The following is a 72,089-nucleotide window of genomic DNA, read 5'->3' on the forward strand; positions in this document are numbered from 1 at the left end:
ATTAAAGCTTATTTGTTTTGTGTTGAAACAACATAAAGGAATTGTGCTGGTGTAACTACTTGGTTAGTGTATATGTACTTCCCAGTGTGCATTACGTTAGTTTGAATTAGGAGGGTGAAATGTTGACAACAAAAGTTCAGTGTTTTAAGTTAAGAAAAAGTTTAATCTAGGATCAGTTTGAAGATTTAGATGAGTTCTATGTAATGTTTTGAGTATTGGCATCTTAAATATCAATTACATTATTTGTTACTCACTGAGCCATAATAACTTGTGCTAAAGCTAGTTCTGACAAAGTCTCAATCAAAGGTAGGCATTATTATCAGTTGCAGTTTGAACTGCAATAAAAAAACTTAAACTTTTGATTGTCCAAATTAAGCAATTGAAAGTAATTGCTTTCTTAGAGTAAGTTGTGTTCACAGGGTGATCGAAATGAAAGTTAACATTAATAAATGGATGGAAATTAATTTTGCTCATGGGCTTTATTTGCATAAAATAAGTTAAAAATATGTAATTCAAATCATTTGAAATAACAATTAAGTTACACCAATTATTTATTTTATTGAATGGCATAAAAATGTTATAAATTGTGTTTCTTGCACAGACTAATTTACTTATCTAAATGTATCATCAGGACACAGGGATTCATTTTGTTTTACCTGTGTATGTTTTAGATTCCCAAAATGCTGGTAGACATGTCAAGAACAAAATTCCTACTTAAACTCCTCCTGAATGTTCTACTGACAAAAAAACATCACCTGCATTTCTGGCCTAAGGGTGAGTAAATCAATCAAATCTCAATTATCTGGTGAACATTCTCTTTATTGCGCTATTATAGGAAGAGAATTGACCTTTCAGATCACTTCCTGAATGGACTGTCTAGACAGAAATGATTTAAATGTATGTAAATTTGTGCAAACAGCACAACACAGTCTTAGTGTTTCTCGAGTGGCTATCCAAACACATGTTAAAACCATACCGTCACCTGCTTTATTGTTCACCACTGGTTCTGTTGGTATCCTAAATCTTTAAAGAGGACCTATTATGCCTCTTTTTTCAAATATCAAATATTGTTTTATAATTCTTTTGGCTGGCAACGCGGTGGCGCAGTGAGTAGCACATTTGCCTCAGAGCAAGAAGGTCGCTGGTTCAAGCCTCGGTTCAAAGTTGTCATTTCTGTGTGGAGTTTGCATGTTCTCTCCCCATGTTTGCGTGGGTTTCCTCCGGGTGCTCCGGTTTCCCCCACAGTCCAAAGATATGTGGTACAGGTGAATTGGGTAGGCTAAAAAATTGAACAAGTGTGTGGGTGAATGAGTGTGTGTGGATGTTTCCCTGTGATGGGTTGCGGCTGGAAGGCCATACGCTGCGTAAAAACATATGCTGGAATTAGTTGGCGGTTCATTTCGCTGTTGCGACCCAAGATCAATAAAGGGACCAAACCAAAAAGATAATGAATGAATGAATTCTTTAAGCTTTGATCCAAATTGTGCCATTTTGGTGACTGTTGCTTTAAATTCAAATGAGGTTGTTCTCCAAGCCCCTTTTTCGAAAGAGGGCGGAGCTACAAACCCCTGTGCGTCAGCATAGCAGCAGTTTTAATACAGGACTATTGTTATCTCTATGAAAAACTGAGAATGGCAAAAGAAGTGGCTCAGATGAAGCCAGTCTATGGAAAATACAGTGTTCATTTGTGTATCCTAAAACTAAACATTTACAATTCTTCTTACTTCTAACATTATCTTTGACAGGTACGGTGTGTAAACTCTAATGGCAGAAGGCTGCTTCTCACTCAGGGCTGTCTATGCTAATGAGGAAGAGATTGTCACTAGTAGGCAGGGCTTTTTTGTCAGTCATAGTGCATCTGCAGATTGATTTTATGAAGTGTGATTATATAAAATTGAATTAATTCATTTTTACCATTAGGGGCTGGCTATATCCACACACTGTTGCCACACACCTGTGCTTAAACCACTTTGTGATTTTTGCAGAGTAGGTCACCTTTAAGGGACATGTGCTGGCCTATATTTATAAATAAGACCATTCTGTTTGTGTCTGTCTGTCTCTAGTATAAACATTGTCTCGTCAAACCAGTTCCGACCAGTTCAGCATGTTTGAACAGGTTTGTTGTTGGTGGTAAAATCCCTGTCATGCATTCACATTCATGGTTTCTGCTACATTCATTTTTCCATGGCGGAGCGCCACGCCAAAATTCATCCCGCCACGGCTACATTACAGCTTCTCATTCAAAACATTTTATTTTTTTCATAGCGGGTGATAATCACACCAAAATGTATGAAAGGGTAAGTGAATTATAACCGCGTGAACTTTTCTGTAACCGACCGTAATAGTGCTGTGCGTCATTTGTTTAACCCTTTAAGGTTACATGCTGACTGACTGACTGGCAGGTGCGTGATGCGTGAGGCCAGCAAACACGACGTATTGAAATAACCCCACAGGTAGTTAGTAGATCTGTGTAAAAAAGGCCTGCCGCCACAGCTGGAAAAAATCCTAGAGGAAACACTGACATTTCACATTTGTGTGACCCCCGATCTCATTGTCTGAAAGTTGGTGTGAAATTAAAGATCCAATAGTCTTATTTCTCCAATTGTGCTGCAAATTAAAATGAAATGGCTTCTTGAGTTAGACTTAAATTGGCTTAACAGTAATTGATTAAATTGCTTTATCGTTTCTAAAATGTTTAGGGTTTCTGTAACCTGAAAGCCACTTATTGTGTACATGTATATTTTATTTCTATGTTTATACAGTTAAAATATTCAACAATGCGTTTACTGCACATAAATAATCTTATGTTTACTTTTTTCTCTTTTTTAAGTGTCCTTTTTGTCCTTTTGTGCCAATGTGTATGTATTACAGTTAGTATGTACCCTGAGCTTCTGTGTTTATATATTCATTCATTCATTTTCCTTCGGCTTAGTCCCTTTATGCATCAGGGGTCGCCACAGCGGAGTGAACCGCCAACTTATCCAGCATATGTTTTACAGTTACTTTCCAGCTGCAACCCAGTACTGGGAAACACACCCATACACACTCATTTACACACATACACTACGGCCAATTTAGTTTATTCAATTCACCTATAGCACATGTGTTTGGAGGAAACACACACCAACACGGAGAGAACATACAAACTTCACACAGAAATGCCAACCGACCCAGCCAGGACTCGAATCAGCAACCGTCTTGCTGTGAGGCAACAATGCTATCCACTGATCCACGTCGCCCTATATATATATAACAGTATATATATATATATCATACAGCGGTGAAACACAGAAATATAAATATATTGCTGAACTATTCTACATTTAAAAAACATTTCACAATATTACCATGTTTTAATATTTCATTATTTTTGTTTGATGAAATAAATGCAGCCATGGAGCAGAAGTTACTTTTTTCTAAACATTAACAGTATATTTTATATAATTATTTCAGTATTTGTCTACCACAGCGTTTTTTTTACAGTTGTTTGATTTGTTATTATTATTATCTTGTATTCACTAATTCTACTTTGCATTTTTTTTTACAAATATAGCATACTGTATGACTTAATCAAGAACTTTCGATTTCATATTTAAAAGAAACACCCATATATTACATTTCAGTGTAATCTGTTCAATCCAATTGAGTATATAAAGTACAATGTAAATAGGCAAATCACATTAAATCAATGTGAAATATTTGAAATTTATTGAGATAAAAAAAAACTGGCAGTACATTGTACTCTTTTAAAATGTATCTTTTAATATTGATTTTATTAATGACTTTCCTCCGGGTGCTCCGGTTTCCCCCACACTCCAAAGACATACGGTATAGGTGAATTGAATAAGCTAAATTGTCCGTAGTGTATGTGTGTAAATGTAAGAGTGTATGGGTGTTTCCCAGTGTTGTGTTGTGGCTGGAAGGGCATCCGCTGCATAAAACATATGCTGGATAAGTTGGCGGTTCATTCCACTGTGGCGACCCCAGATAAATAAAGGGACCAAGCCGAAAAGAAAATGAATGAATGAATATTAATGACCAAAATGATCTCTTTCTATTAGTTACAGTGGTTGAATATTGAACAGTGGCATCTACTGTACAGATCTGGTAAGTGCAACACCTCATTTAGCTCTTCAGAATAGAGTACAAGTGAACTGTTTACATAAAAGTGCTTACTTTGTACTTTAAAGTAATATATAAATAATATTAAACATTTCAAAAGGTATAGCATGATGCAGTGTTGTTCTATCTACTCTGCTGCATTGGTAATTTTAAGTCTAAGTTATCTTTCAGAAATGTATAGTTAATTTGCATGTTTTATATAAATTTAAAATGGAAATTTTGGTGACTCTCTACAATTAAAAAAGGTCTAAAAGGCAAAATGCATTGAATTATGGGAAACAGTATAGTATGCTCTGCTGCATATCGCAAATGTATTAGAATTTTACATACTTGAAATATTCAGAATGCATAAATATTATTTGTACCATCATAATATGCTATTATTCTGCTAATAATTGAATTTACTAGTGATTCGTGCATCCCAGTATGCATGTGTATTGATTTCTGTCATTCATTTCATACTATAGATGACCTGTTGATGCGTCTCAGCATGATCTTATCTCTCCTGCATAACTGCTTGCTTAAAACCCAGTCCACATTTTCTCCCAGTTTCCACATTCCTCAAGGACCCCTCTGTTGCAGTGCCAGAGGGGGAGGCGTCCACAACACTGCCTGATGGGAAATGGTCCAGGCCTTCCTGCACTGAGCTGCAGATAACAACTTACTGTTCAGAGAGCTCAGCCTGAGGTCTTCAGAGATGCTGAGCTGCTGGACGAGAGCCAGGTACTCCTCAGCCTCGCATGCACAAACGCTCACATTTTTTCACGTTTGTTTGTATGTTTGTTTGTTTGGCCTCCTCCAAGTTAGCCAAAGGTTGCAGATAGCACCGCCGCCCCCCCTTTGCTAAAGGTCTTCCGCGTTGCATGACATTGCACGCTGATATCTAGCACTGAAAAAAATAAATGTATCAGAAATTGTTCAGTTCCTAGTGTCATAAGCCAACTTTATTTCTCTTTCTCTATCCTCTCTCCCTCTCTCTGTGTGTCTCTTTTAAAGCATGGAGAGCTATTCTCCATGTGCCAGAGGGATCAGTAGGAGGCTGAAAGAGAAGATGATTAATTAGCATTGCTTCTCCGCTTTGGCTGTAGACTGATCTCGGCCCAGATCCTCTGCGGGCTTGTCTTATGTAAAGCTGTCGAGAAACATAGTGTGGCATAGAAGCGGACGGTGGCGCAAAACAAACACTGCGTGCTGTGGCGCATGCTCAGGCCTGCTGGACGTCCATATCCAGAGGCGCAAACACATATTGTTACTTCTGTATAGTTGAGAAAGTTTGTCGTTTACATTTACGTTGGTCATATCAAGCCATTAAGGTAGTCAACATTTCAGGTGTTTTATTAATTTTGAGAGGAACGGAAAAAAAAATTGGGGCAGCTGGGAATTTGTAGGACACAAAATAAAACTTTTTGAATGGCGTTACAGTTGTTTTTTTTTTCTTGTTTTTTTTTGTAAGTGTAAAGCTATTGTATGATGTTAATATATTGTATTACTTTCAACAATAGGTAAATTATAACAAAATTCAGATTTATAAATTAATCCTATATTTCAGTAATTCCAGATTTTTATACATTTACATTTAGGCCCAATCCCAATTCTACCCCTTAACCCTTCCCCTTAACCCTACCCCTTGTTTTTCGCGTTCACGTGAGGGATAAGGGGTGTCCCAATTCTCTTTAGCTTGAAGGCGTATGGCTAATGCTGAGTTCAGACTGCATGATTTTCAAAGTAGTCGTGTCACAGATGTTTTCATACTGCATAACTATCTGGGCTAGCGTTTACACTGCAAGATGAATCGACTACAGGGGGTTTCACACTGCATGACTTTACAATAGGAAGAATCGCTGACAACTTTGTCCAAACTACTTTGTCCAACAACTGTCTCACATCCAAACACGCGAGAAGTGACACGGAAACACCGCATGGTCACCTAGTATATCTTTTGTTATTAACTACATAATGAGAAAGCAGCCTTTAGTGGGGTAGAAAATGAACTTATTTTGCTCCCCTGGATTTGAAGGGAATTAGCAATTTCTTCTCAACTTTTTTTCTTTATTGACCCGGTTATGGCATTGCTCAGATGACGTGTCAAACAGACACGGGTGCACCTGTCAAATTTCCACTTGTTTTCCTCCAATTCTTGTGTCCAAATAGACTAAAAATGACTTTTAGCTTTCCCCAACCTCTCTTTGGCCTGCAGATATACTCATACTAGTGCATTATGCTCTCTCATTGGCTGTAGGTGATCGCTGATGTAATTTTTAATCAGAACACATTTCATACGGCATGATTTAAATCGCCAACAGATCCAGATAATTAGCATGCCAAATATCTCACAGGTTTCGGCGACTCATCGGCGATTCTCTCAGATCATTTCTTTGATAGTTCACACAGTGTGATTGTTGCTCATGTGCACAAACACTGATTTTACCTGTGATTTCAGGCATTTGTTGGCATTTTCTCAACCTGTCGTCGAGTCAAAATCGGGGGTAAAATCATGCAGTCTGAACTCGGCATTAGGGGAAAGGCTAGATACCCCTTGAAACAGAGATTTTTCAGAACCACACTCGAAACCAAGAACATTTCCAAGAATACACCACCTACAATGGCAGCATGGCTGCATATGGAAGTAAAGAGATGCACAAATTAGTACTTTTTTGCTGCGTCCCAATTCGCATACTTATACTACACCCTAAAAGTATGTACTTTTTTGTGAAGGAAAAGTACACACTTTTGAGTCTGTAACAGAAGAGTATGCAAGCTTTTGGGACATACTACTTGCTCGTTAACAGATCGTTGTGTTGCTTAGTTACGAGCCCTGTCAATCATCCACATTTCTTTCATACTTAATTTCCTACCTTATTGGAAAAGCAGCAACAGGTTAATCTCCCTTTCACGAGTCTTTCATGCAGAGAAATCTCCTGTTTGGATAATTCTGCATTCAGGTGTTAATGTCCAAACACGTCTTTAGTTCAGTATTGTTGTTGCAGATGAAATATAACACAGAAAACGCGATTAAAACATGTTCCAGTGGGCTATATATTAATTAACAGTCATACAAACATCTTTACCGAAGCCTCTCTACTGGACGGTTGGTCTCGCGCATCCATCATGTTTGTAGTTTGTTTACACTTTTCACCCAAGTTTGTAGTTCTAAATCCAATTCACTTTCTACGCGCTTTCTACGCGCAATGTTACCAGAAATAGTAAACCATACGGGAACTTTTGGCATACTCTTTTCAACATACTACAATTTGGGACATACTAATTCTACTTTCAAATACTCTTAAGGGTGGATAGTATGGGAATTGGGATGCAGCATTTGTCATTATTACGAATTTTTACATCAAACAAACATATGTTTCTATACATTCATGATGGCGTTCATGTGTTACCGCCATTCTTAAAAAAATGCTTTTTTGACACTCGAATATCCTGTCTGACAAGTCTTATGGCTGAGAATGTCTTTTTACAGTGTCTGCTATAATGTTAATGTTGTTTTTGTGTGTTTACATTGATGAATATGGCCACTGTGTAAAGGCACAGTACAGTTATGAGCTAATTGACACATTATATAGTTATGATAACACGATATAGTTGCCTTCAGTGATTTCCTGAGGATAAATGTCACTATGACATATAATGACGTGTGCAGGTGCTGTAGTGCTGTCCCAGTTCTTATGGATAAATGTTGTAGCCCTTTCCCTTCACACTCTGTTTCAAGGACCAAGGGGAAGGGGTAGGGGTATAGTAGACGCTTTTGCCCAAAGCATCTTACATATGAAGAAGAGGCAATACACACAAAAAATGATAATACAGACCTTTTTCTTCATTGCTCCATGGAGAGCACCATATTGACCAGCGTCTTCCAGTTGGGAGCCACACCCCCTTTTTATATCATACATTTTCATACGACTGAACACGTTCGAATTAGCCACTAAACTGACATAACGTAAAATAGTTACGTTTCCTTGTGAGAACACCTTAGTGTGGTATGGCAGGGCATAGATGTGGTCTTTCTGTCTTAGAAGGCAGTCAAACTGATGCTGATTCAGGCTTCTGGATTGGATGAAATTAACAGTTTGCTATTGCGCCATCCAGTGGACAAAATTGGAAGAGCAGTTTCTTTTATTGAAAAATCGCAGCTCATTTTTATACTTTACAGAATCATCTCGCGGGCGGGCCATACGTTTGACACCACTGGTCTAAACAGGAACTGTTTGTGCTCAGAGAATTTAGTGCTAGAGTAAGAGTGCTAGAGTTTTGTTTTTCTTTTTTGGTGGGAGAAAGAGAGAAGTGTTTTTACATGTGGTCCGTCAAGCCCACTCACCTGTATGAGGCACACTCAGAATTAATAGTATTTTGGGTTGGTGTGTGGTGAGGTGGGGGAGAGAAGAAGGGTTGTGGTTTTTATACATCAAGGTTCAGGTGCTCTCGGAAAAGATGGGTTTTTAGTTGTCGTTTGAAGGACACCATTTCAGTCCGTGTGGCAATGGGAAGATCATTTCACCAGCGTGGAACCTTGAATGGAAAGGTTCGTACTCATACCCATACACACTAATTCACTCACACATATTAGTGTACCCATACACACTAATTCACACATACACTATAGACAACTTAGTTTAATCAATTCACCTATACCGCATGTCTTTGGACTGCGGTATATATGACACATGAGAAGCAATAGCGTTCAGCCTAGCCAGTGAGATCCAGCCTGTCATATAGGGGAAAATAAAAAACTTTTTTCTAATGGAATTGAGATTTTAGAGCTTATATGACTTAAATTATTGTCTATTTTCCACACGAACTTAACATATTGCTTTAGAAGTATTGTGTTTATGTGTACAACTCAAATTTTATGGTGTTTTTGTAATATTTTTCACCTTGATCACTGGTAATCACCATTTATGTTGTGCATTTAATTGCTATTTTTGTTATTAATTGCTGTTCCTAATGGAAATGATAATTCAGAGCTGGCTCAATATGAGCTCATCTGACTAAAGAAGCCTTGGTCATGTGGTGCACGGCTAATTTTATGATGTTTTGTCATTTTAAACTTTCATTGTATGGTTGTTGGCCTCACAGCAAAAAGGTTGCATGTTCTCCCCGAGTTGGCGTGGGTTTCCTCCAGCTTTCCTCCAGCTGTGGGTTTCCTACACAGTCCAAAGACATGCGCTATAGGTGAATTGAATAAACTAAATTAACTGTAGTGTATGAGTGTGTGTGTGTGAATGAGTGTGTGGGTGTTTCCCAGTACTGGGGACTAAGCCAAAGGAAAATGAATAAATGAATGAATGAGATTTCAAAGCTTATCTGACTTAAATTATTGTCTATTATTATTTTTTGCACATTAACTTAAATAGCTCTAAATATCTTGTGTTTATGTGGACAACTCAATTTTTATGGTGTTATTTATTTTTTTCCCAGCTTGATCACAGTATATCAACTTTTGTATGGTTGTATGTCTTTTTTTAAAGATTGCATAAATCCCTTTTATTGGAAGAAAAACTTGGACGTATCTTTTAGAGAAAATATTATATAGAGTGAAACGAATGTGAGTAAACCTTTGTGTGAACTTTCTCTGTAAGCCATGTACAGTTCAGAAATGGCATTTACAGTACATTTGCACTTTGTCGTATTCTCATTCATGTCGTGTGAGATAAGAACCAATATCGTTTGGCCTCAGTGACATCCAACCTGGTTAAAAGGTGCTTTTTTTGTATGAACAAAACACATATGAGGTTTTAGAGCTCTTGTTGGCTACGCTTTGATCTGCTTCTCACACAGACAGATCTGACAAATGGCTTCAGAAGATTTACATGTTATGAAGCTTTTTTCATTCATTTTCTTTTCGGCTTAGTCCCTTTATTAATCAGGGGTCGCCACAGCAGAATGAACAGCCAACTTATCCAACACGTTTTATGCAGCGGATGCCCTTCCAGCTGCAACCCATCACTGGGAAACATCCATACACTCTCATTCACACAAATAAACTACAGACAATTTAGCTTGCCCAATTCACCTTTGGACTGTGGGGGAAACCGGAGCACCCGGAGGAAACCCACGCGAACACGGGGAGAAGATGCAAACTTCACACAGAAATGCCAACTGACCCAGCTGAGGCTCGAACAAGCGACCTTCTTGCTGTGAGACGATCGTGCTACCCACTGCACCACCGTGACGTCCAAGCTTTTTTTATAGAATGTATAAAGCACACTCAGTTTATGTTGAATGATAATATAATATAATATAATATAATATAATATAATATAATATAATATAATATAATATAATATAATATAATATAATCTTCAGGAATAGCATGAAGGTGAAGAGATTGGGGGCAACTGTCCCTTTCTTATATGGGGTATTTGAATGTAGTCAAAAATGGATCAGTCACATGATGTGCATTAACTTTAGCATTCATACCTTGCATTTTAATTTTAAAACACACTCTATAAGAACAGCTTGGAGATTGTGTATGACATGTCTTTTTTATCAAGGGAGAAAGACTAATATGAGGTTGGAATGATATACTAAATGAGTGAGTAATTTATGACCATCTGCTTATTTTTTGGGTGCTTTGTAACTATAAACTTCATAATTAGCAAGCTCATATCGTCTGTAATTTTCATTTACTTTCTGTACTTGCATTTATATTAACAAACACAAGCAGCACTAGTGATGATGCAAGTCGTCTGAACGCTTTCTGAGCCAACTGCATTTGCCAACATGTCTGTGTTCACACATTGTTACTTCACAAGCTCCTCTTCTCTAACGACCAAAACGGTCAATGCTTCTTTTTTTTACAGCAAACCTAATATTGCAAAGCATCCTCAAACACACAGCTGAAGGATAACTTAACAAAACATCATTTTATTGACCCAAGTTTGGTGAAAAGTGTCAAAATACAATAACAAGCATTGGAACACAAGGCATTTTGGACACACCTCTTTAAAAAGACACTGCAAACATAAGGCCAAAATTACTAACCTGAGATATCCCACAAAAAACAACCCTCCACAAATTGGCCAATGCTAAAGAGGTTTTCCTTTTAGAAAAATAGAGAGATTTGCAAGAAAAAAAGACACTTTATACATTCAAGGACTGTTGGGAATGTTCAGCTCTGCTTCTCCTCTACTTGCTTGTTAGTAAGACACTTGAGCTGCAGTTCAGGGGGGGGTGAATAGAGAGATGGGGGAATGTGCGAGACGGGGCGGGACAGATGGAGTGAGATGAGAGCGAGGGTGAGAAAGGGAAAAGAAGCCTCAGGCTTCCTTGTCGTCCCTTTTTTTTGTCTTCACAGGAGCCGGCATAGTCGCCGTGCCTCCCAGCCAGTCCCAGTGGGCGAAGAAAGGTGCAAAGTTGGTGCCCGGCAGCTGATGGTGAGCGTCGTGCCGCAGAGCTCCACCCCAAAGGCCGAAAGGAACCAGACGGTGCATCGCCCAAGGGAAATCATACCCGCAGTGGTCCTCGGTGGACACCCAGATGTTGAACAGCATGAACGCCCAGGCAGTAAGACAGTGGCACTGGAGAAGCAAAGGATCCACTGTGGTCCAGAAGCCAACGCTGAAGAGCTCCCAAGCGGATAGGTACTGGGTGACCAAACTGAAAGTCTGGCGGTACTGATGGTGAAGCGCATGGAAGGTGCGGTACAGCCAGCCGACACGGTGGTGCAAAAGATGCCACAAGTAGTACTGGAAGTCAAAGACCACAGTGCAGCCCACGATCCCTAGCAGGAAGGCAGTCAGCGTGGGTGCCTCACGAGGCAGAGGGATGGGTGGTCGCCAGAGCCACTGGGCCACGGCGGCGGGGAAGATGTAGAGCAAATGGTTGTACGTGGTGAGCGCCAAAGTGGAGCCGATGTTGGACCAGGTGACGGTGCGGTCCTGGTGGATCTGGTAGCGGCGGATGGATGGCCAGGTGGGCGCCAGTAGATCCAGCACGGTGTAGAAGAACACCAGCACCAGGTACATTGACACAGAGAGGATGACAGGAAACAGTGGTGAGCGCAGGCTGCTCTCGTGGTTTTGCTGGAGGTAGTCCCACAGGGGCTGCAGCACCGATTGATTCGACAGATCCCAGGTTGTGTTGCTGATGTCCAGCATGCTGTGCGCACCGCCAGGACGCATGCTCTTCTTTGATGGCCAGATATGTGTTGTTACTCCTGCGGCGGGATGGTGAGGATGCTGGCAGTGGCCGGTGGCGACTTTCTCTTGTTTTGAGTGGTGGATGTGGCTTTTTGTAAAGGATCTGCTGTGCGCCAAATGAGGCAGGCCTTTACGCTTCTAAAATGTGCCCAAGCACCACCTCCTGCATCTGTAGCATTTCTCTCTCTCTCTCTCTTTCTCTCTCTCTCTCTCTCTCTCTCTCTCTCACCTCCCCACGCTCCCTTTCTCTTGGTATGGTGTGTGTGAGTGAACACTCTTTTCATTGGTAGTTGGAGGATGATCCAACATTTGACCAGCCGATCTGTTAAGTCCTCTCACCACTCATTTCTGACCTAGAAACCGAGAGATTGTTTTATAGCGTTCATCTACAGTTAGACTGAATCATTGATTTATGCATTGCAATTGGTTCAAATGATGCTAGAAAATCTGTAATCAGGATTTAAATGTGATTGTTAGATTTGCTCTATGAGGCAGGATAAATGTGTTTATGTAAGATTTGCATCTCATATCATAGACTTGAAAGTGCACAGCTGGTGATTGCCGGTAACAAAGTTAAAGGCTGTCATACCCACTTATTATGTTGCTGTTTGCACATCAAAGCAGATACAATTTGATACAGATTTTATGCATAATATTTGCATATAATGTAGCTGCACTGTAAAAAAATGCTGGGTTACACACATTTACCAATGTTGTCCCAACACAAATCGAATAAGTTAACTTAATTGGTTTTATAAATTTAAGTTGATTGAACATAAAACAATTATGTTATGAAAAAAAATCTCATAAATTGAGTTAATTCAGCTCATAATAAATAAGTATTTTGAACACGCAGCTAAAATATTTTTTGAGTGGGTAATTTTTAAGATTTCATTTTAGTTAATGGAAAAATAAATGACATTTAATTTCAACATTAGCTGAAGAACTTTGTCAGAAAAAAATAAAATTGACAGAAAAAATAAAATGAAAAGTAGAAATGTTGCCTTGGAATAGAATTAAATTAATATGTTGAAGTATTATGAGGTATAAGAAAATAAAAACTAACTAAAAATGACTAAAACCTTAATGAAAATTAAATAAAAGTCAGTATGCAACATATGTAATACTAAAATAAGTGTTTCCCACACACAAACTTTACTTGGGTGGGCTGCCCAGGTATATTAACGACCGCCCAAGTACATTTAGTGACACTTTTTTACTATTACAATCATCCTTTAAACTTCATATCCCCCCAATATAACCAAACATCTGCGATCAATTAAGTAGTAGTTGTGTACCTGTTTTGTTCTGTGCATGCAAGACCTGTCAAGACTCCCACAGACAGTCCCACAGAGATGGGACTTAAGGAATTAATTCAACTAAGGTTTCTAAATCTACTAAAATGTCCAGTATTCGGCTTTTGCTTTTACTTTCTAAAGCTGATGTTAGTCGTAAGCATGCATGAGATCAAGAGAAACATTAAACATTTATTTCTTTAATCTAAACAACTCAGAAAAACATAACTATATACTCAGAGAGGATGAAATGACTGGTCTAAACTGGGTGCAAATATATGTACACCATAAGTAATGGCTAATCAAAGCATTTGCCTAATTTAAATAATCTACACATTTTAGTCTTGTAATTCATTTTCTGTCATTTAGTTCTCGTTTGCTGTATATTTCATATACATATCTAAAATGCTTTGGCATTCAAGTTTGCTTTGAACTTGAAAGAGAAAGAAGCAGATTTTACCAGTTAGAGGGTGCACATGGCTCCTGAATAGCAAAAAAGTAAAGAATCAGCGTATAACTGCCATAGTACATAAAATTATTGCATTGCATTATTGCGTTGCTATTTATGTGATGTGGGTAAATGATGACTTTTCAATCCGGCTACCATCGCAAGTATATATCTACCTTGTGGAAAGCACTGAATATAAAGTAGTAAATAAAATAAAAAAGGCTTTGCATCAAACAAATGTTTTAACTTATGTTGTTTCCAGCCTGTATTACTTGGTTCCTTGGTTTTTAATTATTCAAAGGAAGAAAGAAAGTAAATTTCCTGATTTCTGTAGGTTTAAGTGCATAAAACAAATTAGACATTGCTACATTTTTATTTACCTGTTTTCACTCAAAAGTTAATGTATAACTTCTTGGGTCTCTAATAATAAACCTTTATGGGCCCTTTTTCCTCTTGCTTTTGAAATGTGTTGTCAGTGACCCAGTCTCAGTTGGTCAGATGAGATACGTTACTGTTTGCACATTTCCTTAACAATAATGTTCAGATTATATCCCTTACATCCATTTATTTTATTTCATCTGTGATTGCCAGAAATGCATCTTAATGACAGCCTCTTTGTGGTTGTTTAAAACATACTATTAAAACATACTCACCGGGCACTTTACTAGGTACACCTTACTACTGTAGTACCGGGCTGGACCCACTTTTGCCTTTAGAACTGCCTTAATCCTTCGTGGCGTAGATTCAACTAGGTACAGGAAGTATTGCTGAAAGATTTTGGTCCATATTAACATGATAGCATCACGCAGTTGCTGCAGATTTGTCAGCTGCACATCAATGATGCAAATGTCCTGTTCCACCACATCCCAAAGGTGCCCTATTGGATTGAGAGCTGGTGACTGTGGAGGTCATTTGAGTACAGTGAACTCATTGTCATGTTCAAGAAACCAGTCTGAGATGATTTGCGCTTTATGACATGGCGCGTTATCCTGCTGGAAGTAGCCATCAGATGATGGATACACTGTGGTCATAAAGGGATGGACATAGTCAGCAACAATACTCAGGTAGGCTGTGGCGTTGACGTGATGCTCAATTGGTACTAATGGACCCAAAGTGTGCCAAGGAAATATTCCCCACACCATTACACCACCACCAGCCTGAACTGTTGATACAAGGCAGGATGGATCCATGCTTTCATGGTGTTGATGCCAAATTCTGACCCTACCATCTGAATGTCGCAGCAAAAATCTAGACTCATAGTGAGCCTGTGTGAATTGTAGCCTCAGTTTCCTGTTCTTAGCTGACAGGAGTGGCACCCGGTGTGGTCTTCTGCTGCTGTAGCCCATCCGCCTCAAGGTTGGATGTGTTGTGTGTTCAGAGATGCTCTTCTGCATACCTTGGTTGTAACGAGTGGTTATTTGAGTTACTGTTGCCTTTCTATCACCTCAAACCAGTCTGGCCATTCTCCTCTGACCTCTGGCATCAACAAGGCATTTGCGCCCACAGAATTGCTAGTTATTTTCTCTTTTTCATACCATTCTCTGTAAACCCTAGAGATGGTTGTGCATGAAAATTCCAGTAGATCAGCAGTTTCTGAAATACTCAGACCAGCCCATCTGGCACCAACAACCATGCCATGTTTAAAGTCACTTAAATCACCTTTCTTCCTCATTCCGATGCTCGGTTTGAACTGCAGCAGATCGTGTTGACCATGTCTACATGCCTAAATGCATTGAGTTGCTGCCATGTGATTGACTGATTAGAAATTTGCGTTAACGAGCAGTTGGACAGGTGTACCTAATAAAGTGGCCAGTGAGTGTATGTTTATTGGTTCACAGCTATAGTTCACAGAGGACAAGTGAACTGCTGTGAACTGTTTGTGTAATGTCAGTTGGGATCTCAATGTTACAGCATTACCACATTGTCTTATTTCCTGTTGCACCTTCTTTCAAAACCCTTCTATTAATATCAATCAATTTACATAAACTGTCATTACACAACATCTCGGTTAATATTCATATGATTGTCTGGCTAGAAATTGCATATGAACAACCCATTTCTGTATAATGATTAGTATAGTCTCTCTCTCTTTCTTTCCCCCTCTCTCTCATTAATCATCGTTTTTCTGTCAGTCATTCACACAGATGAAAAGCTCTTGTTTATATTTTGATGTTTTTCCGACCAGGAAGTTGCAGTCGGGGTGTCACTGTGGTCATGCATAAATCTCTTTGCAGAATAAAGTTTGTTTGTTCGAGCAGAAAGCAGGACAGGGCAAACGGCCACCGAGCGGCTCTCTGTGGGGGCATTAATGATCCACTTCTCACGCAAAACAAAACAACAAAAAAAGACATCCTTCAGCATTGAGACCACATGCTACTTTAGATTGTTTTCAAAATATATTCTAAATGGTAATAAAAATGAAAAGCTGTTGATTTTTTTTTTATCTTTGATGCTTAAAAAAATGTCCTGTCGAATTATTACAGTAAACTATAAAATAAAAAAAAATTGACAGATGATAATTCAATGAAAAGTAGAAATGTTTCCTTGGAATAGACCTAATATTATATGTTGAAGAATTATGAAAAAAGTATAAGAAAATAAAAACTAAAAACAAACCTCAAAATGACTAAAACCATCCTGAAAATTAAAATGAGAACAGAAGATGTGAATAAAAATCAGTTTGAAACTTATATGCAATACCATAATATCCTTCATGATAGAGACCACATACTACTTTAGATTAGGCATTTGCCAGTATAAGTTTCTGACGGTATGATAACCTTGGATAAAAATACCATGGTTTCACAGTATCAGAGTATTATGATTACTTCTCTAAAATAAGTTATTTTTAAATGTCTGGGTAAAACAAACAAACAAAAAAAAAACATTTTCCCCATTATTTTATACAATTTTTTTTTATAATATTTGGAAGCAGTAAACACGTCAGGCTAATTAGTTCAAATAAATAATTGATTTCTACTCTTTCATTAGTTTCAAAAACAGATTTTTTTTTACAACAAGTAAAAAAAAAAAAACATTAAAAACCTTACATATACCTTGAGAATGGTATAGCAGAACATTTTAGCAGTATTAAAACCTTGACTTTTACAAACCAGGGTAAACCTTAAAACCGGTTATCATATTTAGATTGTTTTTAGAATATTCTGTATATAATAAAAATGAAAGGAACTTGAAACTTTAATATTGATACTTTAATCACAGCTGATTTTTAAATCTTTGATGTATATAAAACATCTTGTTAAATTATTTTAGAAAACTATCAAATAAAATAAATTGACAGAAAAAAATAAAAGTAAAAATGTTGCACTGGAATAGAATTGAAATAATATGTTGAAGTATTATAAAGTAAAAGAAAATAACAACTAAACAAAAAATAACTAAAAATGATTAAAACCTTAATGAAAGCTAAAATGAGAACAAAAAATGTGAATAAATATCAGTATGTTACTTATAATATTCTTCATGATTGAGACCACATGCTACTTTAGATTGTTTTCAGAATATTCTGTATATAATAATAAAAAATTAAAGAACATGAAACATTAATATTGAATTTTTCTTTTATCGCAATTGATCTTTTAATCTTTGATGCATAAAAAAACTTTCTGTCAAATTATTGCCGGAAGGTATAAAATAAAAAATGACAGAAAAAAATGAAATGAAAAGTAGAAATATTGTCTTGGAATAGAATTGAAATAATATGTTGAAGTATTATGAAGTATAAGAGAATAAAAACTAACAAAATAGTGCTCAAAATGACTGTTGTAACCCACGGCCATTCTGAACACGTACTACTATAAACATTTCTGGAGAGCACCAAATACATCAAAGGAGGTACATTTTGTTCTTATTTTTGTGAATCCGCCAGAAGCCGCTGTGTACGCTTTTTGAGATCTCAAATTTCTCTTGCAAGTGCAATTTGCGTTTGCTGTTCTCGCGTAAATCAATCAGAGGCCGCTGTCGATTGACTGACTGACTGACTGACTGACCGACCGGCCAATTCCCCCACCCACCACCCTCACTAAACCCAACCGACAGTGTTTTCAAAAGCACTAATTTACCAAGCCCCACCCACTTCCCTAAACCCAACCGACAGTGTTTTCAAAAGCACCAATTGACCTGCGCCCACCACCTTCGCTAAACCCAACCGACAGTGTTTTCAAAAGCACCAATTGACCTGCGCCCACCACCTTCGCTAAACCCAACCGACAGTGTTTTCAAAAGCACCAATTGACCAGCACCCACCACCTTCGCTAAACCCAACCGACAGTGTTTTCAAAAGCACCAATTGACCAGCGCCCACCACCTTCGCTAAACCCAACCGACAGTGTTTTCAAAAGCACCAATTGACCAGCGCTCACCCGCTTCCCTAAACCCAACCGAAAGTGTTTTCAAAAGCACCAATGGACCAGCGCCCACCCACTTCCCTAAACCCAACCGAAAGTGTTTTCAAAAGCATTAATGGACCAGCGCCCACCCACATCCCTAAACCCAACCGACAGTGTTTTCAAAAGCACCAATTGACCAGCGCTCACCCGCTTCCCTAAACCCAACCGACAGTGTTTTCAAAAGCACCAATTGACCAGCGCCCACCCGCTTCCCTAAACCCAACCGACAGTGTTTTCAAAAGCACCAATTGACCAGCGCCCACCCGCTTCCCTAAACCCAATCGACAGTGTTTTCAAAAGCACCAATTGATCAGCTCTACGTCTGAAATCATGAAAACGACAACCCACTGGACAAACTAAAAACAGAAGGAAAGCTGTCCACACGGAGGTAAGCACTCAGCTGGTAAGCAGGAAAAGGAACAGCATCATACTGCCCCTTAGTGTTCATTTTAAAGACTAAATGCAGCCATATGTCCAGAAATGCATAGGACTACATTTTCAGAATGAGCCTATGTTGGACTAAAACCTTAATAAAAACTGAATGTTGCCTTGGAATAGAATTGAAATAATATGCTGAAGTATAAGAAAATAAAAACCAACAAAAAAAGCTAAAAATGACTAAAACCTTAATTGAAATTAAAATGAGAACAAAAAAAGAAAATAAAAATCTGTAACTTATATATAATACCAAAATAAAAGAGTAAATAAATTGAGAAAGGGCTTTGCATCAAGAAAGCTTTGGATCGCAAGATGCATATTTAAAACAAATATTTTAACTTATGTTGTTCCCAGCCTCTATAACTTTGTTTCTTTGGTTTTCATTTGGTTACTTTTGATTACAACCTCATAATCTTTCAGATTTCTGCTGTACTGTAAAAAAAATCTCATTTAAGTGTGATGTAATATGTAAATGATTTGTTAGCAGTACGAATAAATCACAGAAATTGGTGTTAAAATGCTGGACACTTTTTACTGGGAGAAAAAAAAACTGAATCACTCATGAGTCACTAGAGGCTGCAATGCTTTAATGCTCTGAGGCATTAAATTAAGATATTTTATTAAGTAATTTTATTAAGATATTCATTTATGTAAGCTATTCATATATCAGTGCAAGAAATTAATTCCAGGAAAAATGTGTCATATTTCAAGTATAAAGTAAAAATAATCATATAAATATATTACATTAATATTAATATATTACATATAGGCCTTTGGGGCGACGCAGAGGTGCAGTAGGTAGTGCTGTCGCCTCACAGCAAGAAGGTCGCTGGTTCGAGCCTCGGCTGGGTCAGTTGGCGTTTCAATGTGGAGTTTGCATGTTCTCCCTGCGTTTGAGTGGGTTTCCTCCGGGTGCTCTGGTTTCCCCCACAGTCCAAAGACATGCAGTACAGGTGAATTGGGAAGGCTAAATATTAGTGTATGAGTGTGAGTGAGTGAGTGTGTATGGATGTTTCCCAGATATGGGTTGTGGCTGGAAGGGCATCCGCTGCGTAAAACGTGCTAGATGAGTTGGCGGTTCATTCTGCTGTGGCTACCCCAGATTAATAAAGGGAAAAAGCTGAAAATGAATGAATGAATATAGGCCTTTGAAATTAAATGTTTCATTCAGTATGGGTATTTTCTGGGGGGACATTTTTTGTTAAATTTAGCCATTTCAAAATCAACATTATTTCTTAAGAAGGTTTTATGCATTTTCTATTGCATAACTATGTAAACACATTTTTGCATTAGCACAAATGTGACACTTTCTCAATTCAGAATATTCTTGGCATTATACTCTGGTGTGACTTGAACTACAGCATTAGAGGCCATCAGTGGATGAAAATGCTGGATTGAGTTACTGAATGAAAATATAAATCACTTAATCATGTATGAGTCACTTAGAGGCTGACAGACATCCTTAACACTTATATTTAATCATTTTCTAAGCTATTCCTATGCAAGACATTTTCACGAATGCATATACAACTTAAATAATTTGACATTTTAAATTAACTTAAAGGGATAGTTCACCCAAAAATGTAAATGAGCTCATCGTATAGTCTCCCTAATCTGGTTTTAACCATTTATGAGGTTTTTTCTTCTGTTGAACACAAAGGAAGATATTTTGAAGAATGCTGGTTGCTGGTACCCACTGACTTTAATAGTAGGGGAAAAAAACACAATGAAAGTCAATGGCTAGAAAGAATCGAAAATGGGCAACCCAGGCTCATTATTGAAACATACCCCTATATACATTTCAGGAGATTGCAAAATATATCCCAGGAGTTTTTTTTTTTTTTTTTTTTGGAGTTTTTGTTTTCGCGAATCCACCAAAGGCCATTGTGTACACTTTTCCAGATCTCAAATTTCTCTCTCGAGTGCCATTCGCACCTACTGTTCTTGCATAAATCCACCAGAGGCAGCTGTCAACTGACTGACCAACCGGCCGATGCCCACGCCCACCCCCTTCCCTAAACTCAACCAATAGTGTTTTTAAAAGCAACGATTGCCCCGATCACCCCCTTCCCTAATACCAGCTTAAATTTGTATAAAAAGATTAAGTAAACTTAATCAATTTGTGTTGGGACAACCTGAAGTAATTGTGTGGAACCACAGTGTACACTGTAAAAAATGCAGGGTTCCACAGAATTAATTCAACACAAATTGATTAACTTAACAAACTTGGGTGGATTGAACATAAAACAATTAGGTTGTCCCCCCAAAGGATATAAAGAATTACGTTGTTTCAGTTCGTTTTTAATAAATAGTTTGAAACAAGCACAAAATCATTCTTTTGAGTGAGGTTTCAGAGAATAATAAAATGCATGTAGGTTCAAAATGAGTAAATGAGAGCATTTTCAAGCTTTTTTTCTGTATTTTCAATTGCGTAACATACAAATGAAGCTTTCATCGTGTTTGTGTTAGACTTGAACTGGCGTTGTTTCTCATCACAGATGCTCAGTCAAAGCCACTCCAGCTTGACAGAGGGTTTCAGCTTGGATGACTTGCTGGAAAGAGCCTTGAGGAGCTCCAGGATTAACTGTCTGCTCCTGTAGATTCTCCAATATCATCTTCATCATCAGCAGCATCATCGTCATCTGGCTTGATTTTTACCCTGCAGTTCTTATGCAGACATCCAGGTACATGCAGTTTGCAATATATCAAATCTGTTTTTAATACACAAATGCACTTCTTTGAACATATATTATACACATAGACATCACCCTTTTGGAAGGACTGGATATAGTGTATACCTGCAGGTTAACATACATATGTATATATGTTTATTTACTGGCCACTCTATACCAGGCATGGGCTGGTATTCTAAGATTGTGATGGGATGATAACCTTGTATAAAATGATCATGGTTTCACATTATTGTGATTACTGCTCTAAAATATAATATATCACAGAGCAAAACGCTAATAATTTTCTGTAATAACCAGTGGAATTTTTTTTACTTGACCAATTAAAATTAAAATTCAGTTATTTATTAGCCACATCGTTTAAATAATGTGTCAAAACAAGCAAACTCTAGTTATATACACATATATATACATATATTTTTATTAGCACAATCTTTCTTGAAAAAAGACACGTTTTAAAAGCTATGATAAACAAAATTGATGCACAAATTAAATTACATTTTTTAAAATGTAATTTTGTTTCCTAGTGTTCAATAAAATATATTTAGAATTTTGAGGTATAAATCAAGGTTAATATTTATTTTGAGGGTAACTACACCTTTAACTTCTAGATTATTTTAAAATGCTATATAAAAAAACTGTAATTTTTTGGTGTCTTTGATTTAATCGACACTCACAATGAGATAATAATCTAAAAGACTTCTGAAAATTAAACCAAAACAGAATATTTCTCTCAAACGCAATGTATCATAAACAATATTAAAGAGATTTAAAGTTTTAAAAGCTATAATAAACAACATTTATGCACAACAAAAATGTATGCAGAAAAACATGAAAACATGAAGAACTTTTAAACAAATGTTATTGTAAGGATGTAAGAAAGACAATTAAACCATATTGCTAAATAGTTAATAAATGTAACTTTTGTTGATTTGTTGGTTGTGCTGACTGGCTATAGCTTTACATGGACAATCAGTGAAAATTATGACCTGTTCAAAAGTATTTAAGACCCACAACAGCATATTACAGTGAATTTAATACTATTTAAGGCCTTAAATTTAGTTTTTGAAATTTAAGACATTTTAAGACCCAGCGGACACCCTGAAAAAACCTTTGAACACAATATGTTTTATTTTGAGAAACATTTAAAATATTTTGGAGCAGTAAACATGTCTGCCTGCTCTCTTCATTAGTTTCAAAAACACAGATTTATTTACTATTTAAAATAGCGTTTTTGGATTTTTTTTTTCTGCTTGTGATACTGTTTTCCTAAAAAGCTGAAAAAAATAGAAAATAAAAGAATCTTACACAAACCTTAGGAACGGTAGAGCAGAAAATGTTGGCGGTTTTAAAACCTTGACTTTTCTGATTTTGACTGTATTGTAATAATAATGTGCAACTTTTGTAAAGCTGCTTTGGACCAACAATTCTTGTGATCTAAAAAAAATAAATAAATAAAAATAAATAAATAATAACAATAATAATAGTAGGTCAGTTGATGTTATTTGGCAAAGAAATATATGAATTTAGACCATATGCTATGCTCCTGCGGTAACACTTTACTTGAAGGGGTGTTCATAAGACTGTCATGTCAAACATTGTCATCTTTGCATTTAAAATGTCCTAGCTGAGCAGTAACAGCTTCATGTCATGTCATGATTTTAAAGGTTGAATGACTACTTCTAGTAAAGTATTACCATTTAGGCTAAGCTAGCAGAAGTAAACAACTACAAGCCTTTACATGGTTATAATAAGTGACATGTCAGGTATAATGTTGATATAAAGTGCTACTCATTAGAGTATTTAGTGTCAGCCGAGGTCTTGTACATTAGCATAGCGAAGAAAACAATACTAAAAAGGTATGTTTACAGTTTTTTTCATTGAATTAATGTGGTTATTTTTGACACATTTCTGGTAAATATTTACCAGACTTGTAAGAGACTGTGATATTTCTTAAAACCACAAGGAATCACATGTAAAAAGTACAAATGTTTGATACAGACAGATGAAGTATAATGAAAATTACTCGTTCATACTAATTATTTAACCTCCTTAAAATTAACTGGCAAGCTGTTTGAATACTGAATATAATAAAAATTTCTTTTAATTATTAAATTTTTTCTGGCAAGGAGCGAGAATTATAATGTTAAAAATCATTTCTGTTTCAAAGGAATGCTGTTTATCAAATTAATGAATTCTTAAAAGGTGTCAAAGCTTACATTAAAATATTAGGCAGCAACTTTTAAGTAATTAAGTGTTCCACATTGATAAGGATAATAAATGTCGAAGAATAAAGGATTGTGTGACGCTAAAAATCACTGATGTGGAAAAAAAAGTTACAGAAAAATATTATTATAAAATAATATTAAGCGTCATGGTGGCGCAATGGGTAGAATCATCGCCTCACAGCAAGAAGTTCACTGGTTCGAGCCCCAGCTGGGTCAGTTGGCATTTCTGTATGGACTTTGCATGTTCTCCCCGTGTTCGTGTAGGTTGTGGTTGGAAGGGCATCAGCTGTGCAAAACATATGCTGGATAAGTTGCCGGTTCATTCCGCTGGGGTGACTCCTGATTAATAAAGGGAGTAAGCGAAAAGAAAATTAAATGAGTGAATAATAATATTGCAATATATTCAGTTAGAGGTCTTTTAGCTGTAATAATATTTCACAATATTCCCATTTTAATGTGTATTTCAATCAATAAATGCACAATACAAGTGTTGAGTATGTGTATCTCACTAATAAATGAATTTTCAATATTAATTTTAAAAGTAAAAAGTTGTGTACTTCCTTACCAATTAGGCCACAAGCCCTTAATTAATTAAAAAATGTAATTTAATCTGGATTTTTTTTTCAGCTTGTTGCCAACGTCTCCCTTTTTTACTTTGCTTGAAGTAGGCTAAAATAACACATTGTATAAATGAATAATACTACATGTAAAAAAAAAACATAAATAGAATAAAATGACTAAATGTAAAATCTAAAAATATAAACTGAATCTAACTAATTATCATTAAACACTACCACTACCGAATTTGAGCCACTAGAGGTCAGAAATACACCACTATCAAAACAACAAGCAGCGAGCTTTGTCTGCCATCTCATGATGAGATGAAGCCTTTATGTGCGGCATTCTGCTGTTTACTTTCATGCTGTTTAGACTACCACTGTAATATAAATACTGAGACCTAATATATTTATTTATATATATATATACGAAAGAAGAATTTATACGTGATGATCTGGGTCATTGCTCATAATGCCAATTCAGTAGCTTCTCTCACTCTAATTCACACAAGCAGTAGGAAGGGAAACGTTTCATCATCTTAATGAACGGAAAACACTTTCAGCTTGGAGGGCTGGAGGTGAAGCACACCTGAGCCTCGTCCTGACCCTCTGCTCGCTCCCTCAGGTAAAAGCAGGAGGTAAAAAATAGACCCGTCTCCATCCTCTGGGAGAAACGGATCTCCAAACACCACCACGCTTTATTAGGATAACCTTTAGATTAAAAACTTGACATGAATAATAAACAATTGATTTAGATTTTGCACAAATTGACAACCTTTGTAGTTTTATTAAACAGAAGAAACCCCTATGGGATTTTGTTTTATTTTTATGCATAGTTTTAGGAAAACAAAAAGGCAGCGTACGTCATCGAGTCCCGTTCCTTTGAGCAATAATAGTTGTGACGTAAGTGCTTGTGCTCGGAGGATGTTGCTTGAATTTCCAATCAAAGCACTCAACCTTTTTGAACAAGGTGAACCAGACTGAATAAAGCAAAAACAACTCCACTAAATGCACTATATTGTCGGACACAGTTTCAAAATGATTTTTCCAGCAGATGAAGGATTGAAAACATGAGCAGTCAATCAGAATCCATTCAGTTTTAAGAGTACTTAAAGGCATAGTTCATCTAAAAATGAAGACTAGTATTAATATACTTGCCCATCCATGTTTTCAGGAGAACATGAAAGGTGTTTTTAGCATACTGCATGTAAAGAAAATGTATCAGGAGACACAGGCACTGATCGAATTATACATTGACTATTGCTTTTGCATTAAGTCATTTAGCAGACGCTTGTGTCCTAAACTATTTACAATTGAGAAGGCATTGAGTGATTCAACAAGAAGAGGCAATACAGGCAAGAAGTGCTAATTATACAGAGGATCTGTTAGTGCTCAGAGAATTAAGTGAAGGAGGGAAGTGTTTTTTGTAGAGAGAAGAGTGTTTATACAGGTGGTTTGTCAAGCCCACTCACCTCTGTGTGTATAGTTTTTATATTTTTGGGTATTGTTTGTTTGTGTAATATTCAAAAACCAGCAGACTGAGGAACAGCTTTTTCCCCAGAGCTGTCTTCCTTTTGAACTCTGCCCCTCACTGACTCTTTTGCCCCCCAATACACCCCCCACACTCCTCTAACTTATACTCCTCACAAACACTGCACTATTTAACACTTGCACATTTAAAGTTTGCACATATTCATTGCACTGATTAATTTATTTGAACTGGACACACCCACTGTACATGGACATTTGTAATTATGTTTATCTATCTGCACACTTCTGCTATTAATAGTATCCTGTACATATATTCATTTATTGTAAATCTCTGTTCATAGCTAATACAACCTGTATATAATGTTGATAGTACATCCATCTGTAAATATCACCATAGTTTTTCTATAACTGCACTTTATAACTTATACCTGTATCCTGCACTTGCTGCTATTGCACTGCTGGTTAGACCTAAACTGCATTTCGTTGCCTTGTACTTGTACATGTGTAATGACAATAAAGTTGAATCTAATCTAATCTAATCTAAATTCTCTCTTCAGTGAACCACATTCATACAGTTCAGTGCTTTAAATTCCCCATGAAATCAAAGTGTACTCTTCTTATTTATATTTTTTGCGATAATATATTTTTATTTTCCTTTTCAGTTTGCACACATCGAAATACAAAACTTAACTTTTTTTAACAACAGTTACCTTGCTGCATTTACAAATGATACAAAGTACCTGACAAAAGTCTTGTCGTCGATCCCAGTTGTAAGAGCAACAAATAATAACTTGACTTCTGGTTGATCATTTGTAAAAGTGGCAGAAGGTAGATTTTTTCCCATGAATGATCTGTTGCATCCCAATCATCACAAATACCGCTGAAGACCTATTGGAACCCACATGGACCCAAGATTCTCACAGAAATAAGTCAAGTTTGGTGAAGGAAAAGTCATGGTTTGGGGTTACATTCAGTATGGGGCATGTGAGAGATCTGCAGAGTAGATGGCAACATTAACAGCTTTTTGATCAACAGACATTTGTGCTGCCCATTACATTACAAACCACAGGAGAGGGCAAATTCTTCAGCAGGACAGCGCTCCTTCTCATACTTCAGCCTCCACATCAAAGTTCCTGAAAGCAAAGAAGGTCAAAGTGCTCCAGGATTGGCCAGCCTAGTCACCAGACATGAACATTATTGAGCATTTCTGGGGTAAGCTGAAGGAGGAGGCATTGAAGATGAATCCAAAGAATCTTGATGAACTCTGGGAGCCCTGCAAAAGCGCTTTCTTTGCCATTCCAGATGATTTATTATTAAGTAAGTCATAGCAGAGATGTATGGATGCAGTCCTCCAAGCTCATGGGAGTCACAGACAATATTAATTATTTTTCCACTGCACCATGACTTTATATTCTATACTGTGCATTATTTCTGTTAAGTGACAAGACTTTGACTAAGCAAAGTCAGACCTTACTGTCCTAATTAATAAATCAAGGCATGATCATATTTTATTTTGGTGAAATAAGCTTAATCTAGAGGCCTTTGCTTTTCATATAAGCCACTTATAAGGCAACTTGGGGGGGAACATGCAAACACCACACAGAAATGCCAACTGGTCAAGCCGGGACTCGAACCAGCGACCTTCTTGCTGTGAGGTCACAGTGATAACCACTGAGCCACCGTGCCGCACAAAATGCTCCTCCTTCGGTTAATAGTAGTTTATTCAAAAATCATACTGAGTACAAGGTACAGCAAATGTATACTAAAGAGTGTATCAATGAAGAACGGTGAGACTGGAACTGCATTGTCCACACAAAAATTATTCATCAACCCCTGCTAATTCCACATCTTTGAGAGTTTTGTGCCTGAATACTTCAATCTCTCTCAGGCATTTAAAAACATGCAAACTGTAGAATTTCACTCTGTTGTGCTTAAATCTTGACTTTTGCTCAAATATAATCCTAACTCAACAATGCGATGTGACTATTGCGGATGCACACATTGTGATATCAGTGCTTAAATGATATATTGTGCAGCCCTATTTAAGATACCGTTTAGACAGAGCAAACTATTGCTAATTAAGGTGAGAAAATAAAATAAAAGAAAAACATTTTATTTCCTTTTCTGAACTACAAACATCTTGGGACCATTGCTTTCTATGGAGGGTCAGAGAGCTCCTGGATTTCATCTAAAATATCCTATTTTGTGTTCCGAAGATGAGCGAAGGTCTCAGGGGATTGAAACGACACAAGTAATAACAGGATTTGTATTTTTGGGTGAACTAATCCTTAAAGATTCTACTGAAGAAATAAAAATAATCCCCAAAATTCTGGGTGAACTGATCCTTAAATGTTCTACTGAAGAAATAAAAATAATCATCAAAATTTCTACATATAACCACACAAGCCTTCAATCATACCCATCTTCCTCTCTCCATCTGGTCTTCTAGTACGATGAGTCACTGATAATCATATGATTAAATAAATGCGCTCCAGTCAGCTGATGTGAAGAACATTAATAATCATCTTCTTTCTTCTCTCGCACTCGCTCTCTCATTCCCCAGTCGGAGGTAATAGGCCTAGTTATTTGATCAGTTGCAATGACTTAATGAACAAAATGAGAGCTCTTTTGTATGCATCTAGAACAGAGACGCTGATGAGCCACTTTTAGACGGACGTGATAAGGCAAGTGCCACTGTATAATTTAACATATATTTTTAACTTTGACCATTTGAACTGCAGACATGAGTGAAGTGAGATGTCAGACTTCACGACCCCTGCTGTATCATGACAGAAGGTGGGCCCTTTTGACTCTTATGTGAGGCCCCATGTGGGGTCCAGTGAGCCCCCGGGGCCTCTGTCATGTCAAAACACCAGAATGTCCTAGAGAAAGTGAGAAATTGTCCATCATAATAATCACAATCAAAGGCATTTGCTATAAATAAATTAGATTTTTTTCATGTACTGCTTTGCATTACACATTTTTAATGTGATACTGATTTTACACAGCAGGTACATTTACATTTAGCTGATGTTTTTGTCCAAAGCAACATACAATTAAGGAGCCATTCATCAATTAAACAAGAAGTAGACAAACAAGTAGTGCTAATTATATAAAGGAACTGTTATTGCTCAGAGAAATAAGTGGGGGAGTTAGGAGGGGGAGTGTTTCTACAGGTGGTTTGTCTAGCCCACTTACCTGTGTGAAGCACACTCCATAAATGTACAATGGCTTTTTTTATTATTATTTGAGATATATAGAGTGATTGCAAGAAAGTGTCAGAGAAATGAAAGTGTGTTTTTGCTACAGGTGGTTTGTCAAGCCCACTCACCTGTGTGAGGCACACTTCATAAATGGACAATGTTTTTGATATAGATTGATTGTAAGAGAGTGTCTGGTGCAAGTGTCTGTTGAAGTGTCAGAGAAATGAAAGAGTGTGTTTTCTACAGGTGATTTGTCAAGCCCACTCACCTGTGTGAGGTACACTTCATAAATGCACTCTTTTTTAGATATGGATTGATTGTAAGAAAGTGACATGTGCAAATGTGCAAACTTCATGCAAGTGTTGGTTAAAGTGTGTTTCTACAGGTGGTTTTGTTAAGCCCACTCACCAGTGACTACGTTTCATGGACTTCAGTAATCAAATTATTTGCCTTAATCTGATTAAGACAATAATATGATTAAGGTGTTTACATGAGTTGCTTTTTGAATGTTCCGTTCATGATCCTGTTTTACATGTTATAGCACATAATTCAATTAACGTCATTGCGGCAACACGCGTCAACATGAAGGTAATAGTTTAAGGTGTTTATACTATGCGGATTTTAATGTGATTAAAATTGGCATACTCCACGTCTTAATCCGATTTCTGTTTAGTTCGATTATGACCTTAATCGGATTAAATTAATCAAAAATTGATGACCACATGGTAGACTTTTTATCAGAGTATTGTCTTAATTGTATTAAAATTAAATAAATGGTGTCCATAAATATGTACGCAGTGTGAGGGACACTCAGAACTGCAATTCACCAAAATACAATTAAATATTGAGTGATTTAAAAGTCACAATATTGCCTGTTTTTCTTTTTCACCAATGAAAATAGTTTGCATAAATGGCAAATTAGAAATATTTTAACTAAATAAGCTAGTAATTACCCTGATCACTATATTCAAAATGTTTACATCCCATCAGCGTTTTATTCAAAGTCAATCCTATTTTATACTAATTTTATATACTATTTTAGAATCCTGTTTTTTTATTCAGTTAATCAGTCTTTTTCCCATACATATATCATTCTTTTTTTTTAATCATTTCCCAAATGATGTTTAACAGTGCAAGAATTTTTTTCACGGTATTTCCTATAATATTTTTTCTTTTGGAGAACGTCTTATTTGTTTCATTTCGGCTACAATAAAAGCAGTTTTAAAATTTTTTAAAAACATTTTAAGGTCAATACTATTGACCCTCTCTAGCAATATTTATTTAGATTGTCTACAGAACAAACCATCATTGTACAATGATTTGCCTAATTACCCTAATTTGCCTAATTAACCTAGTTAAGCCTTTAAATTGCACTTTGATCTGAATACTAGTGTCTTGAAAAATATCTAGGAAAATATTATTTACTGTCATCATGGCAAAGATAAAATAAATCAGTTATTAGAAATGAGTTATTAAACTATTATGTTTAGAAATGTGTTGGAAAAAACCCTTCTTTGCGTTAAACAGGAATTGGGGGGAAAAATATACAGGGGGCTAATAATTCTGACTTCAACTTTATACTAGTCATTGCATGCATTTAAAGTGCTTCTGAAATCAATAGTTGTTAAATCAAAAGGATTTTAAGCAGGCCCGTGGCTCTTTTATATCTTGTCATTAACTCACTTTCTGTATAGTGGTTCACTGTTTATTCATTTATTATTTATTACAAATATCAGTAATATTTCTATTAAATATAATGTCTATTTAATGCTTTAAGACAATAATGGCTTTACCTTTTGGGGTTGTAATTTCTTAACCAAATTTAATGTGCAGTCAAATTGAGATTAATCAGTTGCCACATTGTGTACCTAATTTAGCTGGAGAGTTCTAGTTGGAAAATTTGAACATCTAACAAACACACACACTAAAACACCGGCTGATTAAAAGATAAAGAGCAGAAATGACTTATCTAGGGAAATGATGAAAAGTGAAGCGAGTATAGCAATACCAGCTAGCAAAAGCAATACAAGCTAATTTTGATCTTGTGGGGACATTGTTTTTGGTCCCCATAAGGAAATTGGCTCATAAATCACACAGAATGAAGCATTTTCAAATGGTAAAAATCTGGATTGTTTCCTGTGAGGGTTAGGGGTAGGGGTAGGGGGAAAGAATATACAGTCTATACAGTATAAACATAACGTCTATGGGAAGTCCCCATTAAGATAGCTGTACAAGTATCAGTGTGTATATCTCCCAGGAGGCCTCTGGTCTTTAATTTGGCCTGTGTTTTGTGTGCAGGTGTGGGTGTGGATCAGGATCACACAGTTACTATGGTGCAACACCTGAGTCACAGTGACAGAGGAAGGTCTTTTCCAGCACAGGTCTCCTCATAAACAACTGCACACACTCTTCAAAACAGTCTCTTCAACAACACACACACACGTTCATCTCTCAGCTCTCAACAAGGTAAACAGTTTCTTTTTTCTCTCCTCTGCAAATAACTTTAGGCTTGCTTGATACTCGAATGATGATTACCTTATTTTTAATCATTTTTAAATGAGTTTAATTGATTTACTTGCACAATAAGGTGTTTTGCTGTAGCTATTGTGATCTTACTAATCCTAAACATACATCTAATGTTACTAAATAATCACTGCCACAGTTTTACCGTCATAGCACGATCAAAATGGGTTTGGTGGTAAAAATTTAAAGCTGACAATACAAGCTGTACTCTTAAAACACAAATCTGATAGGTTGTTGTAACACAATGATGTGACAAATATGAACAAACCCAACCAGAATTTAAATTTATTAGTAAAAATTAACCCAATGTTTGTCCATATTTGACCCTGTAAACAATGCTGGGTTTCACATGATTGATTTGTGTTGGGGCAACCTCAAGGAATTAAGTTAACTTATCAGTTTTTAAGAATTTAAGTGAATTGAACTCAAAAGAATTAAGTTCTCCCAAAAAAACCTCAAGAATTGTGTTGTTTCAGCTCAGTTTAAAATTATTCTTGAGCGAACATTGGGTTACAAAAGCCCGAACTGAATGTACACTGTAAAAAATGCAGGGTTCCACACAAGTCATTCATGTTGTCCCAACACAAATTGATTAAGTTAACTTAACACTTAACAAATTTATGTGGATTGAACATGAAATAAGCTGTCTCAATGAAATGTCAAGAATTTTGTTGTTTCAGTTCATTTAATTAAGTAGTTTGAACAAGTGCAGGATTTCCATCCAATGAATTTGTAAACGCCAACCTAAAAACTGCAAGTATGCAACTAAGTAAAATTGAGTTGCTCCAATGAATACACTATCAAATACAGTTTTAATAAAAGCAAGCATATTCAGTGAAATCAAACTCATTTAAATTGGTAATATATTATTAGTTGGAAATTATTTTCTCCATATAAAGTAACAAGATACAAAGCTTGGTCAAAAAATAATTGTACACCTTAAAAAAGGGCTGGGTTGTATTAACCCAATGTTGGCTCAAGTATGAACAAACTCAAATTTTTACGTTAAATTAAATTACATTTTTAATCCAACTGTTGTATTTGTCCATATTTGACCTAGCATTGGGTTAAAATACCCCAAAGTATGTTTTTAGTGTGTGTTAGTGCACTTTTCGATAAGATTATTGAGGATGTGAATGGTTCATGTTTCTTTTCTCCACAGATCTGTGCCCATCATGCCCAGTAAACTGGAGGGAGCAATGGATGCGCTGATCACCGTCTTCCACAACTACTCCGGCAGTGAAGGAGACAAATACAAACTGAGCAAAGGAGAGCTGAAGGAGCTTCTCAACACTGAACTCACCGACTTCCTCATGGTTAGACATCACACTGTTTTATCACTGTTTCTACTTTAGCTTGATCTTTATGGCATCTATTAGAGCATGATGCTCTGTTTTCCATTAGAGACCTGCGCTGCAAACAAATAATTATTATATATATAAATAATAAATTATTTCCCAGTGATGGGTTGCAGCTGGAAGGGCATCCGCTGCGTAAAGCATATGCTGGATAAGTTGGCGGTTCATTCTGCTGTGGCGACCCCAGTTTAATAAAGGGACTAAGCTGAAAAGAAAATGAATGAATGAAAAATAAATTATATATAAACTATTAAATTATATATTGAATATTTATATACTGTATTATAAAAATAAGAAATAATAATAATAGTAAAAATATTCTTAACATTTAAGTTTTGTATGAAATTGATATACATTTATGTAGTATTTAAAAAATAATAATTTTATTTATTAAAAAATTGAACAAAAGAGTCTCTACAAAAATATAGATTAAATATTTTTAGGATCTAGATAAAACAAAAGAAACCCTACAAAAAACTAAATTAAATGATTTTTATTAAATTATATACATTTATAAAGAAAGTTATTTGATGAATATTTTACAAATAAAACTACTTCTAAAAATACAAATAAAAATATACATTTATATCAATTTTTATGTAAAACTTGAATATTAAAATATATTTTTTTATTGTATTAATGGATAATTAGTTATTTAACATAATTTTATAATATTTTTACTCAGATCCTTTTTAATATGTCTATTTGTTATTAATGTATTAATGGATAATATTAGTTATTTAACAAAATTTTATTATTTTTTCATATTTTACTGATTCTTATTAAAATATATATATATTTTTATTAATGTATTAATGGATAATTTGTTATTTAACATAATTTTATTACATTTTTACTCTGACTCCTAATAAAATATACATATATACAAAATTTAAATTTTTTTTATTATTGTATTAACGATAATAATGTATAAAAATATGAAAAAAAAAAAAAAAAATATATATATATATATATATATATATATATATATATATATATATATATACATAAAATATATTTTAGATTATTTAACATAATTTTAGTATTTTTACTCTAATTCTTAATAAACTATATATTGTTATTAATGTATTAACGGATAATAATTAGTTATTTAACATAATTGTATTATTTTTACTCTGATTCTCATTAAAATATATATATATATATATATATATTTTTTTTTTTATTAATGTATTAATGGGTCTGTTATTTAACATAATTTTATTATATTTTTACTCTGACTCCTATTAAAATATGTTTTTCATTAATGTATTAACGGATAATAATTAGTTATTTAACATAATTTTATTATTTTTACTCTGATTCTTATTAAACAATAAATTTTTTATTATTGTATTAATAGATAATAATTAGTTATTTAATGTAATTTTATTATATTTTTACTCTGACTCCTATTAAAATATGTTTTTCATTAATGTATTAACGGATAATAATTAGTTATTTAACATAATTTTATTATTTTTACTCTGATTCTTATTAAACAATAAATTTTTTATTATTGTATTAATAGATAATAATTAGTTATTTAATGTAATTTTATTATATTTTTACTCTGAATCCTATTAAAATATATTTTTTATTAATGTATTAATGGATAATAATTAGTTTACACAATTTTATTATATTTTTACTCTGATTCTTATTAAACTATATATTTTTTTTGTATTAATAGATAATAATTAGTTGTTTAACATAGTTTTATTATTTTTATAATAAATTTTATACATCATGTAAAATATATTCAAATTACAATATGCACAGGCTAAATTAAAAAAAAGGTTAATTAGTTTATATATAAAATATCTCACAATTAAATCACAATAGACTTAAAATATGCTTTCAAATTCGCAGTGCATGAACAAAGTCCAAAATAACCTTTGGTGTAACCAAACAAATGCAATATTAAAGGCGTCTTTGATACTTTAAATGAACAAAACAAGCTAAATCACTAGTTGCTTATATCAAAAAAATACTGAACAATAAAAATACATTTGTATTTATATTGGATTTTGACAATGTGCATAGAAATCAGTTTTATTAACATTTGCATATTTATAAAACATGGTTGGAAATTGCTGTTTATTTTGGTTTGCTCCTTGAATTTTAAAAATGTGGCTGAAATAATCCTCTGACCTCGTATCACATGAGAGCTTTTTCATGAACACCCACAGAGCAAGTTCAGAGAAATATAACATCATAACAACCCATAACATCACCTCTCCGACGGCTCAGTCAAGCACACGTAATCCCATAATGCCATCTATTAAACTGCAGATTTGGTGCTGACGTGCGTGGATGTATTATTATGTGTGTGTGTGTGTGTGTGTGTGTGTGTGTGTGTGTGTGTGTGTGTGTGTGTGTGTGTGTGTGTGTGTGTGTGTGACTGAGGCTTTGGCTCCGGCACGTTGATTAGTGATGCTGATTTGGTTAATTTGGCCGTCTGGTTTACAGTGTTTGCGTCCAGCTTATTTCTGGCATCCACGGGCAGAGGACGGAGCACTGGCTGAACATCTGAGCAAACGAATTAAAACAATTATTGCTTTCCCATCGGGTACAATATCACTCCAAAAAACTAAACCCCCATTCATCATTAGGAAACTAGAGCTGAATCTAAATGAGACACGAGTTCATGAAAACAGCCACACGGTCAAATGTGCCTTGGTCAAGTATTTGGACAGTTCGGCTTTCTCTCTCTCTGTGTGTATGTGTGTTTGTGTGTGTGTGTGTGTGTGTGTGTGTGTGTGCGTGTGCGTGCGTGCATGCGTGTGTGTTAGTAGCAGAATAATCTCTTTCATTCCTCATTAAAATGATTATCTTTTTGTTAGTTTGTTGATCATTTATTCATGATTTTATTTTTAAAAATCAGTTTAATGCTAACTGTAAAATGTTAAAACTTACTTTAAAAATAATTGCTAAAGATTTCTGATTTCTTTATGAATATTTTTAGGATGTTTCCTATTTTGTTGAATAATAATAAATAAATAAATAATTAAATAAATACATACATACATAAACTCACTGGCCACTTTATTAGGTACACCTTACTAGTACTGGGTTGGACTCCCTTTTGCATTCAGAACTGCCTTAATCCTTCGTGGCACAGATTCAACAAGGTACTGGATATATTCCTCAGAGATTTTGGTCCATATTAACATGATAGCATCACACAGTTGCTGCAGATTAGTCGGCTGCACAGCCATGATGCAGATCTCCCGTTCCACCACATCCCTAAGGTGCTCTATTGGATTGAGAGCTGGTGACTGTGGAGGCCATTTGAGTACAGTGATCACATGGACATGTTCAGGAAACCAGTCTGAGATGATTCGCGCTTTATGACATGGCGTGTTATCCTGCTGGAAGTAGCCATCAGAGGATGGGTACACTGTGGTCAAAAAGGGATGGACATAGTCAGCAATAATACTCAGGTAGGCTGTGGCGTTGACACAATGCTAAATAGGTACTAATGGGCCTAAAGTGTGCCAGGAAAATATCCCCCACACCATTACACCACCACTAGCCTGAACCGTTAATACAAGCCAGGAAGGATCCATGCTTTCCTGATGTTGATGCCAAATTCTGACCCTGCCAGCCGAATGTCGCAGCAGAAATCGAGGCTCATCAGACCAGGCAATGTTTTCTCAGTCTTCTATTGTCCAATTTTGGTGAGCCTGTGTGAATTGTAGCCTCAGTTTCCTGTTCTGAGCTGACAGGAATGGCACCCGGTGTGGTCTTCTGCTGCTGTGTTGTGTGTTCAGAGATGCTCTTCTGCATACCTCAGTTGTAAAGAATGATTATTTGAGTTAATGTTGCCTTTCTATCAGCTGGCCATTCTCCTCTGACCTCTGGCATCAACAAGGCATTTGCGCCCACAGAACTGCCGCTCACTAAATATTTTCTATTTTTTGGACCATTTTCTGTAAACCCTAGAGATGGTTGTGCATGAAAATCCCAGTAGATCAGCAGTTTCTGAAATACTCAGACCAGCACGTCTGGCACCAACAAGCGTGCCACGTTCAAATTCACTTAAATCACCTTTCTTCCCCATTTTGATGCTCGGTTTAAACTGCAGCAGATCGTCTTGACCATGTCTACATGCCTAAATGCATTGAGTTGCTGCCATGTGATTGGCTGATTAGACAAATGCATTAACAAACAGTTGGACAGGTGTACCCAATAAAGTGGCCGGTGAGTGTATGCTTATTGGTTCACTGCTAAAAGTCACAGAGGACAAGTGAACTGCTGTGAACTGTTTGTGTAATGTCAGTTGTGACCTCAACATTACAGCATTTTTACCACATCGTCTTTTTCTCCAGTGAGTGTACATTCACACACAATACTGTTGAAGTCAGAATTATTAGCCCACCCGTTTATTTTTTCCCCCAATTTCTGTTTAACAGAGAGAAGATTTTTCTTCAACACGTTATTAAACATAATAGTTTTAATAACTCATGTCTAATAACTGATTTATTTTATCTTTGCCATGATGACAGTAAATAATATTTGACTAGATGTTTTTCAAGACACTTCTGTACAGCTTAAAGTGACATTTAAAGGCTTAACTAGGTTAATTAGGTTAACTAGGTAGGTTAGGGTAATTAGGCAAGTTACTGTATAACGATGGTTTGTTCTGTAGACTATCGAAAAAAATATATAGCTTAAAGTGGCTAATAATTTTGACCTTAAAATGATTTTTAAAAAATTAAAAACTGCTTTTATTCTAGCCAAAACAAAATAAATAAGACTTTCTCCAGAAGAAAAAATATTATCAGACATACTGTGAAAATGTCCTTCCTCAATTAAACATAATTTCGGAAATATTTAAAAAAGAAAAACAAATTCAAAGGCGGGTGAATAATTCTCACTTCAACTGTACATAAATAAACATACACACACCTAAATTTGCAAACAGATTGATATAGGTTTTTTTGTTTATTAATTTATACTGACTTAAATATGCCTATATGTACAAATTTATGTGAAAAATGTTAAATGCAACTTAAAATAAATACACCTAAAATTCAGAAGTATAGAAATAATATTTATTGTTTGAATAGTTCATTTCAATTCAGTTCATCTTTATTTCTAAAGTGCATTTACATTTACAATGTAGATTGTGTCAAAGCAGCTTAACATAGAAGTTCTAGTAAATTCCTGAATACTTTTTTACATATTTTATCGTGCCCCTAACACTTAAGCATGTAATGTAAATATATACATATAAATGCATATAAAATGTACAACATCTAACAAAAAAATCTTTATATAAATATATACACATTTATTAGTATTTTTTGTAAATAAAACATTATATACTGTATTTTTATATTGGTGTAACATTAATAACTCAGTATTCTCAAAATATAGAACATGTTTTTATATTTCTACGCTATTGCATGATCACATTAGTTCAGCTTCAATAAATAAATATGCTAATTTACAGGACTTTAAATGAAAAGCACAAAAGTACGCTTTAATTGCATCATGATCGAGAGGACAAATGTGCATAATTGTCATGCAAATAATGTCTGAATGCAGCAGTGATTTAAGGGCTGAGGAAACAGGCTTATTTCCGTTACGTAAGCTGTAGTTTTTTGGGGTAAAGTGTGTTTTGCTGTGGGTCTCAGCTGTGTGGAGGAGCTGCTGCTGCTGCTGCTTACAGAGCCTGATATAAATACTCTCTCCTGCGGGACTGAGTACTGTAACATCTTGAGGATGAACAGTAATGAGCGAGAGCTGCAACTCTGACTGGTGGCTCCACACACACACACACACACACACTAGAGCTGAATGATTAATTGTTAAAATACTGCAATCGCAATTAAAACATCCACAAGATCTTGATTGTAAATGATCGTGATTTGCATGTTTATTAAAGCTTCACAGTGGTATATTATAATCTGTGTTTGATCCAGAGAGTGCATTCGACATGTATGAATAAAACAGCTTCAGTATTAATAGTTCATTGGTATTAGTTACAAACGTTCAAACTGTCATAGACAATACACACATACAGTACATCTCGACACGCGAAAGTGTTCCTCCATATGTTTTATCGAAGTTGGGTCAGTTAGCATTACTCTGTGGAGTTTGCATGTTCTCCTGTGTTGGCGTGGGTTTTTCCCCAGGTGCTCCGGTTTTTCCCACAGTCCAAACACATGCGCTATAGGTGAATTAAATAAACTAAATTGGCTGAGTTTGAGCGTGTGTGTGTATGAGTGTGTAAGATTGTTTCCCAGTACTGGGTTGCAGATGGAAGGGCATCTGCTGCGTTAAACATATGCTGGAATAATTGGCGGTTCATTCCACTGTGGCGACCTCTGAAAAAGAGACTAAGAATGAATGAATGTGCAACCCTAGCTTGTCGTTTCCAGGCCTCAACATACACACACACAGAAATCAGAACCTCAGGCTGATGGAGTGCTGGTTTACAGTGGTAGATCCTCATCGTTCAGCAGCCTCAGCACCTCAGGGTTCAGCTCAGTGTCAGGACAGACAGATGAACATTTATCAGACACATCGGATGATCTGTTCTTTCGGATGCTCTGGAAACAGGCGATTACACTAGGATCAATGACATACACGTTCAGAGTAGAGTTCATGTCAAAACAGCACTGACACCCAGCCTTAAGCTGTTTCTGAAGAAAGAGGCACAAAAGAATTAAAGAACTGGACAAAATAAGGTTTTAGGTGTGGGTTTGAGTAAAATGTTAATATTTGTTTTCTATAAAGGTGTGATTATATAAAGTTAAAACAAATGCTGTCAGTCTTTTACTGACAAAAATATGTTTAACTCAAACTAAAAAATTGGAATAGTAAATCCAGACAAACTGAGCTTTACCTATAATAGCTTCTGCCTGCTCTGAGTGCACCTGTGTAGATGTTCTGTTGCTGTATGTTGATAAAATAAATATAATATAACACGAATATTGTGTATTTCTATTTAAATGTGTTTAACTTGTATAAGACTTAACTTGTATATCCAATTTAAAGATAAATATTTAACATTTGAAAAACCTTTGCAGTTTGTACTGTTTAGTTGCTTTTAACTGCCATTTCCTATTAGTGTGCGTCTCAATCAGCTCCCTTGTTCAGTAGTCAGAGCACTGGTCAAGCAGTCATTTTAAGTGCTGTCTCAATCTCAAAATCGTTCCAGTCCACTAAAATTAGGGCACACTGATGCTCAATATGTGCCCTTAACCAAATTCTGAACCTTGAATTGGGAACTCACTAAGCAAAACAATAAATGAGAGACATTTTATTTAAAAAGAGACTGTTATTTAATTAAATATATTTATATATAACCATAAACAAACAGACAGATATAAAACAGTCTAGTAAACATTTATAAATGATTACCAGTTGAAATGTTGCTGCTATATCTGACTATTTAACAATAATGAACTTTTAAAAACTTCTTATTTACAACAACAACAACTTATTCATAAATTCCACATCCACACTTGATAAAAGGTCTCTTTTCCATGTTAAAAGGAAATTTCTAGAAATGCTTTCTATTTTCGTAACATATCAGCAGAATAACAGCATAAACCACTATGACAATGATTGCCTCAGGTACTGATTATGTGCTTAAGGGTGCACTCACACTATGCTCTCTGAACCGTGCCCAGGCCCGTTTCCCGGTTCGTTTGAGAAGTGTGAGTGCTCTGGATCGGGCTCAGGCGCGGTTCAGTTGGCTGGACCTGGCCCTGTTGGAAGAGGTGTGCCAGAGCGCGGTTCAGTTGGGCTTTGGTGCGGTACGCTTGTAGTGTGAGTGCAAAGCACACCTGAGCCCAAAACTGAAGACCAGACATGACTTTTAAGGGACTGTATTATATGGATTTATTAATCATTCTTAATTTTCAATGAACGCAAACTGTCATAGTTTATTAAAGATACAAACCCCTCACTGCATGGCAGCTGCACCTTCAGCAAACCTCCTTATATGTAAAGCACAAGGACTTTTATGATTATTTATGAGCGTCTGAAGTGGTGGATCTATTCAACAAAATATTTGACTGTTTGTCACTGCATCCCAAATGAAAATAAATTACAAAACGAAATAACTAAAGCAATCTTCATTGTGCTGAGTGAGAGCGCTTCTCTTCCTGTTAAAATCAACAGTCGCATCATCCATGACGTAAGCGTGCTCAGGTTCGGTAGGTAAAGATGCAATGTGAGTGCACGGAGAGGGGAGGGGGGACCATCGCACTTCGACACGGTTCAAGGCAACTGTACCTAATGTTAGTACGCCCTAATTCAGCATTGAATGCTCCCAGTGAGAGTTTGAATACTATTTTACATGACATTTATTGCCATACTACTGAAAGCAGCAGCAGCAGATAGTTCACCTCACATCTTGAAAATTAAATAACAGGTTAAAAGTCCTGTAAAATTAAAATATTTTTTTTTATGTTAGTATCAGTATATTCGTTTTGAGAATATCTATCAGTTAGTGTGCTACAAAACAGGTCAAAAAATTGTGTATAGAAGATTTCCCCCAAAATGGATCAAAGTTTTTTTTTTACATCATCACATGCTTTAGATTCTCATCAAATCTTTTGACCAATCAATTGCGCTCTAGTGTCTGACATGCTCAGCCCCTTCAAGACGCTTCTCATTTGCTTTTCGTTTGATGTGCTTGATCTCAACCACTCTCACTGGCAGAGCTGTGATAAAAACCAAATGCTATTGGCTGTTTTTTAAAGGGGAGGAGCTACTCTGTCCCACCCTGTTTTTATGTTTCAGTTGAGATCACGTCAAACATCGAATAAACAATACACACTTCAAAGCACTTCATTGGACCATTAAATGAATAGTATTTCAATGTTTCTGTTATGTCACATTCGGTGCGGAGAACCAAATTTCTTGTCGCACACGGTTAGGACACAGTGTCAGTGTACTAATGTCTAGTGAATAAACCTCGTCATCACTGTCCTTACAAGTGCTCGAATTCATGTACACTACCTACTGATTCACCACCTCGGGAGCTGATTGAGACGCATCATTAGAAATTACCATTAGTATTTATTAAGATTTAAATATATAATTGAGTCAACTCAAGCTTTTTGTTTGCATATTCACATGATGAAACTCCTTATCTGTGTGCGTCTGTGCTGAGCTGTTGTTGTTGTTATTGTGTGTGTTTCAGTCTCAGAAAGACCCGATGCTGGTGGAGAAGATCATGAACGATCTGGACTCCAACAAGGACAACGAGGTGGACTTTAATGAGTTTGTGGTTCTGGTGGCGGCGCTGACTGTGGCCTGCAATGACTTCTTCCAGGAACAGCAAAAGAAAAAGAGCAAATAAAACAAACACAAGAAATACCAGTAATGCTCTATGACGCATTAAACCATCTCAGCAGTCCTTCTGTTCCTCAACATTCATCTGCATGTTTGTATTTAAACTATTTAAAGTGACAGTTTTCTCACATTAATGTATTTATCATAAACTGAGTGCTGGATCTTAATAGTTTGTAGTTCTTATTAGTTTGTAGTTTCCATTTCATTAAATCATTCAATCAAAGCTGAGTCATTCATTCATTTTCGCCACTCACTCTCACATTCACACACTCATACGGCCAATTTTGTTTATCCAATTCACCTATGTATGTGTTTGGACTTTAGGGGAAACTGGAGCACCCAAAGTAAACCCACACCAACATGGGGAGAACATGCAAACTCCTCACAGAAATGCCAACTGACCCAGCCAGGACTCGACCCAGCGACCTTTTTACTGTGAGGTGACAGTGCTAACCACTGAGCCACCGTGTCAAAAATATAGCTTAAAGGGGTTAATAATTTTGACCTTAAAATGGTTTTTAAAAAATTAAAAACTGCTTTTATTCTAGCCAGTTAAAACAAATCAGACTTTCACCAGAAGAAAAAATATTATCAGACATACTGTGAAAATTTCCTTGCTCTGTTAAACATCATTTGGGAAGCATTTTGGGAAAAATTCAAAGGTGGGCTAATAATTCTAACATCAACTGTATAAATATATATATATACTGACCACTTAGGTACACCTTACTAATACCGGGTTGGACCCCCTTTTGCCTTCAGAACTGCCTTAATCCTGTGTGGCACAGATTCAACAAGGTACTGGAGATATTCCGCAGAGATTTTGGTCTATATTGACATGATAGCATCACACAGTTGCTGCAGATTTGTTGGCTGCACATCCATGATGCGAATCTCCCGTTCCACCACATCGCTAAGGTGCTCTATTGGATTGAGATCTGGTGACTGTGGAGGTCATTTGAGTGGTGAAGTGATGGACATGGTCAGCAACAATACTCAGGTAGGCTGTGGCCTTGACACAGTGCTCAATTGGTGCTAATGGGCCCAAAGTGTGCCAAGAAAATATCCCCCACACTATTACACCACCACCAGCAGCCTGAACCATTGATACAAGGCAGGATTAGTCTATGATTTCATGGTGTTGACGCCAAAATCTGACTTTACCATCTGAATGTCGCAGCAGAAATCGAGATTCATCTGACCAGGTAAAGTTTTTCCAATCTTCTATTGTCCAATTTTGGTGAGTCTGTGCAAATCGTAGCCTCAGCTTCCTGTTCTTAGCTGACAGGAGTGGAACCTGGTGTGGTCTTCTTCTGCTATAGTTTGTGAAATTCCAGCCCGTCTCACACCTACAACCATGCCACATTCAAAGTCACTTAAATCACCTTTCTTCCTCATTCTGATGCTCGATTTGAACTGCAGCAGATCATCTTGACCATGTCTACATGCCTAAATGCATTGAGTTGCTGCCATGTGATTGGCTGATTAGAAATTTGCGTAAACGAGCAGTTGGGAAGGTGTACCTAATAAAGTGGCCGTTATAAATATATATATACACACACACACACAATTTTTTATTAATTTAAATGGCTAAATTGAAATTAAAATAATAAGTAAATAATAATATTAATTAAATAATCATAAGACAAAAATAAAAAGTAAGAATATTAATAACATGATAAATAGCCATATAAATAAATATCCTTTTATTTATTTTTTAGATATAATCATATCATTTTGATTTGGTCTCAAAATAATAATGTTTATAAAAATTTAATTAATAGTTTTTTATTGCATAACAAGAATAATAGTATACAATATATTGAGGAATAGAATAATTAAACATTTTTAACATCAAAAGAACAAATCGAAATATCGAAAGAAATAAAAACGAAATATGAATAAAATTACAGGCAATATATATTAATTACAAGAAATTCACATAAGAAATTAATTCTAAATTCACATACATCCTTAAAGTTTTTTATTTTTAATGTCTTTTAGGGTTTCCATGCTTAAGATCAGTTTTGAACAGATAAATGTTAGGCTTATTATTGGACCATTTTTGTTTGTGTACATGGTACTTCCCATTAAATCATTAAATTAATAATTCATAAAGAGAAAACCATCCATTTTATTGCCCCTGGAAACGGAAGGTTAACGCGAGTGCATTGTGGGATAGCTTACGTGACGTGATTTATCTGCTTTACCATTGTTGTTTTTTCACAAAGTGAATCGCTTGTTTGACATAGAAGAAAGTCATAAAAGTTTGGAAAGACGCCAGGGTGAGTAAACGATGACGTAGATTTTTCATTTCGTAGTAAATGACGAGCTCTTGCGATATCTCTCTGACGGGAATGTTGATGTTTATCCAGAAACTTTATCAGCCGAGTGTCTCTATAAAGTTTAACCGTGTGTTCATGTGCTTTATAGTCCACATGAAGCATCTGTATTGGAAAGTACATCAGACAAATAGGAATGATATTTTACCAGAAGTGCCGTTTCCCTTCCACCCTTTGTAGGGCACTTTGATATTCTCTGAGAGGTTCTCGGTTCTGTCAATGGTCATGTTAATTTAAAGACGCTCGCTGTGTGAAATGTTTGTTTAATTAGCAGCCATCACAAATTAATTGCATTATGTCATTGTTGGATAATAGAATTGGGTTTTAATTAGATGATTAAAAGTCTTTTAGTGTACATTTGCGGTTTGCTTCTGAGGTAACTTAAGCTACTCTCTGTATTGACGTAAAGCTGGTTTTATTTTCACATATTTAGATTTTCTTAATAATAATATAAGTTCAGAAAAGTATTCTTTGCAAATTCTGAATAGTGAAATCATATTAGCAGCCAGTGACTATCAAAGTAAAACATTGTTCACAGTCAAATAAATAATGCTAATGTTGTTTTCTAGTCATATTTACATCTGATTTCAGTCTGAATAGTCAAAGGTCGATGTAAACATGTCACAAGTTGTCATTGAACGAATGTGCGAATATAAAAAATAAACTTTATCTCTATACTCTTTACTCTTTAGTTCAGTCACTGATTCAGACTGGTTGGTTGTACAGACTGAAATGTTGCATAGTTTATGTAAAGCACTTGAAGAGTTCAGATGCAAAAACCTCTAAATGCCGTCTGAAATTTAGTTCTAAAATGAGCATTTTAATAAGGCTCCAGTGTGTAGGTTCGGCAATTTCACTTTAATGGCAAAGAATTTTAAGTTATTTTCATGGTCTTAAAGTGAAATAACTGAACATAAACAGAGGCTGAGAAAAATGCTAATATAATTTAATAATGCAAAATTTTCTATATACAGTGCATCCAGAAATTATTCATAGTGCTTCACTTTTTCCACGTGTTTTTATGTTACAGCCTTATTCCAAAATGAATTAAATTAATTTATTTCCTCAAAATTCTACACACAATACCCCATAATGACAGTGTGAAAAATTAGTTTTTTTAATTGTTGCAAATTTATTAAAAATAGAAAAACCTGAAAAATCACATTTACATAAGTATTCACAGCCTTTGCTCAATACTTTGTTGATGCACCTTTGGCAGCGATTACAGCCTCAAGTCTTTCTGAATATGATGCCAAAAGCGGTGGCACAGCCATTTTCAGATCTCTCCAGAGATGTTCAATAGGATTTAGATCTGGGCTCTGGCTGGGCCACTCAAGGAAATTTACCGAGTTGTTGTGAAGCCACTCCATTGATATATTGGCTATCGGGTAACCTAATCTCCCTCAGAGATATCGGAGTTCAATAACGTGGTGCGCAGTATGACTATTGGCCTGTACCTCCCTGTAAGTTTACACTGCATACGTAGGCCTACAGCTCTGGTTTGTTATGAATTGCATGTTGTAAATGACAATGAGACATGCTACATTTAGTTTGTATTGTAAAATATACATTATAACCCAGTACACAGTAAAATAATATTTTTTGAATGGCTTGCCTATTGGCGACGTATATAACCGTTAAACTTAAATAGGCTAAACATATTTTTATTAATATTAAATCACATTAATACAAACTACTACACTTAGGTTTTTAATTTTTTTTCATTTCCGTATATTTTTATCAAACAAAAAATGCAGTAAATTGTTTATTTTGGCTTTCATTTAATTAGAATTACTATAATTATTAGGCGACACAACTTCTACATAACATTGGCTCCGATTGCGTTTTTACAGAATTCCTACTGATAGATTTTTTTGGCTCAAAGATATTTATGCCTGTTAATTTCAGTGCTGTACTTTGACAGAGTTCACATGGGCCAGCCTCTGTTTTGCGACTTGTCTTGTGTGGCGTCTGTATCGATGTCTGGATGACAGCGAGAGAGAGATGAGATCAGACCTCAGATTCGATGTGTGGCTGCACGTCAGTTACTTTACTGCAATTTTTAATATTGGCTCACCTAAGTTAACTTTTCGTTCGATTAAAAGCCGAAATATTGGCAGACAGACTTTCGGTTTTGGAAGAGAGCGGCTTCCGTGATAAAAGACGCACATACACAGGATACACTCTTGTAGGCCTATTTATTATTGATTTTTTTAACTTTAAACGCATAATAATCAAGTGCAAAAAAGAACAGCTGAACTTCAGAAAATATTATCAAGACACTGTGGTTGCCACGATGGTTGCTTTGTTTCTCTGCAGTTGGCTTGTCATTGCTAAATCACTTCTGTTTTAATAAAAATAAGATTATTTATTAATAAACATTGTGAGATGATGGTCGCGTGATTTTTTTAAAATGAGAGTATGCGTTGCGTATTTATGGCTATTGATCTTATCTACCTGCAACCCACCCATAGTTAAACATCAAGTAGCCGACTTTTTGATTACCTGACCCGTGGATCAAAGGCAGGACTCGTGAATTTGAAAGAATTGCACATAACAGGGTTTTATGATAAGATAAGGTCTATGGATTTGCAGGGTTATCAACAATGTGTGTATATTTTTGGCTTGGACCAGCCTTCTGTTAAAGATTTTTGTGTTCATCCTTGCTACAGGCAAAAAAAAAAAAAACGAACAAATAAACTTAATTGAAACCAAATCTATAAAGTATTGGTATCGGTACTCGAAATCGGCAAGTACACAAATTAAAATACTCGTATCGGTTTATAAAAAAGTGGTATTGGTACATCCATACTTCGACTAAGGCCCTACTCCCCGATCACTCAGCTTAGATGGTCGGCCAGCTCTAGGAAGAGTCCTTGTGTTAAAAAAATTATTCACTTTCTGGTCATCTGATTTTAGGCATGGATATATATATATATATATATATATATATATATATATATATATATATATATATATATATATATATATATATATATATATATATATATATATATATATATATATATATATATATATATATATATATATATATTGCGATCGTGATTTTCGAAAGTATTACAGCATTTTGTAAATGTTTATTATTACCATTTGATGAGCCTCCCCATACAGTTTGATAAAGCGCTTGGACCAAGAAGCCGCTTTGCATGACGTCACACAACAAGCGGATAGACAGCAATGGGCGTGGCTTTTAGATGTTGCGCTCTCTTTTTAAACAAGGCAAGCTGACCCCATCTATTAGTTTACACAACACAGGAGAAACGCACAAACAAACATTTTATATAAATCAATTATTTTCAACCAAACCAATTAAAGAGAATATAATTAAAACTGATTGCTTATTAATACAACTAACGTTAATAATGTGATTGAATGAACTGACCAAAAATAAGGTTTATTGCATCTGCGGTCCCCTTTTACGTTGTTATGAGTTAGTATCGGCCGGCTGAATCATACCGCGGTCACGCTAGAGTTTGAGCATGCAAAATTCTGTCATACGGCGCTGCAAAAAGGTGCGAGAGTAAATAAGATGATTAGACATTTAAAAAAGCGAACGATTGGTCCATATTTTAAATTTCTGTACAGAGAGGTCATGTTTTCATCTTCGATTGGCATAACGTAGTCACATGTTGTGATTTTGCAGGTCAGAGTTCACCAAGTTTGAACTTTGCAAGGCAGCAAACTGGTTAAAGTGTAGATAGGCTATATACTGTAGCTGGCCAGAAATGTGATACGCACATCAATATAGCAGCATTTTTTATGACACTGTATAACAATGATGAATATTTTTACAGTACTGTGATGGTTGGGTTTAGGGTTGGGGGTGATCGTTAACAAAATACAATAAATGGGAAATGTTATAAATAATATAAATAATTCTCATTAACTTCAAGCTGCAACCGTATCCGATCTAGCAACAACCTAGGCTGACCCAATCTACTAATTTACACAACACAGTGGAGAAACGCACAAATAAACATTTTATATATAACAAATATTTTCAACCAAACCAAACGATTGCTTATTAATACGACTAACGTTAATAATGTGATTTAAATAAACTGACCAAAAAATAAGGTTTATTCCATCTACACTCCCCTGTGATGATGTTATGAGTTGGTATAGGCCGACTGAATGAAACCGTACCACGCGTGTTTTCAACTGCTTCCCAGACAGGATGAAGATTACTCACGGTTACTTCAACTCAACAGGAACACTAATAAACAAAGCTAGTAAGTGTGCTCTCCTAAAACGACAATTTTTTCAAAATGGATTAATAAACAAAACCCGTGTGGCGTTTTTAGCACTTGTATAAACCTTACATTATTAAACCAAATTAAAGAGTGAAGAACGTAATTAGCATGGGGAAGTTAGTTAGTCAGTATGAATGAATGTAAAGGGTGGTAAACGTGTTGTGAATGAATTGAAAGTGCCTAAGACCTAGCAACTCAGTCAAAAACATTATCTCCGCTTCAGTGGTCAGCTTGTCCACCGGGTCTCATTCATTCATTCATTTTCTTTTCGGCTTAGTCCCTTTATTAATCTGCGGTCGCCACAGCGGAATGTACCGCCAACTTATCCAGCATATGTTTTACGCAGCGGATGCCCTTCCAGCGGCAACCCATCACTGGGAAATCCACCGGGTCTCTGTCTGGATGTTTATGGGAATGACCTGTGGCGTCAGGTGGGGAATCAGGTGAATCATCCCTGCCCAGTGATCTCTTGCTCTTCAGTGAAGTGATGTTTCAATTGGTGGTTGACGGTGGGCTGGGTTCCAGTTGGAGATGACATTTGATGACGTGTGCTGGTGTTGTAGTGGTGTCCCATTTCTTAGGGGTAAATTTCCCCTAAGAAGCCCTTCCCCTTCACACACTCTTTCAAGGGTACAAAAATAGGATTGGTATTGGGCCTTAATGTACTATAAGGTACAGATTTAGTTATTAATATCCTTTAATAAGCTGCTAGGAACAAAAATCTACCTTTTGAAATGGTTTCACCCCAGTTACAGATTTTGTACCTTTCTTTCTGAGAGTGTAGGCTAGCAAAATAATTATTGTCAATGTACATGTCATATGAACTCAAACATATACTGTACTTAACTAATCCAGTAGCAAATCCAGAGCATTTCCAAAGGGTCTCTTCATTTTCCTCAGCTGTATAAACATCAAAATATATGAACAATAGCTTCATGCATTCAATTACATTTTCTGGATGTGCTTAAGCAGCTTCATTAAATTACACCGGAGTGTGTGTATATTCACACTTTGCTATTGTCTATTCCTATAAACGCAGGTCCTATGAAAAGCGTCTGGTTTCTCTGGCCAAACGGAGGTTATGAAGGTTAAACTGTTTTCAGTTTGTCCTCTTTGACTGGACTTGACTTCAGGTGTCTTCTAGCGGGCGGTTAATGTTTCACACTTGGGAGAGCTTGTGATGTCAGCAATGATGCCGTGATGTGATGTAAGAATGATACACGACCTCATTTCCAGGTGCCGTCAATCAACCCGGGTATTTTTATAAAGGACGAATGAAGATCTCAGCCGAGAAGCGTGACTGCAAACCCGAGTGCAGAGACACGAGCCGTAATATCACAGTTCATTGTGATAAAGTGCCAGAACGCTGCTATTTATGAAACGCCCTTCAGTAGCCGGACGATCGCTGCTACCTGAGAGCGTTTCAGACTCATATTAAATAAATAAATCCTCTCTGCTTTCCTTTTTTCTGCGGATGAAGCATGCGTGATTGACATGGACGGGTAGAGATGCGTTAATTATCCGTTGTCTCTTAATGGTCTCTAATTCTGTTTGTCTGTGTTTGGTGATTCATCGCTGCCTCTTGTTTTTCTCCATTTGTATTCTCTGAGTGAAAGGTCTCGTTGAGTAAATGGCACGGTAATGCCTTAATGTTGGTGTTTGGATAGTAGTACAATTTCTCTATTATGTATCTTCCATCAGTTGGTTTCATGCTGGGGTCGTCACGGTTCATTTATTAATATGTTCTATTCAGAATGTACAGACATAAACTTTGTCCGAAAGGAACAGAATAATTAAAACATATGCTTGTCTGTCTGCCATGTCTCGTCTGAACAGGATTAAGAGAAACAGCAGGGTGAAATGTGGATTTTCAGAAGGGCTGCACGATATTGGAAATGTATGACATAGCCATGTTTTGTTTTGCTGCAATGTGACTATAATTTCACAAGATGATTTGAATAGCTCTATTTGGTAGGATTTCATTCATTTAGATCAGAGATGCCTAAACTAGGGCCTGCGGCCAAAGTTGGCCTATGGTACAGGATTCATACGGTCAGGGAAAACGTGGAAAAGTCATGGAATTTTGAGATGCCATTTTTCAGGCCTGGAAAAGTTTTGGAAAAACAGAAAAACCCACAAAGTTTTGAAAAAGTCATGGAAATTAGTTTAACAAATATCTGTATACTTGAATTAGGGATGCGCGATAGGCTTGGGCGGTATCCAAATTTTGATTCCGTCAAACCTCCTCCCTATTCTTTCTTGGTAAACGGTATTACCGTTCATATAAAAAAAAAAATTATGATGTAAGGCGCAGACAGCATCACCAAACTGTTGGCTTGTGCCTAAACCATTCAGAAACTGAATACCGGATATGCGACCTTAGGTTCGTGGTCTTCTGTTTGTCTTGTTCATATTTGAGATCTGCACCAGACGCTGTCTCTTATTCACACACACACACATAGACGGCACCAAGGAACGCACAGCATCACGCTCTCTCTCATTCACACACACACACACACACACACACACATATATATAAACAGCATCCATGCTAACAATATTGCTCCCGAGTGAGCGAGCAAGCACGCGCGCCTGCTCCCGTTCAAATTACACCAGAGTTACCGACCACTCCCGCGCTTTATTCGGAAATGTGTTCCCACACCGTAAGAAATCTGCTCGGGTCCTGCGGTACAGCAGAGGGAATGCAGACCTCTAGTTCGTATTTACCACGTCTCCCTTCTCGTTTGCTCGAAACCAGAAATACTGCCAAACTGCAGAAGCTGCGTTCTTTTTCCAGACCAGGTGACTTAGTGCATGACTCGCCATCTTACCTCACCTTTCTCTCTTTCCTCCACACTGTCCCATTTAGGCGTTAAATAAATAATATTTAATACTTGTCTCCTATATAAGTGAATTGTTTTTTATGACAGTATAATTGTATTGAAACTGACACCATTGCTATTTTTAGATCCCGCGGTATACCATTTTACCGTATTACCGCCCGAGCCTACTGCACGATATTGGAAAAATCTGACATTATGATATTTTGTATTTCTGTGATATATATTGCGATGTGAATACAATTTCACCAGATGATTTAACAGGTTTATTTGGATTGATTGGGGGATTTTGTAGGGGAGTGAATCTTGAATACTATATAACAAATAAATTACAAGCATACTGTAAAGAAATAAAATATAGTAAAGATAAAAGTGAATTCTAGTTTTCAGCTATTCACTATTCAGCTACAGATATTGAATAATCAAATTCCATAGTCTTCATTGTATATTATTTCATCTTTATTAAGTTACAAAACATTTCTTGTGGCCGGATGTTTTAAAATATGAAATATTGAAATACAGTCACAGGCCTTAAAGGGACAGTTCACTCAAAGATTAAAATAGACTCCCTATTTACTCACACTTCACTTGTATCAATACTATAGGAGTTATTAAATTATATACTTTTTGTGTTCATTTAAAAAAATAAAGAAAACTCATAAATGTTTGAATCAAGTGAAGAGTGTGATGAAAATGGTAAGTCATTTTGGGTGAACGATCTCTTTAAAAATGCATGCAGATGATAAACTTTTACTCCATTATGATTAAACTCTATATTAAACTATAATCCCAACGTTGTATATCCTGCGATGTGACTATTGCGGATGCACACATTGCGATATCAGTGCTGAAACCATATACAAACTATATATAAACTATGTTCAGGCCTGACTTGAAAATAGGTTAGTTGACTTTACTTTTCTGTCCTTGGCCAAAAAGTTGTTCTCACATTGTTAGTGCTGTGTACACATTATCAAAATCAATTTTACATAAATATAGAAACAAATTTAAACCAAATAGTTTGTTGCGTGTTCAATGATGTAATAAATTTGAACATCATTGTTTTTCTTATCATTTACCATGTACAGTTGAAGTCAGAATTGTTAGTCCGCCTTTGAATTATTATTGTTTTTTTAGATATTTCTCAAATGCTGTTTAACAGAGCAGGGAAATTTTCACAGTATGTCTGATAATATTTTATCTTCTGGAAAAAGTCTTAATTGTTTTATTTCAGCTAAAATAAAAGCAGGTTGTCATTTTTTAAGAACCATTTTAAGGTCAAAATTATTAGCCCCTTTAAGCTATAATAATTTTTCGACAGTCTACAGAACAAACCATCATTGTACAATAACTTGCCTAATTACCCTAACCTGCCTAGTTAACCTAATTAACCTAGTTAAGCATTTAAATGTCACTTTAAGCTGTATAGAAGTGTCTTGAAGAATATCTAGTCAGATATTATTTACTGTCATCATGACAAAGATAAAGTAAATCAGTTATGAGAAATTAGTTAACTATTATGTTTAGAAATGTGTTGAAGAAATCTTCTCTCCGTTAAACAGAAATTGGGGAAAAAATAAACAGGGGGCTAAAAATTCTGACTTCAACTGTATATGTAGACATTACATGAAACATTACGCCATGAAAATGTACTTGAAAGTCTTGGAAAAGTCATAGAATTTTAGTAGTAAAAATGTGTATGGACCCTGATGGTAACCTTTGATTTGACCCACCATCTCATCTGAGTATATAGAGAGAATGATGAGGATGGTTTAGAGATTGTCATTTCAAATTTTATATAACCTTTTTATTTGTTTGTTTTATTGTTCAGCTGAAAAAAAAAAGCTTACTGAAATTTAAATGTTTCAATTCAAATGGTTTAAATCAGGCATGTCCAAGCTCGGTCCTGGAGGGCCGGTGTCCTGCAAAGTTTAGTTCCAACCCCAATCTGGGGCTAGCTAATCAAGCACTTACTAGGCTTTCTAGAAACATCCGTGCAGGTGTGTTGAGGCAAGTTGGAGCTAAAATCTGCAGGACACCGGCCCTCCAGGACCGAGTTTGGACACCCCTGGTTTAAATGAATCTGATTTAGTTTAAGGTTGTTTTCTCTCCTGCCTTATTTAGTTCGGTTGAATCTCACTAGAGTTAGTTTTCCCTCTTGGTGTGGTTTGTTTGGGCAGGTGTGAATGTAGCAATCGCACTCGAGTGTGCACCAAAAGCGGACCAAAAAAGCGTACCGAGACCTCCTTGAAGAGGTGGAGAAACCAGGCTCAGTTGGGCAGAACCATTTGTCATATGGCCAAACGTCTTGTGCAGAGCTGCAGTATAGGCGCCGGAGGCTGGAGAACGCTGGACCTCAGCGAAGACTCATCTGTCCCTGGAATCTCACAGGAATCAGACGCATGCTCTCTACTCCTCCATGACCACCACAGCTGCTACGGCCTGGTCCGGGATTGTGAAAACCTCGGGATCATCTCTTCACAGGTCTTGGATCGCTTCAGTGGCACTGCATAATCTCTGAGAGCCTCGGGATGAGTATCCCCAGTTGAAAATAGAGAATAATTTGCGTAGCTGCTGTTCGTAGGGTATATAAACGAGATGCGTGGAGCACATTCAGTGCATCATATCGCTATGTGATGCACTGAATGTATACTTTACTAAAAAGTTTTTTTCTCTAGTTTTGAACTGCGAGAGTGTGTCTGAGCCTCGGACATCATCAGGAAGGCTATTCCAGAGTTTAGAAGCCATAAATGAGAAGGCTCGACCTCCTTTACTCGACTTTGCTGTTCTAGGTACTATTAGTGATCGCGATCGAATCGAGTAAACGAATCGTTTTAACCGGATCTTTTAAGTAAACTGGTTGAACTAGTTCACCAAATTGAACTGAATCATTTGAAACGATTCATGTCTCCAGTAAGCACTCTTATCTACAAACTACTTACTTACTACTTCCATGCCTAATACCCCCCTCTGACTCGAAAATAAACCAATATATACTGAGTTATTCAGTTATTAGAACAGTACGCTGAGATCAGATTTAAGAAGTGGTTAACCAATAATACTGCGTATGCGTGATTCAGTGAACCGAACACAAACAGTACATGACAGCCTGCTGTGACTGAACTAAACTTGAACAACTGCAGCGTGGGAAACCGAGGGCTTAAACTAGGGCTTAAATGAGAGGGTCTGGCAAAAAAACGTAAGTTTATTTCATAACAGAAAATTGTAATAAAGTTTAAATACGTGTATCATGCTGTAGCTGGGTTGCAAAACTTAACTCTAAGAAATTTTTCAGATCATGGTGATGTTTTTACTGACTAACATTATGATCGCTGACTACATAATTTTGGTATGTTGAGTCCTACTATAGAGAATTGTCACAAAAGATCCGGTTCGCGTTAAATTTCTGAACTTCCCATCGCTACTGTATCTAACCTCTGAAGCAGCATTGCACACATATTTAACCCAAGGCTGCTATCTTGTGAGCTGTTGTATTTGAATTTGAGGATCGGCAGATGGTAGTGGTAGATGATAGTGGTCATCAGTCCTCTGAATACAGGTTTCAAAAATGTATGGTTGAGTATTTATTATACAATATTTATTCTGATAATTTTGAATCTTGCACCTAACAAATATCCTTATTTAGAAAAAACTAAAACTAATACTGAAATTATTAAAAACTAAACTAAAACTAAGCAATTTCAAAATACAGAAACCAATAAACACTAGTAAATCTGCCCCTAAACACTAAAGGAAATCACATTTTATTCGTTTAGTTATTCAAACTAAATAAAAAATAAAACTAATGAAAAACCCAAAACTATTATAACCTTGCCAGGTACACAACATTCCTGTGTGACTCAGGCCATACTTTCAGGGTTTCTTCCCATCGCAGCCTTGATTTAGCTTTTAAAATGGCAGCACCGTGAAATCAGACTCTTCAGACTCAACATTGCAGATTCTGCCATGTGACTATTGGACATACGAACATTGCGATATTGATGCTGAAATGATATATTGTGCAGCCCTACACTGGTGGATACTTTTAGTTCGGTTTAATCCTAGTAATTAAAATAATAAAATCACCTTTTTTTATTTGGAAATTTTTACAAATTCCATACACCATAAAATAACCGCTTTTTACTCCTATAACAGCTCAGGAGAATCTATTCAAAATCAGCATTTTTAATTTATTTTTAATACAGTAAAATATGGTTAATAAAGACCAGGGTTCTCTCTTAAACCTGCAGTGCTGCAAAGAAGGGTTATGTTTACCAGGGTTGTTGGTTGTGCTGCTATCAGTGAATGAGTTTGAGGAGATGCTGTCTGAGATTAGACCTGGCCTCGGCTGCAGAGGAGAGATGCTTGCGTCAACAGCGGCCTGCACAAAGACAAATCCAGTCCGTCTGTTTACCAGTCTCAACGATAACAGCAAACTAGACGAAACAAGGACGAACCGAGGATGCGATTACGCCCCCTTCCCACCGAACCTGCCATTTATCACCTGTATCCACAGATATAAGAGTCAAAGAAGAGGAGGAGTGGCGGTGTGTTTAAAAGAAGGAGTGTGTGCACGGCCCTATTAAAACTCCACTCCGAGACCCATTTCCGGCGTGTTCCTGCAGGGTAATCACAATCACCACCCCTCATTCGGCCTTATCTAAGAGACTTTCAGACACCTCACTAGCTCCTTATCTCCCCTCACACACTCCTCCGTCAGCCATTGCGTCACTCCCACCATCCCGCAGACTCTTCATTAGAAGTGAGTGAATTGTCGGAGAGCTGGGCGGTTGCATCCATCTTTCCCACGCCCATTCTTCCGGACATCTGTAATCTGTTTTAGACCTGAGTTACGGCCCGTCGCTCTATCTAAAGAAGAGCAGGCCCACTAAAACTCGCTCGGCAGGCCGTGCGCACACTAGACTGCACAGATGGGTCATTACGCAGCCAGAGAAGTGGTATTTATAGCTGAAAATAATGAGGATTATTCACTTACAGGCTATTTGAAGAGCAGACAAGGCCCTGGAGCTCACGTCATCAGAGAAAACGCCAAGACAATGTACCTGAGACCGATTGACTGGAGGTAGTAATTATGGAAGTAATGATGTGTAAACTACAGTTCTGGTTTTTAAAATAGAATCTAAAGATACTTTCTTAACCCTTTGGGCCGTGTTCACTGGATTTATATCAACCACATTAGTTAAAAAATTCTGGGTTGTGTCAAAGACTATAAAATACTCAAGACGTGTCACTCGTATTGTTTTGAATGGGAAGAGTGTAACAGTCAATATGGCGAATGAAGCCCCGTCTTCTAGTACATCAATCATCAATCGCTATAGACTGACGTTTCTCTGTTTCTGATGTTTAAATCTGTATGAAACAAACGCAAGGTACAGTCAGTTCTGTCAAACACTCATCACATGACGGCAATAACTCGAACGTCCACAAACTTGTAAACAAAGAGTCGCTGTCATTTCTGGAGGAGATTCACCATCAAGACCAAGTTGTGAATTACTTCTGAAGACCAGTCAGATCAGGCGATCATTGTCCAGAGGATGGTCATTTGTAAAATGGCCATAAATGAGGTTGGTGTCGTGATCTTGTTTCTTTCGAGTGCGCTTGCACATTAGCTTGGGCAACCTTAAAAAGCAGATTTTGTTTGATTTGAACATTTTAGAAACAAAACTTATGAGGTGGTTGTTGTTTAATTTTATTGGTGATTCCAAATATTTAATGTAATCATAAGGTTGGCAAACAGTTTTGGAGAATTTAATGTTTCCCCATTCAAACAGAATGCCAAAGCATACTGAACAAGAGGCGTTTCAAAGATGATCACCAAGTGAAATGACTTGCCTTGAAGGGACTTTGGTCTTAACTTAAGCTGCGGTCACACGGGACTTTTCTCCCCATAGACTTCCATTCATACGCACATGAATGGGTCAGACCGGAAACGCAAGGTCATGCGGCAAGTTTCGCAGGTCGTTGTGGTGCAAAGTTCAAGCTTGGTGAAGTCTGACCTGCGAATTTGCATCACTTGACTGCGTAAGACCAATCGAGGATCAAAACATGACCTCTCTGGACAGAAAATTAAAACATGGAGCTATCGCTCGCTTTTTTAATGTTTATTAAACTTGTTTAATCCTGCCCTTTTTTTGCAGCGCCGCAAAAAAGAATTTCGCAAGCTCAAACTGCAGTGTTAATATAGGGTCAAATCTTTTCAATGTTAAAAGTTTTCAAAAAAGTTTTTGTCCTAACCATCCGTGACGCACAAAATTTCTATTTCAGAAGCAGATTCTACTTCTGAGAGGTTGCAGCTGAACAACTGCATAAACTAATATGACATTGACCACCTCAGGTGCTGAGTATGTGCTTTATTCAGAGTTAAATGCTACTAATTTGAGTTTGAGTACCAATTTAAGCTGTGGTCACACTGGAGTTTTCTCCCCATAGACTGATTGAAGATTAAAACATGACCTCTTTAGGCAGAAATTTTAAATACGGACCCACCCTCACTTTTTTTAATGTCTAATAATCTTGTTTAATCCTGCCCCTTTTCGCAGTGCTGTACAATAGAATTTCGCAAGCTCAAACTCCAGTGTGACTGCGGCATTACATGACATTTATAGCCATACTGAATGCGGAAGCAGATCGTTTACCTAGTCTAACTAGCAAACATAAACGTTACAAATGTGACAACAAATATCAGTCACACTGCATACAAAACTCCACGAACACTGTTGTGTGACAAAAAACATTAACAACTTTGTTTATCAATGTTGTCTCTTCCTCTTTAGGTTGTGCATTTACTATGGGAAACCGCACACACCTGTGATCAGTCAACGGCACGTTGCATGTGTTTTGTAACTAGCAACTTGTAAAATTTGGATGGCTGTAAGCAGAAAATAAGGTGTTTAAAACAAGAGCGTGCATTGCTTCCATCACAAGAAGCAGAGCTCGTTTCATTTTCAACCTTAGTCAGATATTAGAACTCGAATGTAACACTAATGCATCAGTTGTAGCCTTGGTAATGCAAGAATAATGTAAACAGTGATATTGTATAGACGATGAGATCTTGCTGTTTTTGGGACTCTTTTATATTTACATCATCTATTAACAATGAATAAGTAAATAAGTAGAGCTCTTTCATCTATCAGGAAACAAAGTGGCGATGTCATGCGCAAAGGTTTTTTTTTTTAGCAAGATATTCATTCATTTTCCTTCAGGTCTATTCAGCCATATGTTTTACACTGCAAATGCCCTTCCAGCCGCAACGCAATACTGGGGAACACACATACACTACGGCCAATTCATTTGTCTTCCAGCTGGGTTCAGGCCCCTCTCGGGTCAAGTACATTTAAAGCAAGTCTCTGCACTGGTTTGTGTCTCATATTCAAATAACACAGATCCGGGTCTGTGCAGCACTATTTGGGGTCTTTTTGGGTTCGGGTCAGAATTGTTGGACTCGTAAAGACCTCATCATCTCGGCACTATTTCTGTCTATAGAGGTTAAGAGAGCTCCTGGATTACATCTAAAATATCTTTATTTGTTTAATTCAAAGGGCGGCACAGTGGCTCAATGGTTAGCACTGTTTCCTCATAGCAAGAAGGTCTCTGGATCGAGTCCCAGCTGGGTCAGTTGACATTTCTGTGTGGAGTTTGCATGTTCTCCCCGTGTTCGTGTGGGTTTCCTCCGGGTGTTCCAGTTTCCCACACAGTACAAAGACATGCGCTTTAGGTGAATTGAATGAAACTAAATTGTCCATAGTGTATGTATGGGTGTTTCCCAGTACTGGGTTGTGACTGGAAGGGCATCCGCTGCGTAGAGCAAATGCCGGAATAGTTGGCAGTTCATTTTGCTGTGGCGTCCTCTGAAATGGTTGTTGATAGATTGGATATGGATGCGGCTGAAAGTTAACGAGAATTATTCATATTATTTATTAAATCTCCCATTAATTGTATTTTATTAACGTCTACCCCCAACCCAACCCTAAACCCAGCCATCACAGAAATTTAAAAACAGTAGTTGTATCGAGTATTATTTATTATCTATTAAATTACTAAATAAATAGTATTTTTATCACCTACCCCCACCCCAACCCTAAACCCAACCGTCACAGTACTGTAAAAATATTCATTATTGTTATACAGTGTCGTAAAAAAAAATGCAGCTATATTAATGTGCATATCGTACTTCCTGTCGGCCGTTTATCCGATCTAGACTTTACCCTCTGAAGTAGAGACTTGTGCCGCAGTTACAATAGAGTTTGAGTCGCTGCAAAAAAGGGCGGGATTACACAAGTTGATTAGACATAAAAAAAAGCGAGCAATTGCTCTATATTTTACATTTCGGTACAGAGAGGTCATATTTTGATCTTTTATTGGTCAGTCACATGATGCGATTTCACAGGTCAGAGTTCACTAAGCTTGAACTTTGCAACGCAGCGAACTGCGAAACTTGTCGCTCGAGCTTGCGTTTCCGGTCTGCCACATTCGCATGTGTATAAATGGAAGTCAAGGGGGCACAAAGTGCACTGTGGCCACAGCTTAAGGGAAATTAATGAATGAATGCTTAATTTAAGATGAACGGGGGCTTGAATCAATATGAGGGTGAGTATTTAATAACACAATTCATTTTTGGGTGAATTACGCTGGAGTGATTCCACTGGAGTGACTGAGTTTTGTAACTTTAAAGATCTTTTTCATGCTCAAGCAGCAGCATTACACACTAAATCAGCACCAAGTTCTGGTGAATCCAATTATCCAATCCTTAGCGTTTGAGTTAAATTTGACCCTCTTTCAAATTGAATCATGTTTGGTTTTTATAACTCTGATCTCCTCAATCCAGACAGAAGAAGCAGAAGGTTTGTGTTAGTGCACGTATGCGCCGTAATTGGCAACTTTCAAACGTCCTCTAAAGAAAACTGGTCAAAGTGATGTGAGGATGAGGAGTGTGACGAAGAGGATGACGCTCGTCTCGGTGGGGTTTGCCCTCCAGTGGCATGAGATGAAAGCACTTATCAGCGCCAACAACGTCATGTCACCCTGAGTTAGTACCAGTGTCTTTCACACCTTTATAGACTTTCACAGCAGGTGGACTGTAGGAGAACGTGTGTGTGTGAGTTTGTCATGCTGAAGCTGAACGACTCAGAAAGGCTTTGCATCACTTATGGCTCTCATACGATTGACTGGGTGTCCAATGTTATGCTCAAAATCCCGTTCTGTGGACACCAGCGAACGTCACACCAAGATCTCTGAAGACACACGCACACACACCTGAGGCTTTTGTGTCGACTGCTTTCTCTGCAGAAAAACTTTCTCAACGTGCTTCACTGCGTTAACTTCTGAGGAACAGATTATTATTTGTTTTTTCGAGTCACAGCTGGGTTAGTTGGCATTTCTGGAGTTTGCATGTTCTCCGGGTTTCCTACAAGTGCTCTGGTTTCCTCCACAGTCCAAACACGTGCTATAGGTGAATTGAATAAGCTAAATTGGCAGCAGTGTGTGTGTATGGATGTTTCCCAGTACTGGGTTGCGGCTGGAAGGGCGTCCGCTGTGTAAAACATATGCTGGAATAGTTGGCGGTTCATTCCTCTGTGGCGAATTCTGAAATAGTGACTGAGATAAAGGAAAATGAATGTATCTTTGTGTATGTTTAAGTTAGCCTTATGAGTGTGTGTATGTGTTCGCTGTGGTTTAGACAAACTTTCTTCCCCCAGTGAGTCAGAGAGGAAGATGCAGCTTACTGCGCTGATAAGAGCACACAATGAACACCGCTTCATTCAAGCAGCAGGAAAGAGTCTGTGTATGTGTGTTTGAGGATATATGTGGAGGTAGAGATACGAACAGCAAACAAGAATATAAACAGAGAAACGTGCACCGCCAGGACTGATAACCACAGATACTGCTGAAAACAAGCTCCGCATCCCGGAAAAAAACCTGAGGCTGGGAATTTATCCAATCGATTAGACACAGGCTTCAATAAAGGACAGAAATAAATCCGTAAAATAGTGCAAATTAGACTCTATGTGATAAAGGACTAACTTGAGTATCTGGTTGTCTCTGATAGGAAATATATATGGATGAAAGTGAAAAAATATATAAATATATACAACACCAAATCAGTTCAGACAGTATGGAAGATGCTAATAAAACATTTTAAATTTACTTTGACTTGTAATTCATTGCAGACAATGCAACAAACTTTATTTACTGTGTTCCTCTTAATTTTTATTGTTTTTTTAATAAACACTCATTCCAAATTTGGTTCTTGCAACACATTTCAAAAAAAGTTTTGAACAGTAAAGCATTTACTACTTTGTAATGTTGCCATTCCTTTTCACAAGACTCAAAAGATGTGAGAGGGACTGAAGACACCAAATGATGAAGTGTTTCAGGTGTAATTTTGTCCTGTTCTTCCTGGAAATAAGTCTTAAGGTGGGCAACAGTACAGGGTCTTCATTGTCACATCTTGCATTTCAAAATGCACCACACATTCTCTATTGGAGACAGGTCGGGACTCCAGACAGGCCAGTCAGTACAGTTTTAACTGGCATTTGTGGATGTAACTACTAGGGTTGGCTATCGTTTGGGGTTATATCGATGTCAGTGCTAAATCGATACTTTTAAACGATACCGATACTTTTGAGCCACAAAATTATTTAACAAAAAATATATATAATTTTTATTAAACAATGTAATTAAAGTTTAAAGTATACATCAGTTCATATTTTATATATTTGAGTTGTATTAATTTATTTCTTTTGATCATTTGATTATTAGCATGAATGCATGATTTGCATTTTGCAATTAACATTACATTAGCTTACTACTAATCTGTGGAAAGGCTGCAATCAAAATCAGTGAACTCCTTTTTTTCTAGGGTTGGGGCTTGTGACTACGTTTACATGGACATCAGTAATCCAATGATTTGCCTTAATCTGAATAAGACAGTAATATGATTAAGGTGTTTACGTAAGTAGCTTTTCAAATGTTCCTTTCATGATCCTGTTTTACATGTTATAGCACGCAAATCGATTAACGTCATTGTGTCACCATGCCATCCACGTTTGCTTGATGTAATTTCTGTTTAATTTTTAGTTTTTCGACTTTAAATGCAGTTTGGCAGGTTCACTTTTATTCAGGAACATTTCATTCATGCCCCATGACAAACTGAGGTATGGGAGTATGACGTAAGGACTGGTAAAAGAGTGTTGTTTTAATGGAATTTGATACAGAAGCCCAAATGGAAACAATAACCTACGGATTTTGCGGTGCGGGTGTCTGTGGTCCTTTCAGATAATCAAAAATTGCTGTTTACGTTGTAGACTCTTAAGCTGAGTGTTGTCTTAATCATAAGAAAATCAGAGTATTGGTGTCCGTATAGGCCTAAACATAGTCAGTGAAAGTGCCAGATGATGTCGCAAGCTGTCAAAGACAGTGCATTCCTCTGCCTTTAAGATGATTCCATGCGCCCTCAAATGCTTCATTAAATTTGACGTGTTCCCCCTTTACGCACAACTTTTGTAAAGCATCTGCTTCACTTTGGTGTGTCAGAATCCTTGCTTGTAGTCACTTTGCAGATGGTGTCCATATCCCTCAAAGTTGTTTAGAATTAAATGTATTAAGATTGTGTGACACAATGCATACTTATGTGTGCTTTGGTGCACCCCTTGATGCTTCTTACGTCCTTGTCGCAGCACCAGTGCCATCAAAATTAGGCACCGAAATTTATAGGCTGATTCGGTCCAGTGCATACCGGTTATATTATGGCACCGGGTTTTGGTACCACACCCTAGAAATTACCTATTTTAGTACTTGACAAAGGTTTGTCAAAGTAGTCCTGAGCCCATGTGGTGACATCACTTATAGATAAATGACGATTCTTGATGCAGTACGGTTGTTCAGTTTAGGCTTGCACCCTTGTCTTTTACACACTGAAATTCCTCCAGATTCCTTGAGTCTTTTAATGATGTTATGCACTGTTGAAGGTGAAATATCATATGTCTTGCTATCTTTCTTCGAGGAACATTGTTTTTAAATATTTCAATAATTTTCTCACGTACTGGCAATCCCCGGCCCTTCTTTGCTCCTAAAGGACTAGACATTTTTTGCATTCTGCTTTGTACCAAATCGTAATTACAATCACCTGTTGACATCCCCTGTTTCAAATCACATCATCATTTAAACAACTGACCTGATTACTAGCCCTAAACTGCTCCTGTCCCAACTTTTTTTGGAATGTGTTGCAGGTCTGAATGACAAGAAAGGATGTATGTTTACAAATGAAATGAAGTTGAGCAGACAAAACATGAAATATTTTGTGTTCATATTGCCTGCAATACAAGTCAAGGTAAGTTTGGAAATCACTCTTTTTTTTTTTTTTTTTTTTTTTTTTTTTGGGGTTTTCCATACTGTCCCAACTTTTTCTGATTTGGGGTTGTATATTCATGATTTGCATGAGACATGACTGGGAGAGTATAGTTATAAGAGATCATGTGATGATAAAAATGTGTGAAAGGACAAATCAGCAGGCTGAGCATGCTGTAAAACATCTGGGGCTTCATGTACAAAGACTTGCATTGAATTAATACTAAAACATTGCGTACGGACAAAGCTGTAAATGTGCGTACGCAGTAAAAAATTCAGATGTATGAAACACTGCATATGAGGAATCCCACGCATATTCTCTTTGTACATCCAAATTAACGTGAAACTGAGCGCACGGGCACAAGCGCAAAACCCCTCCCTGCCTCCTCCCCCTAATAAATATGGAATGACTCTACTTTGGCAAAACCAAACGAAAAAGCAATGGCAAAAGCAGATAAGAAGAGAAACGTCACAGAATGTGAATTGGAGGTGCTCCTATCGGAGGTAGACCGGAGAAAAACTGTGTTATTTGCAAGTTTGTCCTCCAGAATTAATAACAAAAGAAAAAAAATAGAGTGGGAGAGTTTAGCTGACGCGGTTAACACAGTGGGGTCTGAACATCGCACTGTGAGTGAATTAAAAAAGAAATGGTCCGATGTAAAGGTGCAGGTTAAGAGGAGAATGGCGGCGCACCATCAAAGTGTGGACCAAACAGGCGGGGGAACAGGGGATGCTGAACTAACACCCACTGAGGAGAGTTGCCTCAATTGTGGGCAACACAATTTAAGAGTTGATTTGAGTGTTTTATCTCAAATGGTGTCAGAGTTTAATTGACTTTTACAATTTTTACATTAAAAGATATTTTAAGAATATTATAAAATAAATAAAGTGATAATTCCAAAAACAGAGACTTGTGCAATAAGCAGGATGTTTTTCTGAACATTTTGGTACTGGTAATATCATATGGTTAAATTGTTTAATTCATTCGTATGGTTAATTTCAACCCAGGCTCATTCTGAGAACGTAGTCCCGGGGACGTTTCTGGAGACCGCGAAATACGTCCCGGGAGGTACGTATTTTAGCAGTTTTTGTTTTCGCGAGTCCGCGATAGGCCGCTGTGCGCGCCTTTTCCCGTGCTGTTCTCGCGTAAACCCACTGGAGGCCGCTGTCGAACGACCTTCCGCCTGTCTGCCTGGATGACAGAATGATTGACTGTGCGACCGGCCAATCGGCTGACCCACCCTCCTCCGTCCCTAAACGCAACCAACGACAATTCACAAAAGCCGTCCAGAAAAAGAAAAGCCCTTGTCTGATTTTTACTACGTTTTCGGATTTTGACCACATTCTCACCCTGTGATGAACTTGTTCGCTTATTTTTTTGGATTTTGTTTTTGTTTTCTTACCTGATTTCTGGAAGCGCTCTTCCCGGGACTCGAACCCGGTCATCGTCGTCGTCGTCGTCGTGGTCAGCTCCTCTCTGCATCTCGAGTCAGCCAGAGTACATGAAGAGCTAACCGGACAAACTGGTTCAGCGGGAAAGCCCTCCACACGGAGGTGAGCGGCTGGCCGGCCGGCCGGCAAGCGCAGAGGGGACCGGCGTCACACCGCCCCGCAACGTTCGCTTAAAAAAATGAAATGCAGCCGTACGTACCCCCGGCTACGTATTTCGTGGACTCGATTTGAAATCGAATGTCTAATGAATGTCAAACGTCAAACTAACTCTACCGCGGTTCAACAGCATGGTATGGAAACCTTATATACCTGCTAGACATGCGGATGATCCCATCTCATACAGCTGGCATTGCATGGCTCAAAGATACTTTTGTAGTGTGCAATTTAACACAATTGCCTCTAGGAGTCGCCAATGGAAATAAAACAAGCACACACAAGAAATGCACGTAAGCCAGACATGAAGTTGGCGTGAACCAACGCACATTCTCACGTTAATTTCACCGTTAGTAAATCCAAACGTGAGCGTGAAATCTGGCTCACGCAAAGTTTTTGTGCGTACACAGCGTTGATACATGAGGCCCCTGAAATGTTGTTTTGGTCATTCTAAAACGCCTTAACCGTTTCAGTATTAGTGTTATATTAATTGTTATATATTATTAAATACCTCCAGAATCAAGAGCGTCTGTTCTCCGTGTCTCACGCCTTCAAACACCACCACACGTTCACTGCGTGTCAGGAAGTCATTTAATAAATGAAGAAAAGATTCATGCATCTTCTCCTACCGCAGCAAATTCTGTTTTTACTGTTGATATTTGGCACCAGTTAATCAGGAAGTGACAATTTTGATCACTTTGACTGGTTGGATGGAAACACTGCTTTATTCTCACATCTTTTATGCGATAATCCAGTTTTGCCCATAAAGTTAATTCACATTTTTGGATGGAAACATAGTTAGTGACATGCGTCTGAACAGTCTCTGGGTCAATGCGTGTAAAGGTTTTGGACATCTTCTTGGACACTTTTAATGCTTCCAAACAGTTTGCTGCGATTATAAATCGCCCATGTCTTCATTATGATGCAACTTACCTTCTATGCGTGATTTGATTGGACAGGAATCACAGGACTGATTTTTCTAATCCCCATAGACAAGAAAAAATAAAATAGTGACTCGGGTTGAAGGAAAGTAGTGGAGTAAAAGTACCGATACTGCACTGATTCAAGGGAAAGTAAAAGTACATATTTTTAAAACTGCTTAGTAAATTACATTGCCTGATTAAAAACTACTCAATTACAGTAATTTGAGTATTTGTAATTTGTTACTTTACACCACTGAGTATTAGTAATCATTCATTCAATTTCTTTTCGGCTTAGTCCCCGCCAACTTATCCAGCATATGTATTACGCAGAGGATGCCCTTCCAGCTGACACCCATTACTGGGTAACATCCAAACAATCTTATTCACAGTCATACACTATAGACAATTTAGCTTACCCAATTCACCTGTACCACATGTCTTTGGACTTGTGGGGAAAATCGGAGCACCCAGAAGGAACCCACGCGAACACAGGGAGAACATGCAAACTCCACACAGAAGCCAACTGACCCAACCGAGGCTCGAACCAGCGACCTTCTTGCTGTGAGGTGAACGTGCTACCCACTGCGCCACCGCGCCACCTATTAGTAATCAATGAAGTTTTTTTTATTTATTCTTATTTATTTACATAAATTTCTCCCTAATATTCAGCACTATGTTACAGTAATGCATTCAAACATGTTCGTTTTGAAGTAAAATATTAATATTTATATCTGTTCAGCTTCTCCTCTGACCATTTTTAAAAAGAAAATGAACAACTGGTGTGTGTTTTTCGACAGCAAGCCTGCTAATGGAGAGTTTCACATTTAAAGAAGTGTTTGGCTCATTACGGCCAAGCGTGAATCTCTTCCGCACACACATGAAGCAGCTCTACGTCAAGAACAAAGACGTCCTGATTGCCCTTTTCAATCTCCCATCTCCGTCTTCTGAAACCATTAGGTAGACCTGCTACCCACAATACCTTACGGGGGAGCGTGATTGCGGTGTGTACGTGACATCATTAACCCTGCATCGTAGCGTCATAGTGTTAACATTAGAGTCGATTGTTCCAGTCTGATAAACAGGATACAGGTCATTAGCCTAATCACACACAAATAAGTCCTCTTTTCATCTTTTTTCCTTCTCTCTTTCGTCTGCGCAGCATCTTCCTGCATCTGTTTTGTGGTATTAGTAGGCCATTTTATAAAATTGCCCCTTTGGATTTGAGATTTCTTTGAAATGAAGTCTTTCATAAGGCAAACCCAAGACAGAAATAAGCTCCAACTATGTTTGGTACATGTGCAAGTATTGTTGTATCAGTCGGCTCTCTGATCTCAGGGCTTTAAGTGTTTCAAAGAACATATGGTGGATACGCTTGTGGTCTGGTGGTCAAACAGATCCATTTGTTGTTGTCCGTGCATCTGTCCCATTGACGTAGTTTCAATTATATAATCAAATATTCTGGAGCCTAGGAAAAAACCCTCTAATCAGATTTTTTCAATGCTCATTTGATTGCCATCTAACGTGTGTCTGTTGTTGCTTAAAAAGGTTAGGCTGAAGAAGCTGTTGGAGCGAATCAGATGCAGTATTTAATAAGAATATATTGTAAAGCATTCATGCTGGGTTCGCAATTAAGCCGCGGTCACACTTGAGTTTAGCATGCAAAATTCTGTAGTATGGTGCTTACTGCTGCTTGTTCTAACTACCGGTTTAAAATAAGCTGAAACAACACAAATCTTGTAGTTTCTTTGGCCAGTTTATTTGTTTGATGTTCAGTCCACTTAAATTTGTAAACCATTAAGTTAATTTAAGCGTTTTGCGTTGCGACAACATGATAAAATTGTGCTGGTCCAACAACCTGCGGCGTGTTTCCGAAAACCATCATTAGCCGACTAATGTCGCAAGTTACATCATTGCAAACATGGAGCTGTAGTTTGAAACATAGTTCCTGGCTGTGTTCTATTCCCAGTTATCCTTCCTATGCCCTATTTCTTTAGAACATTTAAACTTGGAATTATTTAAAGCATTTAAGTCATCACTCTTAGGTGTAATTGGCTTTCAAAGTATTTTTAAAGTTCAGTTTATAACGTTCTTCATGTTTACAATTGCGTTCCCTTTACAGTGCACTTTGAAAACATTGATGTCATTTTGAACACAGCCGTGGCTCATGACGAAAGCTATAGGTGACCTGTTATTTAAAAGCAGAATTTACATTACATCTCCAAAGATTGTGAAAACAAAAAAACATGTTATGTTAATGCTTTTAATTTATAGTAGATTATTTATTAAGTATCTGTACTGTATATGACATGAGCCTGTTGGTTAGAACATTTCTGCTGTGGTTTACATGTGTCAAATTGTAAAAGTAGACTTTAAAAAAAAAAATAGCAATATCCTACTTAATAATAATAATCATTATCATCATCATTAATATTATTATTAAAGTAGGATTTTTTTCATTTCCTAATAATAATAAATAATAAATTTCATGTCTTAATAAATATCCTCATTATTTATTTATATGATTTAAATATGATATTAGGATACGTGTTAGCTTTTGTAAGTGACTTTATGTTAATTTAGAATAGAATATGTCATGTTCTCAATAATATTTGTAAAGGAAACACAGGCCCTATGTGTGCCATTTACATTTCAATTAATATGGAAAGCGAGTGCATGTTTTTACCAAAACTAATATTGGATTTCTTTTCATGCGTGTATGTGTAAAACAATATAATTTGCACAAAGAAATTATGGGGTTCTTATCTAAATAAGTTGTAAGCACCCCGTTTACAGCATCATTATGGGCATTTAACGTAAAGCTAACGTGGTTCAAACGATGGATATGCGACAGAGAAATTACGGTTTTGCAAAACACTCGTCACTACATCGTTTTTTTCCAAAACGATGCATCGTACTGTGATAGTTCAGCCGCGAGTTACGTAGTTGTTTGGGAAACGCAACCCTGATTAGGAGATTTTTAGTTGTCACCATGCTTTGCGTTGGACTGAATTAAGAGAGAGAAATGTTGACAATAAACTTAATTAGCTTAAATAGCAAAAATGCAGTTAGTGAGCAATAACTGTCCTAAAATGAGTTCAGAAATCAGTCTCAATCAACTGTATATGTATCTCATAAAAATGCTTAAAAATGGCTCTTTTAGTTCATTTACGATAACTTCAAAAAAACTAAGAGACTTCGAAATGTATGACACATTATAGACATACATGATATTATCAGACCTTTGAGTTTAAGTTAAATAAAAATACAAATGTATTAAAATTTTTATTTGAAAAAATCATGTTGGACCAACTCAATTGCATTTAATTGTGTAAATAGTTTTTTTTGTTGGTGCTAAACAAATTTATTGGATGGAAATCCTCCCCTTAATTAAATTGAGTTCATCCAATGAGTTATTTTTCAGTGTATTTTACATTTCTTTACATGAGGTCACGTTTTTGCCTTCTATTGGTCTCATGCAGTCCCGTGGTGTGATTTGGCAAGTCAGAGTCCGAGCTTAAACTTTGGATTTGTAGACCTGCAAAACTTGTCACACGAACGTGCGTTTCCGGTCGGCTGCATTCACATGCACTCAAAAAAATTACTGCCTTGTCACTAAAGTTTAATTTGCATGCAAATACAGTCTTAGGTTGCTTCACACCTTGATGTTCATTTGGAACCTGCCATGTTTGCCCAATTAGCTTGGTTTGTTTTGTGTTTGGGAATGCCGCACTCGCACTCGGATCCAGCAATATGATCCAACGAGGGCTATATCACAGTAAATTATGGTTGTGTAATAGCCATATACAGTTAAAGTCAGAATTATTAGCCCCCCTTTAAAAATTTTTTTCTTTTCAAAGAATTTCCCAGATGATGTTTAACAGAGCAAGGAAATTTTCACAGTATGTCTGATAATATTTTTTCTGCTGGAGAAAGTCTTATTTGTTTTATTTTAGCTAGAATAAAAGCGGTTTTAATTTTTTTTTATCCATTGTAAGGTCACAATTATTAGCCCCTTTAAGCTGTAAAGTTTTTCGATAGTCTACAGAACAAACCATCTTTATACAATAACTTGCCTAATTACCCTAACCTGCCTAGTTAACTTAATTCACCTAGTTAAGCCTTTAATTTTCACTTTAAGCTGTAGAGAAGTGTCTTGAAAAATATCTAGTCAAATATTATGTACTGTCATCATGACAAAGATAAAATAAATCAGTTATTAGAAATTAGTTAACTATTATGTTTAGAAATGTGTTGAAAAAATATCTTCTCTTCATTAACCAGAAATTTGGGGCTAATTAACCAAAAATAAATGGGGGCTAATAATTCAGGGGGCCAATAATTCTGACTTCAACTGTATACGGCTATATGAAGGAAGAATAATGAGTAGGGATGTGATGTGATTATGGATGTGATTCCTACCAGTAAATGCATTTCATGTTGAATACGAGTGAAAGCGTGGTGAAATATTAATGAGTGCTGTTTATCCGTTAGGAAAATTGACTGAAATTACCATCTAATCATTTTTCCATATTTCAATCTTATAATATTTCATATCAGGCCGTTTGTTTTGTTCATTTCTGCACTGATCAACATTGATCTGCTTTGTGCTCTGACTGCAGTCTCGGTTCATCCGTAATTTCTCTCAATAGTTTAAGCCAGGGCTATTCAATTGGCGGCCCACGGGCCACATGCAGCCCAGAATCAACCTCCAAGTGGCCCAGCCCATGGTTCTGCCCATAGATAATAAATTAATATATATTATTTATAAATTGCTATTTAATATAATTTTATATATATATATATATAAAATATATTTAAAATATACTAAACAATATGTATTTTGACTGCTTTCTTTAATAACACAATACTTGTACTTTTACTTTCAGTATTTGAGTAGTAAATTTTGAAATAAACTACTTGCAATACTTAAGTACAAAAAAATGTTGAATACTTTAGCACTTCCACTTAAGTATGGTGCTTAAAGAGCACTTCTACTTCTACTCAAGTCACTTTTTTGATAGAGCACTTGTACTTTTATAAGTCTGGGATTCTAATACTTTATACATCTCTGGGGCTACCTTAGATTCTGTTAATTCAGCTGTTTTTGTATGCACCTTTTGGTCTGAAAACTGACCAAAGTTAAGAGAGAAACAACGAAAAAAATTTGTGTTTTTCAATAAATTTGTTTGTGTTGGTTTTAAAATGTGTCATTACAAAGCCGCTAAAATGACTGGCCCAGCTAACCTTCTTGGTTTGACAATCTGGCCCAACTGAATTTGTAATTGAATCGCCCTGGTTAAAGCCTATAATGCATATTGTATTTTTTTAAATAGATTGATTTATTCAATAGATAGCCTCATTTCAGTTGTCAAGTTTTGTAAAAAATCTATGTATGAGAAAGTCTGACCTCTCTGATTTATGTTTGGTGACGATGTCTGTGGGAGTCAAAATTAAAGTTCACATTTTCGCTTATAATATATTTTTATATTGTCAGTTGTATTTAAAG

At 36.6% G+C, this 72,089-nt stretch overlaps 2 protein-coding genes across 3 annotated transcripts; one reads left to right on the forward strand and one right to left on the reverse strand.

Annotated features, from left to right (window-relative positions):
- The first annotated feature begins 686 nt into the window (after positions 1–686).
- On the forward strand, positions 687–42,412 carry s100z (S100 calcium binding protein Z). 2 transcript variants are annotated; one of them, XM_056447007.1, is made up of 7 exons: positions 687–774; positions 4,062–4,107; positions 4,590–4,845; positions 21,361–21,546; positions 31,330–31,497; positions 32,717–32,870; positions 42,082–42,412. In XM_056447007.1, exons 6-7 carry the CDS (start codon positions 32,730–32,732, stop codon positions 42,238–42,240), a joined length of 300 nt encoding a protein of 99 aa, XP_056302982.1. In that variant the 5' UTR covers positions 687–774; positions 4,062–4,107; positions 4,590–4,845; positions 21,361–21,546; positions 31,330–31,497; positions 32,717–32,729; the 3' UTR covers positions 42,241–42,412. The 2 variants fall into 2 exon arrangements, with proteins under 2 accessions (XP_056302982.1, XP_056302983.1); XM_056447008.1 differs by having other exon boundaries at positions 4,672–4,845.
- ch25hl2 (cholesterol 25-hydroxylase like 2) lies at positions 10,979–12,418 on the reverse strand. Its single transcript, XM_056447006.1, has one exon. The coding sequence runs from the start codon at positions 12,252–12,254 to the stop codon at positions 11,391–11,393; it is 864 nt and encodes a 287-aa protein (XP_056302981.1). The 5' UTR covers positions 12,255–12,418; the 3' UTR covers positions 10,979–11,390.
- Positions 42,413–72,089: the final 29,677 nt, after the last annotated feature.

Source organism: Danio aesculapii, chromosome 21 (assembly GCF_903798145.1).
Source record: "Danio aesculapii chromosome 21, fDanAes4.1, whole genome shotgun sequence".
Taxonomy (NCBI): domain Eukaryota; kingdom Metazoa; phylum Chordata; class Actinopteri; order Cypriniformes; family Danionidae; genus Danio; species Danio aesculapii.

Excerpts from the sequence above, each read along its gene's own strand:
- s100z (XM_056447007.1), top strand. The coding sequence starts at position 32,730 with ATGCCCAGTAAACTGGAGGGAGCAATGGATGCGCTGATCACCGTCTTC. Across the intron at positions 32,871-42,081 it reads AACTCACCGACTTCCTCATG|TCTCAGAAAGACCCGATGCT; the intron begins GTTAGACATCAC and ends TGTGTGTTTCAG.
- ch25hl2 (XM_056447006.1), bottom strand. The coding sequence starts at position 12,254 with ATGCGTCCTGGCGGTGCGCACAGCATGCTGGACATCAGCAACACAACC.